Source organism: Bidens hawaiensis, unplaced genomic scaffold (genome assembly GCF_021521415.1).
Source record: "Bidens hawaiensis isolate Kalapana, Puna unplaced genomic scaffold, B.hawaiensis_p1.1 tig00062103_1, whole genome shotgun sequence".
Classification (NCBI taxonomy): domain Eukaryota; kingdom Viridiplantae; phylum Streptophyta; class Magnoliopsida; order Asterales; family Asteraceae; genus Bidens; species Bidens hawaiensis.
Window position 1 is genome coordinate 1 of NW_027501137.1, and position 55,607 is coordinate 55,607.

General features: G+C 34.9%; 3 protein-coding genes and 1 pseudogene across 3 annotated transcripts; all 4 read left to right on the forward strand.

Annotated features, from left to right (window-relative positions):
* The first annotated feature begins 8,145 nt into the window (after window positions 1-8,145).
* LOC143603538 (uncharacterized) lies at window positions 8,146-12,282 on the forward strand. Its single transcript, XM_077080318.1, has 12 exons — window positions 8,146-8,256; window positions 8,321-8,419; window positions 8,480-8,564; window positions 9,056-9,125; window positions 9,256-9,316; window positions 9,430-9,483; window positions 10,334-10,496; window positions 10,594-10,690; window positions 10,796-10,905; window positions 11,729-11,835; window positions 11,920-12,030; window positions 12,114-12,282. Exons 1-12 carry the CDS (start codon window positions 8,167-8,169, stop codon window positions 12,234-12,236), a joined length of 1,170 nt encoding a protein of 389 aa, XP_076936433.1. The 5' UTR covers window positions 8,146-8,166; the 3' UTR covers window positions 12,237-12,282.
* A 3,460-nt stretch (window positions 12,283-15,742) lies between these two features.
* Window positions 15,743-19,083, forward strand: LOC143603539 (LEAF RUST 10 DISEASE-RESISTANCE LOCUS RECEPTOR-LIKE PROTEIN KINASE-like 1.1). The gene is made up of 4 exons (XM_077080320.1): window positions 15,743-16,475; window positions 17,637-17,684; window positions 17,776-18,015; window positions 18,089-19,083. Exons 1-4 carry the CDS (start codon window positions 15,743-15,745, stop codon window positions 19,081-19,083), a joined length of 2,016 nt encoding a protein of 671 aa, XP_076936435.1.
* Window positions 19,084-21,993: 2,910 nt separating this feature from the next.
* Window positions 21,994-22,699, forward strand: LOC143603536 (uncharacterized). Its single transcript, XM_077080317.1, has 2 exons — window positions 21,994-22,028; window positions 22,270-22,699. Exons 1-2 carry the CDS (start codon window positions 21,994-21,996, stop codon window positions 22,697-22,699), a joined length of 465 nt encoding a protein of 154 aa, XP_076936432.1.
* A 3,548-nt stretch (window positions 22,700-26,247) lies between these two features.
* LOC143603537 (PR5-like receptor kinase pseudogene) lies at window positions 26,248-35,782 on the forward strand (annotated as a pseudogene).
* The last annotated feature ends 19,825 nt before the right edge of the window (window positions 35,783-55,607 follow it).

Genomic DNA, 55,607 nt, shown 5'->3' on the forward strand with positions numbered 1-55,607 from the left:
CCGCCTCTTAAATCACCAACGCATTTTGGGCTTAATGGTAGTGGACGAGAGGAGAGTTCTACAGTTAAGCATGCTCAGGTGGGAGTAGTAGCAAGATGGGTGACCTCTTGGGAAGTCTCCACCTGGGCAACCAAAAACAAATCCGTGAGCTCTTCGTGGGCAAAGCGGACAATATTGGTGGTACGAGGGGCTGGATGTTACAGATCATTGTGCGATGCTAAATTTATGACAACCACATCGTCTGCATGTCAAGCCTTATGGCTTCGGTGTTTGTTGTCACATGTGAATGGAGAAAATGAGGAAATCATAACGCTGAAGGTGGATAAATCATCGACTATCGCCTTGATGAAAAACCCAGTTCTTCATAGGAGACGTCATCCTCAACACCGTACTTACATTTCTCAACCTACCGAAAGCGTTCAACTTAAACCAACTTAGATTACCTTCATTTTCCTTTGTATCACTCAAGATCTATTTTGAAACAATTTTCATGAGCAATCTCTTAACATTATCATACCTTTTATACTCTATGTTATCAAAACATCAATTATGACTATTATAGCCACTTCAAGATCCCATTATTCAGAATCAAGGATCCAACCCAACAAACAGCACCAAAGATGTAGCCCCACTTCCCAATTTTAGGGACAACTTCTCATAAGCATAATCCTCCCATTTACGCAGTTCAACCCTCATACACACTTATTTATCATTTCGTGACCTTATTTTGAACAAGAAACATTATACCTCATAAGGATCTTAGGATTTTGTCATTTTTTTGTCAAATCCATGAACTTGATTTTCAATATTATCCATGAGCTTCCTTTGAACTTGTCTATCAATTTGGTCCTATCAAATTTGTGATTAAACTCTAAAACTAACCAGCAAAGCATCACCAATTCGCATCATGCTTATTAACTTCCTAAAACTTGTCCTTTTGTGTGATTTCCATATTGTAATCATCGCGCAGGACAACCTTGGAAACTTGTTGTAGATATTGTGTGAATGATCTCGTATCACTTTCATCAGGTGAGTTACGTAGCTCCTTTTCTAACTTTTTTTTTTTGTTTTACAACTAGGGGTGGAACATGATTTTTTTTTTCTTTTACAACGTTACTTTACAGTTCATACTTGATATCATTACATGTGTATTACGCTTGTTTGTGCATGTTAGTTTAAACTACACATGAAAACATTGTACAATCATTAACTCCGTACAAGTCCACGGTAAACATATATAGATTTATCTGAATTGACAACTCCACTTTGTTTGATTGACCATTCATGGGTGCCCTTGGTGTATGTTTACTGACGTTTTACATGTCAGTGTTTAGGTTTGATTGTGAACCCTTGTTTAGCTTTGATTGCTACATTTATAGCTTTGCAATACATATCATATGCATGTTGAATTGTACAAATCTTTTATATATTTTTGTGATGTCAAAACTATGTACTTACCAACTATTTTTAATTGACACGTTTCTAACATGTTCAGATACAAATGCTTGATGATTGCAACGTGAAGACATACGAACATTAGAACTAGTGAAATTAAGAAAAACAACATTATTATTTTTGTTTGTTATGTTTATGTTTGGTTGTGTGAACAATTTGTTTGTTGAATTTTTATATTATAAAATATATAATGAAACTTTAGTGAACCATTATACTTATGATAGACTACCTCTAAATTGATATAGTACCATTTAATCTATACTACTTAATAAATAAAGATTTTATTTGCCACGTTTCCTCAACTTAGCCCCTCATCACTTTCACAATCCTGCCTAAACCTACCGCCTTTTTACAATAGGCCTATTATTTCTTAATTAATAAAATTAATATTTACCAAAAGTATTACCATAAATATAAGAAATAATCATAGAATATTAGCCGAATGGTGTAACTTTTCCATGATATATGCAGTTAATATATTACCATAAATATGCAGCTGACTAATTACCATTTTTAAATGTATCTCATTTATTTTATTTTTTTTAGAATTTTAAACAACTATTTTTCAGGGTGTTGATTTGCCCTCTTCATCATTTATAACCATTTAGAAAACCCCATAACAATTGCAATTTTATATATCTTATAATGTAGCATCTTAGGCAAATCCCACATTGGCTGTGGACAAGAGAGATCATTGGTTCATAAGTAAATGTCCCGCCTCTTAAATCACCAATGCGTTTTGGGCTTAACGGTAGTGGACGAGAGGAGAGCTCCACAGTTGAGCGTGCTCAAGTGGGAGTAGTAGCAGATGGGTGACCTCCTGGGAAGTCTCCACCTGGGCAACCAAAAACAAATCCGTGAGCTCTTCGTGGGCAAAACGGACAATATTGGTGGTGTGAGGGGCCGAATGTTACATATAATCTCTGTTTTCGTAATTATCTTCAATGCTAGGTGGATCAGATCTTAACACAATTGGTTTACATATTCACTCTTAATACTTAACCTATAAGCAGTCTATGTATCCTAAAATTAAAATATATTAACATGACAAATAATTATTTGATTTACATCATGCTATCCTATCAGATCCTTTAATCAGGCCATGCTTGGCGCACCTTTTGTTATCCCATTTGTATTACTTTTATTATAAGCCCAACCTCTGATTGTATATGTATTACTGTAGTTCTTTGTTTATCAGTTTATTTTGGATAACTTAGAGCATGTTTGGGATTGAGTTTAAAACACCTTATTAGCTAGGCTTTATTAAAAAGCCAGTAAGTTAAAAGATGTTTGGGAATCACAAATATCCTTTTTATTTTAGATTTTTGAAAGGGTTAAAAAACATCTTTCTAAAAGCCACAAATCCTAGCTTTTCAAAATAGCTTTTTGAAAAAACCAATAAGACAATAAGAATTTTTCAAACTCAATCCCAAACGTACTCTTAATTAAGGGGGTGTTGATTGCTTACTTTATCTCCTTATTACTTAGAACTTATAACTTATAAGATGTTTGAGAAAGTTAAAGTTTGTAAGTGGACAAGTCATAAGGAGGTTAGATAAGGAATCCCAAACAACCCCTAAGATGGAGTAAAAAACTTGGTTTTATAGCAGAATGAATGTACACTATGTCACACCCCCACTTAGGGCCTAGGCGTGACACCCGTAGTTGGTACCTGTTTTGAAAATATATCAGAGTTGCGGGTTATTAACGGAAGTCTTTGTTTATAAAATGTTAATTTATTTAGAAATCTTCTTGGATAGTAATACTCGAGTGATTGGTTTACAAACCTTGTTTGATCTTATTTGCAATATTTTATTAATTAAAAAAATTGAGCCATGTCCTTAAGCAAGCATCTAACTCCATGAATGACTCTAATTCCTTGCAATATGTACTATACTTGCTTTCTGTAATGTGGGAAAAATACGTTAGCGATATGCTGGTGAATCATTGACTCTAAAAACATTTGTAAAATCTTTTACTGACAAGATAGTTTTCTTGAACAATCTCAGCAGAAACGTCTCTTATTTCTGGGAACTTGTGCCATTGCCATACACACACAAGTATGGTTCTTCGGGAACTGATGCCCATTGGAGAACTTTCGTTATGTCTGCTAGCCTGCGACCACGTAGCCTGATTGGTAGGCTAAACAGATATGTTTGGATCCAGACACATGGGTACACGGTCTGAGTTGCTTTTATTCTCTACCTTGTGACTCAGGGATCACGTAATCCCTTAAATTTAGAGATCACGTAATCTCATATAAACATTTGACTGCCTTGTTAAGATAAACAACCTGTTTATCTTAATGACTGTGTAACGTCCTCATTTATATAATAAGTGAATAAAGTATTGCGAGTTTATTTTAGTTATTGTGTCGTGAGGTGTTAATTAGATTAACTAAATATTTTAGAAGAATGGATAAAGTTCATAGAGGTAAATTGGACTTGAACACAATTATGGGCCTAAAAGCCTTTGGGTTTTGCCTATTTAAACCTTAAAAACCCTAAATTATCCTTATCCTCATCATTCTCAATCATTGGAACACATACACACACACAAAAATCTCCTGTACCAAACATTCCAAAATCCAATTCCATTGTTCAAGATCTAGTTATCAATATTTAAGGTATGTTTAGAATTAATATTCATTTTCTTTCTCATCTCGTTTCCGTCTTAGATCTAATAACAAATGATCAAACGAGTCTAAAAGACGAACACAAACGAACCGAGTCCAAACCGTCATAGACGAAATCCAGATAAATCAAACAATACTAAAACGAGATTTAGCAGAATACAAATAATAATTAAATGGTGCTAACGGGTCTTCAACGAGACCCGAGTCCTAACAAATCCGGCCAAACTAGAACTCGAACCAGAAAACGCGAAACAGAACCCAAACAGGTCTGGGATGCACGAGTTCGAACCTAGATCTGAGTTACGATGAGAGTAAAACTCGTCTCCGGCGAACGGAAGACCTACACGAAACCCGAGGTGGGGTAATAACCAAGAAACAAGCCCGTTGCGACCCAAATCGAAAACCTGGGTATGCGACTCGTCGGAAACCCCTTAGGCGGCATGCCTTAAACCATTCGCACGAGCTCTGTGCGACTCGATTTACACCATTCACACATCATGCGAATCATTCTCACAAATTGATTCGCATGACATGCGAATAGAACATGTGCGAATAGATGGTGTGCGAATCATTCCGTGCGAATAGACGGCGTGCGAATCGTTGCCGTGCGAATCTTTTGTACGCGAATGGAACTGTGTGGAACCAAACCCAGCCCTTACCTCTCGTCGCGATGGTCGCCGGAAACAGTACCAGTGGCGGCGGTAGTGGCTATGGCCGTGAAGTAAGAAAAGAGTAAGAAAAAGAGTTGGGGGGGGGGGGGGGGGGTCTAGGGTGGGTTTAAATAGTTAGGGATAGTGGGGGGGGGGGGGTGTTTGGTAAATGGAATTAGGGTAGGGGTTGTTTGGTAAATGGTTAATATAATAATAATAATAAATCTATAATAATAATAATAAGTTATAAATAATAATAATAATAATAAAAATAAAACTATAATATTAATGAAGGGTATAATAAGGATACGAAGACTTGATCAAACTCGAACTTGATTCGAATATAAACGAAACCCGAGACCCGACTTGCTTAGAACCCGTAACCCGCCTCCAACAAAAGAATATGATTAAAAGGAGAACCGGGCAACTAACTCGCTAAGAAAGAAATTCATTGACAAGTATTAATTTATAAATATATATATATATATATACATACATATGACGATAGTAGAAATGAATATGAGAACTTAAAACGAGCAAGAGCCAAATATGAAACCGACACGAACCCGAACTTGCTTAAAGAAACGTTAACTCTTAGACGTGTTGAGAACATAAACTAATAATAATGAAATGAGTATAATAATATATAAGTATATGATAATAATAAAGATCCTTAAGAATGCAAATTAATGAAGTCGGCTCGCTAATAAAATAAAGTTAAGCATATTAAGCCAATACGATCGGTTTAAGGAAGTTATATGTTCGGTTCGGTTAACTTAAAGGTTAACACCGTTAACTTAAGAAAATAAATAATAAACAAATATAGAGGATTAATATGCGCATGTTGTTAACAGTTAGTCGAGCACAGTTGAAGAAAGGAATTACTATTAATTCAAAGAGGAATCGACTCCAGGTGAGTTATAGCCCCTTTTCTGTGTTACGTTTTTCGGCCCTGTGTGCATACTATGACGTGTTAGATTAATACACTTATCTTAAATGGTAAGTGTATGGTAGATATGATTGTGTATGTATGTGAACGTTATTGAATGATTAATTTAGTATGCTGTAGTTATAATTAATTATATTATAATCGAAGAATAAAGGGTTGCGGACCCTACAAATATCTGCGAAGAATAAAGGGTTGCGGACCCTACTAATATCTGCGAATAATAAAGGCTTGCGAACCCTACTAATATATGCGAAGAATAAAGGGTTGCGGACCCTACTAATATCTGCGAAGAATAAAGGGTTGCGGACCCTTCTAATATCTGCGAAGAATAAAGGGTTGCAGACCCTAATAATATCTGCGAAGAATAAAGGGTTGCGGACCCTAATAATATTTGCGAAGAATAAAGGGTTGCAGACCCTAGTAATATATGCGAAGAATAAATGGTTGTGGACCCTAATAATATATGCGAAGGTTATAGGGCGAAAGCCTCTTTAAAATATAGAAGGGACGCATAGGTATTAATTAAAGAAAGTCAGATAAAGTATGGAAGATTGTATGTATGTATGTATGAATGAATGAATGTTAGCAGAGCAGGTAACTAATTAATACGTATCTTCAGGTGCGTATTAATAAGTAAGTGGATGCAATGTATGTTAATTAACTAGAACTCACTCAGCGTAGCTGACTTTTAGTATGCACGCAGGTGAGTCGAATGAGGCAGGTTGCTTAGAGTGGGAGCCGTGGCAAAATAAATGAAGACTGGCATCGAAGAAAAGAAGAGTCACGTGTTATTTATATTTAATGTTTAAGACTTACGTTATTTCCGTTTAAAACAAAGTATTTAAGTTATTAAAGAATGGTTGAATTTTATTCCGCGAAATGTTTTAATTAACTCTGATTTTCCGAATTATGTGAATGAATAAATCCAACCCGAGCAAAAGTAGGGCACCCGAGGTTGGGGTCCTTACAGACTGATTGTAAAAGGTTTAACGTATTCACCTATGATTGTCTTTTCTGAATGATGTGGTGATCTCGTTTGAAAACCTTTGTGAATGATAATTGACCTATAATAAAATAAGTTTATATAAATACCCGGATCGTCTCTTGATCCAGCTATAGACCTTTAGTCTGGTTTTGATAGCTTTCAACCTTGATTGATCATTTGTTTGAATAAAATATTTAGACCTGTAGTCTTTTCATTTATTTACAAATCATGTGCTAAGTTTCTTATTCATGAAGAAACATCTATTGATAGGTTTATTCTTTAAGAAGAAACATTGAATGACTATAACCTTTGTATGTAAAATCTTACGTTTCTTAATCACGAAGAAAACTATATCTCTTGCATGTAATGTTTCTTAATTGTGAAGAAACTATTTCTGACTATATCTTCTTGTATGTAAAAGCTTATGTTTCTTAATTATGAAGAAACATTATTTTAACTATAACTTCTGTATGTGTAATTCTTTTGTAAACATAATTATGATCAAGGTTTGGGCTACCCCTGACTATGGTCTAAGCCATATAATATTATAAAATAATAAATTAGGCAGAACCCTTACCTTACACGGGTATTTAGAGTCTATATGCCTACGCTTGTACGGGCGACACTTCTATTCTCTATCGCCTATTGGGGCTTTAAACCGTCGAAACTTTGAGGCTTGGCACATACTATGAGAACCGGCACGCAAAACGATGCTAAACGTGTAAACGTGAGATGTGATTGATGTGAGATGAAGCGTGCCATGAACCTTCCTATTTATAGAAATTTTTGGGTTTCTTCGCTTCGCGCGAAGAACCGTTCGCATAGCGCGAACCGCCTATACGTTGCTGAGTCATCAGGCGTGTTGCCATGTGGCACCACGTGCTGCCACGTGTCCCCACGTGACAAAGTACGCCATCAAAATGCCACATTACACCCATCGCCACATTGTATATGTGTTTTGCTATTATATTAATCCATGTTTAATCACTTTGTGTATCCTTCCATTCTACAACACATCAAAATTCAAGAATTCTTCGGTGAAATAGCCATACTTGCCCCAATAAATGACGCCGTTCATGAAATCAACAATTGATTACTACAACAAAATTAACAAAATTTATTTTCGCCTAGTGTCCTCAAATTGAAGTGTAGAGACAATGTAAAATTAGTAATCTTGGATACCACAAGCCAGGTCATATAGGCACTGTCATCAACCTAAGATTATAAATTTGTACTGTATTCATAAATTACGTATTTACGTTTATATTTAATTTATTTGTTATCAATCATTTTCGCTATTGGTATTTTGAATATTATTGATTTATAAAATTAATTTTTTTCAACTTGTGATAAATTAAAATATTAACACACCAATGCAACAAGTTAATAACCAAATTTAATAATTTTGTAATCTCAAGCAAACAAACACTATTGTCGTTACCCTAAGTCAAGAGTGAATGATCCCCACCGATAGATCGATCCAAATTAGACGATGACGGAGTCTTTGATCCGATCAGTCGTCGAAGCCATTCACTCCACCCCCACGCAGGCCGTCCTCTACTTCTCGGGCGGCGCTTCTCAGGTATTAACTCTATTCCAATCCCACACTATTCATTTATATATCAAATCAATCCCTTCCATTTCAGGCCTTAGGCTGGCTCGCATCAGTTCCCGGAGCTTCAAACACACTTCTCGAAGTCATCGTTCCCTATTCTCGCATGTCAATGATCCAATTGTTTGGCAAGGTCTCTCAATTTTTAATCATTTTGTATTGTCTTATGCTTAGGGTTTTGATTTCTTAGCAGGTGCCTGTTCAGTTTACTAGCAAGGAAACTGCTGAAGATATGGCGTTGGCGGCTTATAATCGCGCCCTAAAGCTATCTAAACCAGGTATTTGCTGTATTTTTTTGTGTGATTATGAACATACTATGTGCTAAGCAGTTAATGCGGAAAAATATCGGACACTAGTCTGATATTTGAGATACGGTTACTGCGGTAGGATATCGGTAGTTTAATTATCATGCAGAATTTATATATACAATATTTTAACACTAACAATTCAGTATACTTTCATACCATTAACCTTTTGCAACTTACAAAACACTTAATTATAGCAAGTAGGAACTGATTAAGACTGAAAAACACTAACATTAAACACTAAAAATTGACAACTAAGACTTTAAAAAATGATATCAGGAACACCGGTGATATATCGGTTAATATCAGCGATATTCTACCGATGTTTTATTCTGCTAGAGGTCCGATAACCGTTATAGCACCGATATCAACTGCATAGTTTATATGCTTGTTTGTGTGCTCTGTTGTTTGTGATTAATGTTAGTATTTTGAATTAATGCAGTCTCAGCTTGTTGTTTCTGTAGGTTCTCCGGTAGTAGGTGTTGGATTTACAGGTTCTTTAGTTACCACACATCCAAAACTTGGGGATCACAGGTATGTTTTTGAAATCTGTATAGTTATAGCTTTTGATTGTGTGTGCGTCTGTATATACATGCATGCATATGTACACATATGCATACGTATATAACCGGTGTTTTAATTCAGTACCGTGTTTCATTTATAGGTTTTACTTGTCAACACGGACTTCTAACCGTCTATGGTCTTCATCAGTAACTTTGTCAAAGGTAAGGTTTAATATCTATTACCGAATTTTATGCAATTATGATATTGGATTTAATTTTTTAAGATTTATAAGAAGTTTCAAAGATATGTGTGATTTTAAATAGGGTTGTTGCAGGGTTTGAGAAGTCGAGAGCAAGAAGAACGATTATCAAGCCAAGTTTTACTTAAGGTATTTAGTAAATATTCATATAATTGTGTTGCTTCTAGAATACTAATTTGTTTAATGGTTTATTTCAACTGTCAGTTTGAAAATGTTTCTACGAAGTACCAACTGACATTTATGTTTTCAGATATTAATATATTTTATCTTTAACATGAGTTAGAAGGGACCTGTTTAAGGAAATGCTAAACTAACATATCTTGATTCTTGACAACCACATTAGTTTTCAATTTTAAGAATTGCCATTGGTGTGCAAAATTTACCAAGATACTTATAGAAGTTTGCTTATTGATTGACAAATTACAATAATTTTTGTTGGTGAATATCATCCCAATTTTACATTCTATATAAAATACAACTCTTGGTTGGTTTTAAGTTAAAATAACTACAAAAATGCAATATACCATTCACTTTTTACCAGTACATGCAAAGTACTTTTTTATAACCATTTAATGAAGCATGCTGTTTCCTGCCAAAATATGCAACTGTTTTAGGCATTCAACTGCAAAAAATGTGCGCTATTATTTTTAGCATTTTGCTAATTGGTTAGAAGTTACATATATTGGTAAGTAATGATAGGTATTTTGCTTGATATGGTTATTAAAAATATGATGCCTGCTATATGAATAAAAAGTAAAAAGTGCATTTCGTTTACTTACAGGTTTCCTTAGGACACAGAAAACTATTTAAACAATACTTACGGATTTTTTTATAGCTATAATAATATATAGTAATTTATTTGTGGTTTATATGTTTCACTTAACTTTGATATTCTTAGACAGTAGCATTTCCAGTGGCTATCATTTATTTATCTTTATTTACAAACGATTTAAACCGTGTCTTTTTGCTGATGAAACAGGCAATTGCAGATGCTTGCAATGTTTCAAGTTCAACAACGTTCGTTTCAGATTTGACCGAACACGAAGTTCCTGCTGAACGAGAGCAGTGCTTTGATGAAGACCAGGAACTAGAACAACTAATAAATGGCAAAATATGCTTCAAAATATTCCCATATTTCAATGGTAAGATTCAATTAAGTATTTTCCTGAACATGATATCAAAAAAATTATTTTGTTTTTGTCTTCCGTTAATCTTTATTATGAAGTCAGTGTTTTATAGGTACACAGTCTTCAAGTGGAGAAAGAAAAGTAATTCTTTCTGGCTCATTTAACCCTCTACATGATGGCCACCTTAAGCTGTTGGAAGTTGCAACAAGGTATGTTAGCAGCTGACCTGTGGTTGACTTTTTAAGTGTCCTGATTTTTGTTTATTGAATATTGTTTTCATAACAGTATTTTTAACAGATGATTTATATATGCAGCCTCTGTAGTGACGGGTATCCGTGCTTCGAGTTGTCAGCCATAAATGCAGATAAACCACCACTGACTGTTGCACAGATTAAAGACCGTGTTAAACAATTTGAAGAGGCCGGTGAGTCTGTTTCATCTGTTTTATATATATATATATATACACACACACAGTTTTCGTTCTAATTTTAGAATAAATTACAGTTTTCGTTCTTTAGGTATATAGTAGTTTTAAATTTAGAGTTATTACAGTTATAAATATAGGGTAAATTACTGTTTTATTTAGAATAAATTACAGTTTTAATCCAAAATACTCTCATCTGCAGTGCACATAACCGGAGTTAACTGAAAAAACTAACGCCCATTAGTGGATAGGACGTAAACTGTGACAACGTACGAATATAAAGGATGATTTATTGTATCTTCTTTGTTTAAGGATGAAAAGTGAAATTTGCTATATACTTAAATGACCAAAATACTCTCATGTGCAGTGCACATGACCGTAGTTTACAAAATAAACTAAACACCTGCTGCTAGTGGAAAGGGATAAGCATACATTCATAAATAATGATTTCTGTTGTGGTCTTAGCTTAAGGACGAAAAGTGAAATTTGCTATATATTTAAAAGACCAAAATACCCATGTGCAGTGCACATGACTGTAGTTAACAGAACCCGCTAGTAGAGAGGACGTAAACATCCGAACATAAAGGATGACTTCTGTTATTTCCTTCGTTTAAAGATGAAAATTGAAATTTACTATATAATTAAAAAACCAAAATGCCATCACGTGCAGTGCACATGTCCGATTAACTGAAAAAAATAGCGCCCGTTTGTGGAAAGGACGTAAATATACGAACATCAAGATGAAGGACAAAAGCTATAATTCTTTCTCTGATTTATTTACCAGATTGATAAAAGTTGGTATAAAATGCGTTTTCAAATGCAGGAAAGACGGTTATTATTTCAAACCAGCCTTATTTCTACAAAAAAGCTGAGCTTTTTCCTGGCAGTGCTTTTGTAATCGGTGCTGATACTGCTGCACGGCTTATAAATGTAAGAAAGTCTTCAAAATCTTTTTACAAATTTTTAATTTTTCTTGTTTTTGTAAATATATTACATTCTGTTACTTGTTTCCAGCCAAAGTACTATGGTGGCAGCTATGAGAACATGATAGAAACGCTCTTAGGATGTAAAAGAACAGGGTCTACTTTCCTTGTTGGTGGTAGGAATATGGATGGTGTTTTTAAGGTTTGACTGCATTACAAGAATCTTAATATTGACCAAATTTTGTCCGAGTTACATATGGGTACATAAGTATGATATTGTTGCAGGTCTTGGATGATTTTGACATCCCTGATGAGTTAAAAGGCATGTTTATTTCAATACCAGTGGATAAGTTCCGAATGGATATTTCATCAACTGAAATAAGGAATAGCCGAGGACACCTTTTGTGAAGAATCTTTCTATGTTGTTTAATACTAAGTTGTTCCTAGTGTAAACAAATTTATGTCACAATATGCAAATAAAGGTTTTTATTAATTACTAAATATTCTATGGTGGTTAATAATAATTAGTAAAGGGCATGCGTGTTGCGGCACGAGTGTTGATGCACGTTAACCTGTACACTATGATGGGATGTTGATGAAACATAAAGTTACTAAAATTTGTACGCACGTTTATGATTAGTCTGGTTTTAATAAAATTTATATCGAAATGTTATAAATAAATAAGGATTAATATATGCAAACTTAAGTTGTCATGAAGAAAAAAAATATTATATTTATATTTGACCCATTTGTCTTATTGGGCGAGCTATGTATTAATTAAAATTTATATTGAAGCGTACGTAGAAATATTGACGTGTGTTTGTATTTGAAATTTAAAGACACGTTACTTGTGGAAAAAAGTTAAAATATATTATATTGACCATGATCGGTGTCGATGTAAATATGCATAAGCACATTGCAATGGTTATTCGAAGTTTAAGAAACGTAATAATTTAAAAATAAAGTATGTCAAATACCAATTATAGAAAGAAATAAGGCAAAATTAAACATAAAAATGAGTTAACATCAATATATCTATGAAGAGACATAAAATAACACTAAATCAAAGTTAAAAATAAATTAGGTAGTAACTAACAACTTTGAAAATTGAGATACACACATGTAAAGAACTAATTGGCTTCTTCCATGAATAGTGAATTATCTGAGACAACAAACATTTGCTTTTTAATATATATATAATATGGATAGTTGTGGGCTGTGGCTAGATTTTATGGATGGCATTCAAATGCATTGTTAGTTTTAAGGGGTTGACTCTTGTGCTGGGGTGGCGGTTGAATGATGGACCCGAACACAACCTATAGTTAAGGACATCGACCCTAACTCGAATAGGATTCATGTAAGAATTTATGTAAACAAGTCGAAAGAGGATGATCAGTTGCAATAAAGAGATTAAACGGGTAGAAAACAGGTTGGTGGGTTTTCCTCATAAAATATTTATATTTTATTCTAATTTTAAATTGTTAACGTGTATAATTAACTGGGTTAAACATGACAACTAAAAATCTGATTATAATTAAATGAGTTAAACATGAAAACTAAAAATATAATTATGCTTATGTTTTATCGGAATTCACAATCAGCACAAAGTTGGGATATGTACATTCATTGGGTCCAACCTAATCATTAGGATCATGTACCTTCATTGGATCTAACCTCATCAGTTGAAATTTTGAAAAAGGCTAAGGAGTAGAGGGATGCTCCACTAAACTACTTCAATACTCACCAATCCTACAATGCTACATCATTTAAAAGTCTAAACCTACCTAAAGTCTAAACCTACCTAAACTAAAGGAAACACTTCATTAATTCGGCGTTTCATTAGCTCACGAAACACCTACAGACTGATATGTGTTTTATTCGAGATACGGTTTTGCCACAGACTCACTTTCATATATGTTTCTACTTCCTCTCAGTTGGTAGATATTTTTATTAAAGGGTTGTCATATACTTGTTTTGATACTCTTTAGTCATAGATCGCTTGTTGTGGGCGTGAAGGGGGCTTCAAAAGCTGACGTGGCACGACTTTAAAGCCCGGCACACCGTGTGTGGGTGATAAGGGAACGGCTTTAAGGCATTACCGGGTGGAAAAAGAAAAGCTTCAACACATGATGGGGCCCAAATATTAATAGCGTGGGCTTTAAACCACAACACGGTGTTAAAAAATGGAACTTTAACGTAAAGTAACGCTTTAACTTGGGCTTTAAAGTCCCTCTACAAAAACCAGCCTTAGAGCATTCTCATCCAACCCCTTATTTTGTGTGAATGGTATTTTTATAATTTAGAGAGTGATTCAGAGTGTTGTGAGTGAAGAGTTTTTATATTTTAGAAAAAAAAATGATTTTTCTGTATATTTGAAAAGTTGTTGTTCATTCCCTATAATTTTTTTAATATATTTTGAGAGTGGTAGTGAGTGAACGAAAGAGATGTAATGATAAAATGTATAAAAAATATTATTTAATTGAAATAAACAGAAAAAATATAGTGAGTTTTAATGTAATTTTTGATTTATGAATAATAGGTAGGATGAGAATGCTATTTGAGTTTTTTTATAAACAGGGATATTATTGTGCATTTGTATATAAGGTTTGTCGGACATCACAGTGTATATTTTTTCCCGTTCCCTTAAGCCTATGACTCTTGAGTCATTCATGTTTTTCACCATGTGCACCGGCGGACACATGGCATAGCCTCAAGGTGAAGCAATTAACCTAACAACATTTTTAAAGCATCTATATAACTAAAACTAGAGTGACGCGTGCATTTTTCTAACGGTGGCACGACAAAAATAATTTATGTGAGTGGAAATTTAATTTAATTTTTTTTTAAATAGACATTGCAAAGAGCCTAATAGGATGGTTCAAAACCACCCGTAACCTTTAATTGATTTTACAATTTAATTATACTAACCCTCTTTAAACTACTAACTGATTCTTAACATTGATATTTATAAAATTAAAATTTTATTTGTATGAATACCAAAAGCAATGTAAGTTACCACTTACTTACCATCTATTTTATAACGTTTAATAAATGTTTAAATATCAAAATTACTTCATAATAATTTACAGCAATTATGATATTGACTGTTCGGCATTTTCACCTTTTCGGGTTTTATACGAAACTACCCATCTTAAAATGACTAGTTTCCGCAACTATAAACAAAACATCAGTTGGCACTAAATAACAACACTAAAATTAATAGAAAGCACCGAAAAATCTTTAAATGTTATGAAGTTGACATATTTAAACACCAAAAGTAAGTAATTTATTTTTTGGGTTTGCCATTGTGCGTTTTAGAAAATGTTTTTGAGTATGTTTTGCTTCTGGATATTTGTTTGTTATTTTGGTACTTCTTTGATAATTGATAAATGGAGCAACGGCCAATTAGGAGTAAGTGAGCCACGTCTTGCTAAATTGCCTTCATTATAAAAGATATTTTGATCAAAATTGTTGTGTTTGGAACATACTACTTTCAATCAACTTGTTCAAAAGACTTTTTTTTTATACAAAAACTTCAAGTCAACCACTGGCTTTTCGATCTTTTATGGCAAAAAGACATTTTACTTATACCATAGTAATTTTTAAATTTAATAATATGAAGTTTGAAGTCTAGTTTTTTTCTTTTTTCTCTAAACGTTGGATGGTAACCACATGAAGCTTTCCAAGTGGGTCCTATTGGCGTTTGAAAGGGCGAATGAGGACAAATGCATTAATCAAAGTCTTGAATGTCTTGATCAATGCAGGAAAAAAATGGCCAAAGCGAAGAAATTTCTATTGTTTTGGCATAGAAGATGGCGTAAGTTGAGCTGTCAATGCGAAAACTCATCAAATGTGGTCTCCAAGGTAGAAATTATGAACACTGATGTATATAATGCAATTATGGAGTCCGAAGAATGCAGGTGATAAGTTGGAGTCTGTTGGAATTTGAAATGATTCCCGTCTTCCTTTTCGTGTCTGTTATTTTCTCCTATCTACCACCCCTTCACTCTGTTACAAACAATTCTATGCCTACCTGCCCAGCAAGTTTCAGTTGTCCAGCTTTGACCCCTTTTAGTTATCCGTTTTACGATGTCGGGTTGATCAAGGTCAGCTATACTTTGGAAGGTGCGGAAATTCAAATAGGAGGAAACTCGTATAGGATTTTAAGCAAGTTTGATTTTCATCGTAATTCTAGTCGTCTATTTCTCTGGAACCAAAAATTCGGAAAGCTTGTGAAAGATAGTGCATGTGAAGCACTTATGAATAATTTCACTTCACCAAGTCCAAGCCCTATTCTGTATTCAGTTTCAGTAGTTAATTTCATCAATCTCTTCAAATGCACAAATAATCTCACTAATTTTGAGCAACATAATTACAATAGTTATAACGGATGCAAAGATCACAACTTCTATTATAACTACTTCAACACAACAGTTCCAAGTGACCTCCCAAAAACATGTAAAGTAGTGCAGCTACCCGTGAATACCCCAAGCACTCCAGGATTTGATGAGACCAACATATTTTCTCTTCTCTACCCTGGTACCTCCATTTTTTTTAATTTATCACATTCCTGTAGTGAGTGTTGGAGAAAAGACCAGACGTGTGATACTGAAAATGGACTTGTTTTATGTTTCCGCGTCAAATGGGGTATTTACTGAAGAAACGTGGATCGACTCACTGGTAGACGATCAACTTTCCTCGGGTATGATTATGCTATTTCACCGATGGTTCTCTGGAATCTGGATTCTTCCACCTACAAAATGAACAGCACCGTAAACTTACCCCTCAGAAAGGGACAGATGGGTCCTCTTTGGGGTAACCCTCCGGTGTGAGAATAAGAGATTGTAGGAGAAGATAATAATCTGAGAGTGAGGAATTGGAATGTATTTTCTAGCTTGTATTGCTTAATATTGCGTAATATGGCGTAATATATCGTACCTCTCCTTGTGGAGTTGATGTGGTATTTATAGTGCTAGGGTTTCCAATGATTGGGCTCAGACCCAATTAGGGCCTTTTTGGCCTCCTCCTATTGCTTTGCGCCACGTGTCCTTGGGACACCTGGTGCTCTTTCATTGATTATTCTCTGACCCAGGTATTTTACCTGACCCATGTGCAATCACGTGGTAGCACATGGGTTTTGCTGAGTTGTCCACCTTTCATTGGCAGCTGTCAACATCAGCATATTCTTATTCCTTAAAAAGATACATTCTGGAAGGTTGTCTGACGTGCACAATCAAGGTTGTCCTTATCCTGATTTGGATAAGGACGAGGTTGATTATGTGCATGTGTGATATGCGCCTATCCTGAGGATGCGCGAGGTCTTCTCTTTATTCTCACGCGCAGATGTTTCATGCGCAGATGTGATATGCACAAGCATGTGATATGCGCCACGCGCGGATGCGCCACACGCAGATGTGATATGCGTCACGCGCGGATGCGTCACGCGCAGATGTGATATGCGTGAGCATATATGGTGCGTGAGCATGTGATACGCGTGAGCATATGTGATGCGTGAGCATATGTGATGCCTGAGCATATGTGATGCATGAGCATGTGTGATGCCTGAGCATGTGATGCATGAGCATATGTGATATGCGCCATGCGCATAGGTTTTGGCTTTGTGTCTTCATAATATCTTGATTTCAAGCCTCTTGTCTATATCTTGTGGGTTGACCCGCCTCGCTCGGTGTTGAGGCGGGTACATACCTCTTCATTTACAGCTTCTCTTTCCTTCTTCCCTTATTTAACTTTACCTTATTATGGGTACACCGCACCCTAATATATACTTTTATTGTTTATTTGTTACAAAAAACTCACGCATAAAACAAACCGGAGATAGGACGACAAAGATTTTGGGTAATATGCGTTACTTTTAATATGCTTGAATGCATACATACATATACATGTAGAAATCTGTACCTAAACGACTTGCATTTTGTTGTTTTAGTTATAGCTGGATCAACCTTAATCTTCATGTTTATGACTTTTGTCATCTTTATAATCTGCCGTCGCCGTAAGAACAACCCTTTTTCCTATGTCTCATCGAAGAACAAATCTCTAAACCTTGAAGACATAAATCTTTCCAATGGCGTCTCTGTATTCTCCTACAAGGAGCTTGAGGATGCCACCCAAAATTTCGAGCCTTCACATGAACTTGGGGATGGAGGTTTTGGAGCTGTTCATTATGGTAAGAAGTTGATTATTAAAATAAAAACTCACCTGAAATATCCCTACCTCATGTTTCCATCTTTGGGAATAAGGTAAACTCAAAGACGGGCGAGAAGTTGCGGTTAAGAAACTTCATGAGCACAACTACAATCGAGCTCGACATTTTAGAAGTGAGGTTGAGATCCTCACCAAGTTAAGGCACCCAAATCTTGTTGTTCTCTATGGTTACACCTCTAGACAAAGCCGTGAACTACTCCTTGTTTATGAGTATGTTCCCAATGGAACTGTTGCTGACCACCTCCATGGGGAACAAACAAATTCAAGCATTATAACATGGCCGATAAGAATGAACATTGCCATTGACACCGCCAGTGCGTTGTCGTACCTTCATGCTTCAGAAGTTGTACACCGAGATGTAAAGACCAGCAACATTCTTCTTGATCAAAATTTCTGTGTCAAAGTTGCAGATTTCGATCTCTCTAGGCTCATATCAAATAGTGTCACTCATGTATCAACAGCTCCTCAGGGAACCCCGGGATATTTGGATCCACAATATCACCAACGCTATCAATTAACAGATAAGAGTGATGTTTATAGCTTTGGAGTAGTCTTGATTGAACTAATATCATCAATGGTGGCTGTCGACTTAGACAGGTCGCAAGACGAGATTAGTTTGGCTAACCTGGCTATAAGCAAGATCAAAAGATGTGCAATTGATGAACTAATTGATCCAGTTTTTGGATCCGATACGAATCCTGAAATTATGAGCATGATCACATTAGTTGCAGAATTGGCTTTTAGGTGTTTGCAATATGATTCAGATATGAGGCCTACAATGAATGAGGTGTTAGATGTGTTGATGGATATTCAAGCGGTGGGTAGAACAGACGTTTATGACAGTATAAGAGACTTGCAAACCGTTAGTGTGCAGCCTTTATCTGAAACCAATGATGAAATAATTTTGTTAAAAGATTTCGTGTGTTCACGGGTCTCTGTCGCTAGTGAACGGAAAAGCAATAATAGTGCATCAACAACATTAAGCAGCAATGGAGATAGATCGGTAGTGAAGAATGATATTGATACATGAAAAACCCATTGGGAACAAGGATGACATGAGAGCATCCGACTTTAAATATGAGATACATGGGATGGTGTGTATACTTTTGCTGGTTTATGCTATTTTTCTTTTTCATTAGTACATGGATATGATATGATCAATGTCACACTTTGTTGCTCAGCCGTTCCAACTTCATGCTTAGTTACTTGTGGTTCTGATACGATCATTGTCACACTTGGCCCAACCTAACAGACCCAACCCGCTATTGATCTAGGACCCGAACTAGCTAATGACACAGTCAACAAAATATCCGTTTAAAACCATTGGATATTTCAAAGTTGTTATTTGCTTTCCCAAGTTTTATTTTGCATTGATGTGCTAAAAGTAGTTATAAATTATTAACTAAAATTATGTTAATCTAGACACTAAGTAATAATTCTAGACTTTTAACTTAACTAAACTATTAATCAGCAAGTAAACTGGTCGACTCTAGTACAGCTAAGTAAGTCCGGATATCGAGCCCACGAGACTATTTAATTACGTTAACTAGCTAAATTAATTAAACTCTACTAACTGACAAGACTATTTAATTATTTATTATTTTAAGGGGGGGTTTTACTAAAAACTAATATTAAAATTAATTAATAAAACTAAAAACGACTCGACTTAGAACTTAGACTTAATTCAGATGATGACAAACAACCACCTAGTCTAGAATCCCCAATGCATCAATTATCAAATCGTAGGAAAATGCTAAGTTATGGAACAGGACCCTCGACCCTTCTCAAGGAGACACCTATGGAACCCTAATAAACTATTAAAATTACCGGTTTAAATTAAACCTCTCACGGTGGCTAATTTATTTTATGACAGGTACTTCTACAAGAAATCCTACCTTACAGCGTGAATATCAAAAGTAATTTAAAGTATTCACTCGACTAGATAAACAAGGCTGATAAAGCTTTATTGCAAATCAACCACAAACTAGTCAAAAACACACAATAAATGACCTAACAGAATCCTATCATAGAATCCTATCATATGAAACAATCACCAAGGAAACTATGAAACAATGAAATTCATCAAACAATCCTAAGCACGCACATGCATTGAATGAATAACAATAAATGTCTTACTTAATCATAAACCATAAACACAACGCATAATCCAAACTAAACTACAATGTCAACAAAAGTTCATCATAAATCTAGATGGTTTAGGGATTTAACCAACAAACATACTCAATAACAAACAAAAATAAATAATTTCAAATAATGATTTATGACGAAAACAATAAATCCAAACAAAATTAAAATAAATAATTTCAAATAATAATGCTTGGATGAGTATGTGTTAAACCCAAACGCTCTCGGCTCAAACCAACGGATCTTCTCTCCCATCTTGTGTGATAAACAACTCGCTCCAAAATATTCTTTCTCTAATATCTTTGCTGCCGAGGGCAACCTCCTCTCTCCTGTCCCTCCTGCCTTCAACTCCTTTTCTCCATAAATAAAAAACCCCACCGACCTTTCTTGCCACCTAATAATTTTTTCTGTGGCCTCCTTAACCGACCTTCAAAACCCTGTCCTTTAATTCATTCATGGCCCATTTATGACTTATTAGTGGACCGATGAATTATTTGATGAGCCCAACACTTAATTAAGATAGTCGGTCACGTATGATATAATCACTCTGCACCAAATATGTAAAAGACTTTCTTATTGTTTATGCACTTTCCTTCTTCTTCATGACGTGAATTAGAGTACGCATCCATTTGTTCTTCTTTGTTTTAATCAAATACCTAGCAAAACAAACACTGTTAATTAGCATTCATAATTTAGAATCAAGATAAATTAATTCCTTTACAATTTAATCATCATTAAATTAATTAAATACTATTAATAAATCATTCATTTCAAGTTTATAAAGAAAACAGATAATAATAATAATGATAACTAAAATCTAGTCGGATATTTACACTTCCGTCTCAAGCTTAGTAAAAACACTTTGCTTTAGCTCGTTGTCTCAAGTTTTGTAAAAGTACCCAATTTTAGCTCATTATCTCTTAGAACCTTAAAAACCCACTTATAAGCCAATCAAGAAGAATATTTAGTAAAAATCTGATTCAAAAGTCTTAAAAATATAAAAAATATTTATATAATAATAAGTATATTTTAGACTACTTAATGCATGCATGTAGCTAGAGAGTTGTCCCACCACTACCTGCACTTTCCATATTTCTTGCACAAAGTTTAGGATCCCATGTTTACATTGTCGTACTACATTATTTCCTATTTAAGTTGTAAATTTGCGTTGAAAAATTAGCGAAGAAAATTGCCTCAAAAGTCTTGTTATCTTTCTCTCTCTCTCTCTCTCTCTCTCTCTCTCTCTCTTAGTGTTTGCCTACTAAAAAAAGGCTACATTAGGCTCTCAATTTTTTTCAAGCTCCACATGATTATCACCAATCCCACACGAGATTATTTGTTTCTCCGAGACACGTCCTCTCCGAGATTATTTGTTGCACATATACATACATACATGTAGAAATATGTACCTTAACTTGTTTTATTTGCATGCTCTAGTTATCGTTGGATCAGTCTTCATCCTCATTCTGTCACTTATTTTATCCTGTGCACCTCATTTTGTAAATGCTTTAGGTGTTACATCGAGTTAAAAAATTTGCAATAACATGTTGTATTACAAAATACATAAACGTCACTCTCTACCTGCTACCCATTTCTATTACTGAAATTTGATAAGTAATAATTAAATATGATTTCTTTATTTTATGTAAAAATTGTTATAACAAGTATTTTGTGTGACTTTGAAAAAAACTCAATCAATTGACAATGAATTTCTAGAGTCACTCTAAGGGTGGTGGTGCAAAAATTGTAACAATACCACCTTAACAGGCCAAAACGGTTAGTATGGTAATCTCTAATGGGATGGTTGGAGGAGATTAATAAAGTCGAAGGGTTAGTTTGAATTACTTGGAGACTAAGTTCGTTTATTATTATCTTTTAAGTTTAGATAATTATTATTTGTTTTTGAATTAGGAGTTTGAGTCTAAGTAGAATAGGATTTGTTCGGGTATATAACCCCTTTTGTTCTCTGTTTATTTAGTATGTACTTTGTTTTTGCAATTGAATAAAAACAAAAAGAGTCGATCGTGTTCCGATCAAACCTCCTGTGTACTCATGTGATTTGGCTCCCCAGTTTAACAACTGGTATCAAGTCTTATCTTCAAGGACAAGATTTGTGGAACGTTGTCAATGGAACCGAAACTCGTTCACCAGCAAACAATATCAATGGAGCAATCGGTAAGTGGCAGATTAAGGATGGGCGGGCCATGTTCATCCTCAAAACAACAATAGAGGAAGAGATTCTGGATCACTTTCAAGAACAAGAACTACCGAAGAAAGCTTGGGATACCATCAATCAATTGTTTTCCAAAAAGAATGATGCTCGTTTACAGATGTTGGAGAGTGAATTAATGACAACCCAACAAGGTGATTTAACGATACCACAGTTCTTTAGAAAAGTGAAGGCATTGTGCCGAGAAGTCGGAGAATTGGACCCACAGTCGAAGATCGGAGAACCACGAATGAGACGGATTGTCATTCATGGGTTGAAACCGGAGTACTGAAGCTTTGTTACTGCAATACAAGGCTGGCCAACCAGCCCACATTAACTGAATTTGAAAACCTCTTAGCGGGTCAAGAGGCACTGGTAAAACAGGTGGCCGGGGTGTCGGTTAAGAACGAGACCGAGGCGCTTTATGTCAAGAAGGGAAAACATAAACAAAAGTATAATCAGTATAAAAAACGTGACAAAGGTAAGAAAAGTGGCTGGGATAAAAACAAGGGTTACAGTAAAGAATACAAAGGTCGGCGATAAGAAATTGAACAAGACCAACAAATGTTTTCCATGGAAGTGTCATAAGTGCGGTGTTAGAGGTCATATGCAAAGGATTGTCGGGAAGAACAACAAGAAGGAAATCATGCCGAGGTTGAAAACGAGCAAGCATGGGATGCCGAGGCCCATGTAGCTCAAGTTGAAGATGTCAAAGCCCTTACGGTAACCGTCCAGCAACAGCCGAACAGCCTTGACGAGTGGATCGTTGACTCGGGGTGCTCTAACCAATTTACCAGAGACAAGAGTAAGTTATCTAACCCGAAGAAGTACGAAAGAAGCCGGGTCATTGTAATTGCGGATAACTCGAGACATTCGATCTCAAACATCGGTAATGTGAATTTTCCTAATAAATATGGCCAAAACGAGTTAACTCTTGATAATGTATATCACGTGCCCGGAATGAAAAAGAATTTGATCTCAGCACCAAAAATAACCGAGTCCGGGAAATATGTTTTGTTTGGGCCCAATAACGTGAGAAGAAGTCAAAACTAATGTTGGCGGGGCGAAAGAAAGGTATTGCGTATGTGTTATCTGCTGAATCAGCCTATGTCGAGAAAACAAGAAACCAAAGCAGCACGGATCTATGGCATCAACGACTCGGGCATGTCGGTTATGACAGACTCGAGTTAATGACAAGAAAAAAAGTAGTAAATGGGTTGCCCAAACTGAAAGTTTCAAATGAAACGGTATGCGCAGGTTGCCAATTTGGTAAGGCTTGCCAACAGCCGTTTGAAAGATCAAAGATGAAAACCATGACGCCTCTTGATCTTGTTCACACAGATGTGTTTGGCCTGGTAAAACAAAAATCCCTTGGTGGAGTGGAGTTCATGATCACTTTTATAGACGATTATTCTACATTTCATCAACTAATTAAATTGGGAAGAAACTGGGTGCAAAACTACACTCGATTGAATTCAAGGATAATGAATTCATGCATTAAAGACTCGATTGTTTAATCGTCAACCAAATTAGCTCTGAATCACGAAAAAGTCATAAAATAAAATACAATAGGTCCCCATAGGGGTTCATGACCTAAATTGGTTGTCAACTTCATCAGACAACATGCGAATTGCAAAATCCATAAACTAAACCAAACCAAAACCTAAAGAAACGTTCTAATAAGATCAAACCAACCCGAAGCTCTTTATTATTCAAATTCATTTATACCTATTAAATTCATCCTTAAACCAATTACAATCATTGAGAAACAGATTACACAACTTCACCCGGTTCAATTCAAGGAAGTCGAATTCGCGCGTTTAAGAACTTGATGGTGTGATTGACAACCAATTCAGCCCCAAATCATGAAAAACTCATAAAATATAATACAATAAGTCATTATAAGAGTTTAAGAACTGAATTGATAGTAAATTTGGTCACACAACACACGAATCATAAAATCCCCAAATCTAGACGAACAAAAACCCTAATTTTAAATTATACGCACTTGACCGACAAAATCAAAAACAATAGCCATGAAATTCGTATATGAAGCTAATGACATAACTTAGAAGTTGATAGAAGTAAAAGCCCTAATTAAAACCTTCACAAGGTTTCCAATTTGCACAACCGACACATCCGTTCGCGTATAAATAACCTATAAATAATGTTACCGAAAACCATCCTCAAATATCATTCCTGACAAATTTTCTCGCATCCCATGATCATATCAAACAATACCTAAAAGATTTACGGAGTCATAACTTCAAGTATAAGTCGCTCTGAACCCATATGTACAGCATCCTAAAATACCGACGCAACAAAAATTGAAATGGTCACAATTTGACCATACATACTCTAATTCGCGCGAATCACATATCCATGAATCGTCAGCCGGAATGTGAACCCTTTCTTGTTTTGCTAATAACTTGGTCATACAAACTCGAAATCGAGCAAATAATATTTCCACGCGACCGCGCTTTCGAGCACCACCACCCTATACTGTTTCCGCCATCTTCCGCAGCCGGAATTTCTGTAAGAAAACCAAAAACAACTTGCAGGATTTTACTTGGGTTAAATCGTTTCACCATCTTGACCCCAAATCACTCTCCGACGGCTTAAAATCACCATAATATAGAATTAAGAATTAGAGTCAGTTCTAACCACTAGCAATCAAGCAATAAGCGATTTATTTACAATGAACTAACATCAAATTGAAGTATATGTGCTTCGAACGCTTGAATTGAACGAAAACTGAATGGGAAGTGGGAGGAGAAAGTATCCATCGGCTGATGGGAAAACTAGGGTTAATGTTGTGACTTAAAATTTGGATTATACTTAATTGGTCACTTAAGTTTGCTGAAATTAGTACCTTGATCCCAAAGTTAACTAGATGAATTTTCGAAAAGAACAACAAGCCCCCCTAACTTCGAAAGATAAAAATTCCATCAATAATACAAAGCCGGACAAATGATTTTATTTCTTGAGAATTTACGGGCATTACAACAATTTGCATAAGGCCATACATAGCACAAAGAGTAATCGTCGCATACAATGCAAATGTTGTATGTTGATATAAAATTGTTTCTATATTAAAAGGGGCATTTCCTTAAATTTAGATGGACAAAACATTCCAAAAATAAATAATATATTATTTCTGTAGTAAAAAATATATAGAAAATCAAAGTCATGTTATTCTACAAATGGGGATAAAAATAAGAAGTATGAGAAGGATTTATAGACAAAAAGAAAAACCCTAAAAAATAATGAAAAATTAATAAAAAAATCATAATTCAAAATTTAATAAGAAAACGAATAATTTAAAAACACACAAATGTTTTCACCGTTTTCCTCGTTCAAAAAAAAAAATAATAATAAAAAATATCTCTTGAAAAAGACACAATGTTAAGGAAAAAAAATCATTATGTCTTTCTAGTTATCATTGTTCTTTTTTGTTTATTTTCGTCATTGATTGTGCCTTTCTTTTATATTGTGTTATACTACTCAACATTATGTTATATTTTGTTCGGTATTGTGTTATATTTTGCGACATACCGTGTCTTTTTTTATTTATCATTGTATTATTTGTTCATTTTAGGCATTGTCTTTTCGGCTTTTTTTTTTGTTGCAATAGGAATGACAGTGAAAACATTTTGGTTTTTTAAATTTTTTTGTTTTATATTTATATTTGAGTTTTTATTTGATTTCAATTTTTATGGGTTTTTTGTGTGACCACAAATCCTTCTCACACTTCTCACTTTTGTCTCCGTTCGCATTTTAACTTTTCCCTATAAAATTATTTGGGAAATGATATTCTGATGTTATCGTTTGTATATGCAGGAGGAAAATTGCACGGGAAGATTCATGTATTGGGTAATTTATCACAAACCTACATATTAATTTGTCATGCCAACCTACTATTTCACTTTTGAGAACAAACTTATTTATCAACTTGAGTCTTTTGACAGTTGCCGCACTTGGCGTAGGCTTTATAACAACATGTGCCATTATAATCTTATGCTTAAAAAGGAAAGTTGGAAGGAGAAAAAAAATGCAAAGTACAATGCCAAAGTTGAAATGTTTCTAAAGAATCATGAATTCCTAGCTCCAAAAAGGTACTCTTACGCACAAGTTGAGAAGAAAACAAATTCCTTTAAGGTCAAACTAGGCCAAGGTGGGTTTGGTACCGTGTATAAAGGAGTGCTAAGAAACCAATACCTAGTAGCAGTGAAGGTTTTAAAGGAAATAAAAGGTGGCGGGGAAGATTTCATTAATGAGGTTGCAAGTGTTGGTAGGACTTCCCATGTTAATATTGTAAGTCTTATCGGATTTTGTTTGGAGGGTAATCATAGAGCTTTGATCTATGAGTTCATGCCCAATATTTCCCTAGAGAGGTTCATATTCAGCCATGGTTCTTCGAGTAGTAGCCAACTTGGGTGGGAAAAACTACACCATATTGCGATTGGGTTTGCTCGAGGTCTTGAATACTTGTATAGGGGTTGTAGCAAGAGGATATTACATTTTGACATAAAGCCACACAATATCCTATTGGATAATGACTTTTGTCCTAAGATATCCGACTTTGGCATGGCTAAGTTGTTCCTTGATAAAGAAAGCAGGATATCCATGTCTCATACGAGAGGAACACCTGGTTATATTGCTCCTTAACTATTTTCTAGAAATTTTGGAGAGGTTTCTCACAAATCAGATGTTTATAGTTATGGAATGATGATTCTAGAAATGGTTGGAGGCAGGAAAAACATACAGGTTGGAGTTTATGTATACTTTCCTCATTGGATATATAAAAAGATTGAATTGCATGAAGAACAACTTGGACTGAGTGAGATTGTAAGTGATGATGAAAATAGGATTGTAAGGAAAATGATTATTGTGGGATTGTGGTGCATACAAACTAATCCTTTGATCCGACCGGCAATCACTAGGGTGTTGGAAATGTTAGAAGGGGACTTAGAGTCACTTGAAATCCCTCCAAAACCTTATATTTCTTCTCCATCAAGATGTATCTGTTCCCCATCAACATATTCATTGCATCCTTTTAGTTCTTCTACTTGACACTTTGGTAATATCTGTTCATTTAAATATTTCTCTGCTATATGTTATTCCATGGAGTATGGGATGTGCTGTTTACGTCCCAATTAACCTTTAGTTAATCCAATTACCAACCGGAATATCACTTTCAGGTTTTGGATTCCATATTAATTGGGTTCGGTTTGTTTAGGTTCGATCTTCTAGTTCAAGTTAATTCAGGTTGGGTTTAGTATTTGTGTTTGGGTAAAAATGTCACCTCTAGATATCAGTCACCTCTTTCCCATTTGGTCCACTTGAGCTTAAAAATAAATATTGAATGCATTCCTATAACTGTTAGAGTTTGTAACTCTTTCTCTGATCTCATCTCATTATTTACAATCAATATATAATGGTTACAAGTCAATGGTCATCCTAGGAATCCTCCTATAATTATGCTATAGTAAATGGTTTACAATATTATGATGCCAATCAATGATATGATTGAGCGGTTTACAATATTATGATGCCAATCAATGATATGATTGAGCTCTTATTCTAATATTCCCCCGCAGTCGAAACGGGAGGATCACGGATGTTGAGGCTGGTTCGAAAATCGTCGAATAGAACCTTTGGCAACCCTTTTGTAAAAATATCGGCTATTTGGTACCGTGATGGGACATGTAGAACTCGAACTTCACCCTTGGCGACCTTTTCACGAACGAAATGAATATCCATTTCAACGTGTTTTGTGCGTTGATGTTGAACTGGGTTACCGGATAGGTAGATAGCACTCACGTTGTCACAGTAGACTAAGGTGGCGCGTTGTAGAGGGTGATGGAGTTCTAGTAGTAAATTGCGAAGCCAGCAAATTTCGGAAACCACATTAGCGACGCCACGGTACTCAGCCTCGGCACTTGAGCGGGACAAAGTGGGTTGACGTTTGGAGGACCATGAGAGAAGATTGTCACCCATATATACACAATAACCGGATGTTGAACGCCGTGTGTCGGGACACCCTCCCCAATCGGCATCGGTATAAGCAGTGAGAGAGGATGTCGAGGATGGTTGAATGTGAAGACCATATGAGATTGTGCCTTTAATGTATCTTAGAATTCTTCGAAGAGCATTTAAATGAGTGGTCTTAGGGGCGTGCATATGAAGACATACTTGTTGAACTGCGTATGAGATGTCCGGTCGGGTAAAGGTGAGGTATTGTAACGCGCCGGCGAGGCTTCGGTATTGTGTAATATTGTCAACCGGTGTCCCATTATTACTGCTCAATTTGTTCTGTGTGTCAACCGGGGTGGCTGCTGGGTTGCAATCCGAGAGGCCGGCTCGTTCAAGGATTTCTCGAGCATACTTTTCTTGCGAAAGAAATAGAAAGTTTGAGTTCCGTGTAACCGAGATTCCAAGGAAGTAGCTAAGGGGTCCGAGATCCTTCATTGCAAATTCTTTAGAAAGCCGAGTCATGAATTTGTTTCTTAAGTCATCGGAAGATGTTATCAGCAGAATGTCATCAACATATAATAATATGAATGCCATTTGAGGACCTTGGTTAAAGATGAATAATGAATGATCACATTGGCTATGTTGAAAACCCATTTGTGAAACAAAATCCGCAAACCGTTGGTACCATGCTCTCGGTGCTTGTTTGAGGCCATAAAGAGACTTTTTGAGTAGACAAACATGATTAGGATAAGTTGGATCACGAAAGCCCATTGGTTGATGCATAAAAACCGTTTCATTTAAGTTCCCATGTAGAAAAGCATTTTTGACATCGAGTTGATGTATAGGCCACGACTTTGATAAAGCTAAAGATAACACTGTTCTAATTGTTGCCGGTTTAACGACGGGGCTAAATGTTTCTCCACAATCAACACCAACTTGTTGGGAACGACCATCACACACTAACCGGGCCTTATATCGTTCTAGTGTGCCATCTGCTTTCTTTTTATGTTTAAAAATCCACATGCTACGAACAATATTCATACCAGGTTGTTTGGGTACTAATTCCCAAGTCTTGTTATCAATAAGTGCACGAAACTCGTCGGTCATGGCATTTTTCCAGTTCGTATTGGAAAGGGCTTCGGTGGTTGATTTTGGTAGAGGAGAGAGGAGAGGTGTGGTTGACATGTTTAGATTAAAGTGAGTTTTAGGTTTGAAGATACCCGACATGGAGCGGGTGTTCATGGTGCGAGTCGGTGGGGGTGGAGGTGGTGAAGGTGAAGGCGATGGTGTGGGTTGGTGTTGAGCCGTAGGGGTGGTTAATGGGCTGGTTGTTGGGCTGTTTGGTGTGGGTGTTGGGCTGGTTTGGTGTTGGATGTGAGGAGGGTTGGCTGGGACAGACGAGGTATTTGGAGGAAATGGAGTTGGGGTTGTAGAAGTAGACCAGTGAAAGGGATATGGAGTGGAGGTTAGAAAGTCATAAGAGGAGGTGGGTGGTGTTTGAGTTGCAAAAGGAAACACTGTTTCATCAAAAATGACATCTCGTGAGATTTGAATTTGTTTGGTTTTGATGTTGTAGCACTTGTAGCCTCGGTGATGTGAAGGGTAGCCTAAAAAAACGCAAGGAGTGGAGCGGTCGGCTAGTTTATGGATTGTGTTGGAAGGTAGAAGGGGATAACAAAGGCAACCAAAAATGCGTAGATGGTCATAAGAAGGGTGGCGGTGATAGAGACAGAAAGTGGGAGTGGAGTTGTTTAGAACTTTGGAGGGTAGGATGTTTAATAGATATGTTGCGTGTTCGAGTGCATGGGGCCAAAAAGAATGAGGTACGGATGAATGTGATAGGATGGTACGCATGATGTTGTTAATTGATCTAATTTTACGCTCCGATTTTCCGTTTTGAGCGGAGGTGTATGGACATGAAAATCGAAATTGCATGCCATTAGAAGTGCAAAATTGATGAAAAGAAGAGTTGTTATACTCGCGTCCATTATCACATTGAAAACATTTTATTGTGGTTTGAAATTGGGTGTTTATTAATTTGTGAAATGCTAGAAATTTAGAATAAACTTGTGATTTGGAAGTGAGAGCATATGTCCATAAATAATTTGTTTTGTCATCTAAAAATAGGACATAGTATCGACATCCGGTTGAGGAAAGAATAGGTGAGGTCCATAAGTCGCTATGAACAATGTCAAATGGTAAATGTGTATGTGAATGTGAGTCATGGAAAGTAAATTTTATTTGTTTGCCAAACACACAAGGTTCACATATAGAAGAAAGTTGAATATTACGAGACAAATTTAAAGTAGACTTTAAACAACGTAGAATATTATTTCCGGGATGGCCAAGACGTCGATGCCAAATGTCTTGGGTCACGGCTAGAAAGGAAGAAACTTGAGCATTAGAAGGTTGAACTTTGGAACTTGATGGTGGAGTTAACGGATATAGATCACCGGTGCTATCACATCGAAGGAGGTGTTTCCGAGTGTGGAGGTCCTTCACATCAAAACCAAACGGGTCAAATTCGATTGAAACATTGTTGTCGGTGGTGAAACGGCGAACCGAAATTAAATTTTTAATGAGTTTTGGTGCAAAAAGGACGTTATTTAGTTTGAAGTTTGGAAAGGGTGGTGGTAATGTATGGTTACCAATTGCATGAACGGGTATAGTTTTGCCATCACCGACTGTAATGTTTCGTTGATACGCATTATTTAAACAAGAAGTGAGATTAGTAGAGTTGTGAGTCATTATACCTGTTGCACCGGAGTCCATGTACCAAGTTTGATCCGGTGGATTTAAAGTGAAAGTATTGAAGGCCTGGTCAAGAGCTGTAGGCATGTATGGAGTCTCTGAAGCCGTGAAAGCCTGTTGTGGGCGAGGGCCAAGGATTCCTTGCTGTGATGTTGGTGGTCGAGACTGTGTAATGGTGGGATAGGGGCAAGGTGGAGAGGTCCAAAAATAACCAGTGGGTTGCGACCAAGTTGGAGGGCGGTTATGGGTAGTTGTCGGCTGGGAAAACCATGGGTAATGAGTCCATTGTGGTGAAGATTGGTGTCTGCCACGACCGCGACCGCGTCCGCGGCCTCGTCCTCTAGTGTTTCGGGTGTAAGAAGGAGTGGTATTAGTTTGTGGAGGAGGGTTCTCGGGTGGAGTGTCTGCTGTGTGTAGGGCTGTTTCGGTGACGACTCGGTTTGCTTTAGTTGTTTCTTCAAGGATAAGTTTGGACCGGGCCTCATAAAAAGATGGGAATGGTTTGGTATTTTGAATGATTGCACCGATGGTACTATAGGCTTCGGATAATCCGGTGATGAGTTGAATGACCAAGTCACATTCGGTTACAGGGGACCCGATATTCGCCAATTGGTCAGAAGTTATTTTTACCTGTTTGCAATATGCGGACATGTTGGGAAAGGAAGCAAGCTTCAGAATGGCGAATTGTTGTTTTAGAAGGACGGCACGAGTGGCTTGGTTATCATGAAAAATGCGTTGTAAGGCGACCCACGCATAGCAAGCGGTGGAGTCGGGTCGTATGATGGTGCTTAAAAGATCGTTAGAGATGGTGCCATAGATCCATTGAAGAACTATGGCGTCAAGCCGATCCCAGACATCATCATCAGTAGTGTTGGTAGAGGTGGCTTCAGTGGAAGAGGTGGCTGTGATGCGTGGGGAGAGGTGGTGGAGAACTTGAAACGCCCGGCAATGGATTTTGAAAAGTTCAGCCCAAGAGGAGTATTGGCTGTTGTCCATTTCGAGGGTGATAGGTATGAATGTTTTGATATTGGACACGGTAATGGCGGGATGTGTTTTCGGGTCCATGTTTAGGGTAAAGAAAAGAAAACAGAAGATGGTGGCCGGCGATTTCAAGAAGAAAGGTTATCAGGATCGAAGAAAGGAGTTTTAGAGGTGTGATACCATGTTAGAGTTTGTAACTCTTTCTCTGATCTCATCTCATTATTTACAATCAATATATAATGGTTACAAGTCAATGGTCATCCTAGGAATCCTCCTATAATTATGCTATAGTAAATGGTTTACAATATTATGATGCCAATCAATGATATGATTGAGCGGTTTACAATATTATGATGCCAATCAATGATATGATTGAGCTCTTATTCTAATAATAACAATACAATATCCTTTTACTATTTGAGTGAGTTTATAAAGTTCATCCCACTGCTTAATCGTCATGTTTAATTTTAATTTGTTACGATCTAAAAAAACATTATTTGACTTGGTATCTATATAGGTTAGAGCCCGTTTTTTCACATGGGTGAAAAATATAATAAAAATAAAAATTATTATATGTATTGCATAAATTCAATTGTTTCATATAATAATTTTTATTTATGACTTTTTATTAAATTTTTTTATACATTATGTACTATAATTTTAAGTTGAAAAACAAATCTTAATGTTTGATTTATTTCAAATAAAACATTGATACCGATATTGTTGTATTAAATAATGTGTGTATAAAAATGATATTTATAACAAAATATTGTCACAGATTTAAAAATTAAATTTACAAAGACTAAGGTTTTGTTGTAAAAAAAAATAAATAAAAATATATTATATTTTAAAATAAAGAGAGACACGATGAACAATCTTAAATGGTTGTGTTAAAGAGATATGAGAAGACAATGTTATACTGTGAATTATGAAAATGCTAACAATTAAATATATTATTGGTTTATACTTGAAAAGAAATCACATTTATATATGTTAAGTCAGGAAATCAAACACAATTACCATTTTAGTGAGTTGGTAAGCGCATTTGGTTTGAAACATGAGGTCTTGGGTTCGAAACCCGTATCACACAATAATATATTTTTCAAAATTTTATAAAGTCTTACGGGTTATGGGTTATAATAGGAAGACGGGTCTTGGGTCATAATATAATAGGAAATAGTGATATGACATCTACTTAGCATACTATGTGGAGTGTCTAGTTTAATGCTATGTAAACAACTTATGTTGCTTTAATAGTATAGCTAGATTATGATCTGGCGACTCAACCAGATGGTTTTGCATTTTGAATTATAAGCAACTAAACACAATTCTTTTATTATATATGTTTCATTCAGCTCGCAAGTAATAAGAAAATAATAATCACAATATCGGAAGAAGAATATAATCAAACACTTGATCTTATTATGGATAATAGTGAGGTATAGATACAAGAAATGAAATTGATTACAAGCTACAAATATGGAATAATAAAGACAGAATAAAACTAATTAAACCTATTCAAACTATCTAAATATAAACGAGAGTTACATATTATAAATATTAGATTTGTATGAACTCTTTGGAGTGAAACCGTTAATGGTTATGTTCTCTAATATGCCCCCCCCCTCCCACACAAGATGGATGATGAGGAGACCAATCTTGAAAAGAAGATTTTGGTAGAGTGGTGTGTGTTGGTCTTTGGATGGAAACCAATTAATGGTTATTGGTTTGGTTTGGTGGAGTTGAAATGGAGAATGGGAGGATGATTGGGGTGTAGAAAAAATATGTGTTGTCATGAGAAAGAGGATAGCAGTTTATTAACATGTTGAAGAGTGGGTCGGCCAAAAATGGACCATTGAACATTTTAGTGATGGAAAGGAACCGTGGGCTGACGGAACAGTGCGCCGTCGGAGAATATTTTATTGGTGGAGGGGAACAGTGGGCCGACGGAACAGTGCGTCGCTGGAATATATTTTAGTGGTGGAAGGGAACAGTGGGCCGACGGAACAATGCATCGCCGGAAAATATGTTAGTGGTGGAAGGGAACAGTGGGTCGACGGAACAGTGTTGTCACACCCCGAAAATCTTATCTTAGCAGCGGAAGACTTAACTAAGTTAATTTTGGGTAATGACAGATGCCGATAGACAAATCATGAAACAGAACGCTTAAATATATTAAAAGGCTTGTTTATTCATCAGAGTGCACATGTCATATTTTACGTAGTTTATTATTATTACGAGCCTACAAGTTCCACATCATCAAAACACATGCGTTCTCGGTTCCATCCCATCCATCCCTCGAGATGCCTCCATATTTCTCATTTACCTGAAAAGTATGCTAAAAAAATTTTGTCAACACGAATGTTGGTGAGTTTCTCAATTAACACCGGAATGTAACAGTTCTCGACTTTACATCTATTTATTTCTCAATGATAATTTTCCATCATTAACCATTCTTTTCAATGGGAATTTAATTTTCAACGTTTTCCAACATAGCAATATATTTATTAAACAAAACGTGTTAGTTGTAAACGAGCAAAGAGTACAACACATGCATGACTATCATTACGATAAACCTCATACATACCAAAATCAAAATATTCCTACCTTTTCAACCGGAGCGACTGGAAGAGTGGGGGGCGTCGCCCCGATTGATCTACCAATATTTTTAGGCCCTTTAAAAATCGTATTCCGGTTTTGTCGGTTTTGTCGGTTTTTCGTTAATCAGTGAACCGGTTAATTTTTCTTGTAAAAATTAAGTTTTTAATTATCTTTAATACTTTAGGTGTGAAAATAACAGGTTTTATAAGTTATTTTGTTAAAATAGTTCATTTCTTAGTTTAGTTATTAATTTCACAAAACTAGTAATTTTGATGTTTCCGGGTCGGTTTTCGCGACACGAACCGTCAAAGACCAAGTTATTCCATATTGACCTTAACATATACATTTACTTATGTAAGGTATATATATTATTTGGGTTTAGGGGCTGTTTCTAAAACAGTTCCCGAAACCGTTGTCGGTTCGCGTTAAAAGTCGAATTTTTCGACTGTTGTAGCTACCGACAAGCAATTTAAGAAAAATTAAACCCATCAAACACTTTGTACACTTAATACACATATTTCTAACATAAAATGTGATTCAAATTTCCAGGTTTAAACACTTAGCACGAAACACAACCTTTTAGTAATTTCAAGTTTTGACATGTTCAAGTCCTAACCTTCAAATTATAGCAATATATGAACATGTTCTTTTTATCATATCACATGTGTAGGTAATACTTATATTTTCCAGATTCTAAACCATAATATAACATGTCCCTTTCAACTCATGTGACGCCAAAAATTCAATTTTTAGCATGTTCTTTGCATTCTACACTAAAATCCAACATAGAACATATACCCTTCCAATCATTTTGTGCCATATTATCTTCATTCTCCTAATTATTTTATCAATCACTTTTCATGCATGTTATGATATCACATCACTTTTCAGTTTTCACCGTGCATGCAAATTCAAGCATTCAAGTGTATAAAGCTAGCATGCAACCTAAGTGTCAATTGTTAAGTATATAACAACATAGTTGTATTTAGTCTATTTATCACATTCAATCATTTTAACTAGCTAATATAATGTCCTACTTAATAGTAGCATGATCAATACTTTTTAAAACAAACATATCCACTATGTCATTCAATAAAGTTTCCTTATTTAGTAAGTTGTCTAATATTTTTTAATATTGTTATTTTTAGTCTTTCAACTTGCATAATATCTAACATGAACCTATTTTAGTCATCAAGTTTCAACAAAATCATCACATACATAACCTAATCATAATAATTTCACCTACAATAATCACCAAAGAGCAAAATACCTAACATTTTCTTATTTATATTCTCTCTATGCATGCATGTGTGTGTGCGTATATATATATCCAAAAATCTTTCAAGAACCAATCTAAGCATAATAATCATAGACACATGTGTGTGTATATGCATGCATGTGGGTTTTGGGTTTCCACACACACACCCCCACGACACACACACACACACATACTCAAAGCCAACTTTTCATTTCACCATATTTACAATCTAGCTTGGATTTTACAAAGTGTGAAACATTTAAGTAACAGAACATATAAAAATCAAAGCTTAACAATTGTTTTACCTTAGTTTTTGGGTGAGATAATAAAGAAGAAGAAAAGATGGATCTTGAGTTTCCTTGGTCTTTAGCTACCTTCCTATAACTTTCTTTTTCCTTAACCCTTGAATATAACTTAAACCTTAGTGAGATGACATGGTAATGGAAATGAAAATGTAAGGTGAAGTGAGGGTGGGGGTGGGGTGGCAACGGTTGGGTGGTGGTGGTTGTATGGGTTTTTGATTTTTGGCAGTTGGGGATTTAAGGTGGAGTGAGATGGTGGTGTTTTGATTAATCAACCTCCACAGGTGAGTTCTTGGTTAATGTTCTTGAGAGAAAGATGGAAGGTTATGGTGGTGATGATTCGGCTATATGAAGATAAAAGAAGATTGTAGGTAGGGTGAGTTGTTAATCATAGAATAGATATGTGGAGGTATAGAAAAGTTTGGTAGATTTTAGAAGATTATTAAATGATTACAAGAAATCTAATTGGTTGTATGGAGAGGTGGGGAGATTTTTGTAGAATATGGAGCCGGCAATGGAGGGAGTTTTGAAAGTGATATGGTGGGTTTTTAGTTAATTAAAACAAAGTCTTTAGTTAAAAAGTTTAACGTTGTCGAACTTTAACTATCTAAACGAACTCCGTTGCTACTAATTTTTGTCAGACTTTATCCAATTTCAAATTCCTGATGCAACGATCCTAAGAACATAATTTTTGGTGATATTGTGTTTCGGGTTCATACAGTGTCGGGTGCCGGCTCTTACCTATAAACTTACTATTTTTCGTGCAACGAAAAATTCTAAAAATAAGTTTATCACTCATGTCTACTATTTTTACAAACAATATAATTTTTCGGGTCATTCCCGACTATTTTGGATTTTTCAATTTTCCCGGAGTATCGCCGGTATTCGTTATGTGCAGTGTCCGCTATACGACAAATTTAAACTTTTCGAATGTAGCTAAATATAACACACATATTTTTGAATACTTTGGAATAAAAAATATTATTTCATTTATTACAATATTTTATTCAGATAATCACTATTACCTTAACCACGGTTTAAGGCTAATTTTTTCGGGGTTTCAGAAGTGCGTCGTCGGAAATTATTTTAGAGATGGAGGGGAACATTAGGTTGACGGAAAAGTGCATTGCCATTGAGATGGAGGTTCGATTGAGTTGTCGACATATTTGTCGAGATCGAACCCGAAGAGATTAGCAAGAACTTGACATCGTAACACGGGGAAATTGGTGGACGTAAGTTTGATTGAGAAATTTGAGGCGGCAGCAAGTTAATAATTTCAGCGGGTGGTGAAAGTCGATGCCGGAAGTTGGGATCAGAAGGATCTCATGGGAGCGCTTTAGGTTCCGACACCATAATAAGAAAATAATCAATCACAATATCGAAAGAAGAATATAATCAAACACTCGATTTTGTTATTGATAATAGTGAGGTATATATAAATACAAGAAAATGAAATCAGTTACAAGCTACGAATATTGAATAATTGATTGTTGGGTAAAAGTTAATTATTATTATATATTAGTTAGTTATATTTAGGTAAATAAATGAATGAACATTGGTACTTCAAACATTGCTATGTGTTTTCAGGACATTGGAAGTTATGGAGCTTAAACGAGCTAATTCAAAGCCATCCAGATGAAGATTAAGAAAGCCTCAAGATGATGGAAGCATGGGGAAACATGTAATGAGGGTTAAGAAGGATTCGGGAAAGGATTGGATGAGAAACTTGAAGCCGAAGTGAAAACTGAACAAGATAGGTTACCAGAAAAGTGTCTTTTAGTAAATCAGGCATATCTCGGCCTAGAAAATGAGTTACAAGACTCATAATATATGAATTTCATGTTTCTCAACGAGACGAATCTGAAAATGAAGTCAGTTGCATCTTTGCAATAAGCAAAGATGCTGGACATGCATCTTCGCGATACGCGAAGATGCTTAAAGTCGGCAAAAATAAGGGTTTGCCTTATATAAACCAATTAACCTCACCGTTCGGGATATCACGACTTCCAGAGGCAAAAGAGGCTTATATGTGCTCCAAGTAAATCTTTCAGTCCATCGATTATACACAGTCAACTTGTATAGGGAACTTTCGATTGCTGACACAAATAGGTGTTTGTATCACTTGAAAGCTAATACAAGAATACAAGCAGCTTCTTGAGATGTTATTGCTTTCGTGTGTTACAAATTAGTCCTCACAATACAATTAAAAATACTTAGGGTGAGAAAACAACCGAATACTAACTGAATTAACTGACATAATGGAAACAAAACAACAAACAATAGTTCGATTTAGCCATGACGGATCAGCAAAAAGCTGTGCTTCAATTTCGGTTTTGATGCGTGTCATAACCTATAACCAAACCGGTTATAACCCATCAAGAAGTTTGGGAACTGGCAATATTACAAGACCACACATTGAATGATCAAAGCTCTCTACCTATTTATGCATCTTTAAGATACAACTTTCATATGAATTTGTTGATAATAGTTATTAATTTTTATTTATTTTTTAATTCACACATGTGTGATTTGGGTAGGACCATTTATTGGAGTGGTAGCCGCAATTTTCCCATCTTAGTAAAAAAATGTTTATATATTAGGTAGTGATTTTCCTTCCTTTTTTACTTTATATTAAATTCATCCCATTTGAATTGAATGACTATCTTGCGAGCCATTGTATAAGTATTTATGGGCTTATTTTGGAGAATGCATATTTGCAAGAATTTGATTGTAGTATGTAATACATATTACATACAAAGTTCGTTGCTGGTAATGACAAACTAGGTGACCGACACCCTTCCTCCATGCCATCCCTTTAAGCTGCTTGCCATTTTTTTGCATGAAATCTAACGGTTACTACCAAGTTTGAGTTGCTATTTATTGAAAGTTTTACCAACGGATGGTGGATCGATAGTCCGTTGAAATTGTCTAACACCGATAAACGACTGAAACAAATAAGCAATAATCCGTCATCACCTGTCAGTTTGAATACGACCAAAATTTCCGTTGGTAATCCCTCAACAATTACCGATGAACCCGTGAGCACATCGTTGTCACACCCCAACCTAACGGTGAAACATGCCGGAGCTTGACAATATTTGTATCATACATAGCTCAAAGACACTAAAATATTTATAAGTGTCAGTATCTAAATTTATTTATTTACAACAATTATACACAAATAATTCAAATGAAAAAGAAATAAATACAACAATTAAACTTTATAATTTTTAGCCTAAAGTCTAAATCTATGTCTTTACTTCAAATAACTTCTATATCAACCTGCATTATGCGCAAAAATAATTTATCAATAAAACATGTTGAGCGAGTAATTCACAGTTTGGTGTAAATATAATAATAATATTGAGAATTAAACACTTCACTACGTTAGTAAGTAGCATCAATTAACATAAGTAAATATATGTTTCCTTTCAACATACCACTAGATTCAGACATTTTTACTCGGATAAGTTCGTAACCAATAAGTGTGTCTTTTTGAACATGCCACTAGATTCGGACATGCCGACTCGAACGTTGTATGATCATACTGTGTGGATGAGGATGAGGATGAGGACGAGGTTCCAACCAACCATAAAAGCAGTAAACACATAAATCGCGTAGCAATCAACAATTAATCGAGCAACATCACAACCACGCAATTAATGGAATTGTGTTTGAGTGAAGTAATATAATAATAGTATACTACACAAAGTATTTGTTACGGAATTTTTGCTACGAACAAAATCGGTAGCAAATTTTGCTACGAATTAGATACGGATTAGCTACAGACATATTTTGCTACGCTTTAGCTACAAATATTTCGTTGCAAAAAAAAAACCGTAGTAAAATTCATAGCAAAATTGAGTAAAAAGATATAATACAAAACACCTTCATAAATTTGATAGCAAAATTCGTAACACAATTTTGAAAATAAGTATTTAAATAGTAATTTCATAAATTTCTAGCAACATCGTGAAAGACATAATTTGAAGAACTATATTAATAAGTCCGTAGCGAAATTTGTAGCAAGATCGTGAAAGGATGTATATAAACTAACTTAATAAAATCCCTATCAAGCAACGTAGCAAATCGAGTGAAAAAAAAATCAAAAAATAATTTAATAAAGTGGGTAATGATATTCATAAAAGATTGACAAAATAATTACTAAAAAAATTAATTCATCGTAATCACTAATGTAGAAAACGTTAAAGTAAGTATTAAAAACAACTAATCTTAGTTAAGAAAATACATGGCAAAATCAAGAAAATAAAATTTTAAAAATAGTTTAATATAGTTTGAAACAATGTTAAATTTGGTCTTACAAAAACATTATTAATGAATCAAAGTCAAACTTAGTCACTTATGTTCAATCATGTACGCAGTTCGTAAATTTGGTTGAAGCAAAGTTGATCGATCAAAACTACTAATCGGTCAATCAAAGACACTATTTGGTCAACGAAAAGAAATATAGCCTGTTAGTTAACACGCTACAAATAATTAATATGTATCTTATACAAGTGAAGTGAATATTATTATTAGTTTATAGGAGTTAAATGCCACTAATGCCATTCAGCAAACCAAATTATCCCTTTAAGCTTAATAAAGCATATAGTGGCCCATTAAAAATAATCGTCACTATTAAGTTCTAATATGATCTGTTAAGACATGTATAGTCTATTATTGCTTGTTATAATATAGATGACTCACTACAAATTGATATCACTATTTTAGGTACAATATGACATATAACACATTAATACCTATCATGATACATTACAAGTTCATTAAGACCTAACGTAGCTCATCAAAACTTGTATATATCATTATAACTCATTAAAGCATAACATGACATATTAACTATGGCTTACCACTAAAGGCTTTGGTTGTGTGGTAAGAGGTTATGCCTCTTGGTGAAAATCAAGTTTGATATCTAGTGAGTGTATCATTTAGGAGTATGATAATATTGTAAAAACTTTGGTTGTTCTAGAAAAAAAATTCCATTATGCCTCAAGTGAGAGTACTCTAGCCAGTATTAGGACACACCCATTTATACCGACCGATATAGCTTGTTATTGGCTAATTAGATATACAATCTTAAGACAATATACTTATTGTAAGTAAAAAAATAGTTATAATTATAACTAGGGTTTGGATACAAATGACTTTTATCGTGAGAAGTGTTCAAATAACTAGAGTAATAATGTTAACATTAAAGTAATTATTATTACATAATTACTTTTGAACAAGGAGTAATTATTATTACACTTCTTTATTTTTTATAACATAATTACTCTAGTTGAAAACAATATTTACTCCTAATTATTTGTATGTTTAGCAGGCTAATTTTATTTGTACCGAATCCCAACTTTTATAACTAACTTTTTATTATTTATAAATTTTGTTAGAATTAACAAATAAATTATATTTTTGTATAACTTTTGTTATTTTAAACTTGAAGAATTCAACGACTTGAAAATAGAAATTCCCTTCGCTATTTCCCGCCTGGTAATTCCTCTTTTCCCCAAATTTACACTTTCCCTCTGATTTCCTCACGGCTCTCAAACATCCATCCCTCGTTCTTGTTGTATCGGTTTCTGGGGATCGCTACCGCCGACGAACAACTGTCGTATCACTGGACTGTTAGCTCAATTGTTGTTTGGCCCAAGTTTAAGGCCCAATCCAAGAATTGTTAGGGTTTTTTATATTTGGTAATGTCTTTGCTAGCAAGTTTGGTTAGTCTATATAAGCTGAGTTATGGTTAGACATTACAGATTATGTAGTTGGTGCAACCGAGTTATGGTTTATCAAGAGTCAAACCAAGTTAGGGTTTATCAAGAGTCAAACCAAGTTAGGGTTTGAGATATTGTAATAAGTTTTTTGAGTTATATTTTCTGATTATTATAAACGAGAGTTAGTCGTTTTATTCGTGTTGATTATCGATCTGGGACTTGAATTGGTATCAGAGCCAAGTTCAAGAAATTGATAATTGGTCGGCGGTGATCGGTGACTTGAGGAGAAGCTATATCGGAATCAAGTCGGATTTCCGAATCGGAGTATCTTTTCACAAGCATATAAGTCGGTCCTGATACAACAGTTTAAAGGAAGAACCGGCGGTAGAAGTTCATCGGAAAAGTAAGTCCGGCATCGGTGAGTTTACAAGTTCGCAGTAAGAAATTCGGTTAATCGCGAGGCATTTGAGAGCCAGGTCGTTACAAGTGATGCGTGTTTGGTTATGAGAGAGATTCAGAGCTAGGCAAGAACTTGTTTCGTAGGCAAAATTGAAGCAGGCTGTCGCAAATTTATTCCCGGTGCCGACGTCGTTTTACGATTCCATAAATTGGTGGATTTATTGGTATTGTCTTTTGTGATTAAAGAATAATAAGTTGTGTCACAAAAGACAAATTCAAAGAGAGGGATTAAAGATTGGGAAGCCAGCAGGTACACGAAAAGAAAAAAAAAAAGATATTTTTGAGCAATTAATATTGTTTGGAGTACAAGTTATTTACAAGCAAACCGGTTACTGAAAAACTGTTTAGACTGTTTGGTTTGTATTTGTTCCAACGTAGTGGAGCAAGAAGGTTCGACTTCAATGTCAGGTGACGAAGAAAGACCGGTAATCTAACCCAAAGCGAGTGGGGGGATATCATTACATGTTCCAAAGTTGAATGGAACTAATTACATCACATGGGCGATTGTGGTGGAAGCGATATTGGATGATCAAGACCTATGGGAATTTGTTCAACCAGAAGAGGGTGCGGTTATTGATGCGAAGAAGAATAAAACGACAAGATTATTTTTGTTTCAAGTGCTGGATGGTGATATTCTTCTTCAGATTTCTCAATACAAGAATGCCCGAGATATTTGGACGGTTTTGAAGGCACGGTATGTTGGAGCCGAGCGAGTACAAAAGGTTCGACTGCTAACATTGAAAAGTGAATTTGAGAAACTCAAGATGGCGGAAAACGAGACTGTTGACGAGTTTGTAGGAAAAATAACAAGTATGGTTTCAAAGGAAATGAGTCTAGATCACGTGTTCGAGCAAGATGTCTTGGTGAAGAAGTTACTAGATGCGGTTCTAGATAAGTACTTTCAACTCGTAGCCTTAATCGAGCAAAGTGTTGATCTTGATAGTTTGATGTTTGAAGATTCTGTTGGAAGACTTAAGGCGTTTGAGGAACGTCTATGAGGGAGAGAACGCGTTTCAAATTCACAAGGTCAGTTACTTTTCAATATGTCGGAAAGTAGTTACAAAGGCAAGACGTATGATTAGTCCGGTAGCCGAGTTAAGGGTTGGCCAAGTTCACAACGACGTGGAAGAGGTTGTGAAACAGGAGGTCAAGATGGTTGTGACAACCGAGATGGTCAACATCGTGGGCCAAGGTATACGGGTTAAAGAAGAGCGAATGATCGTCAAAAGGGTAGAAGGGATAGATCACAGGTTCAGTGCTACCGTTATGATGAGTTCGGTCATTTTGCGTCTATGTGCCCGGAACGTATGAAGAAAAAGGAAGAATCTAATTTGAACAAAATTGATGATTTTGATCCATCTTTGTTTATGATAAAAGGTGATAAGAAGACGGTTTTATTAAATGACGACGGTGTGATTCCAAAACGTTTCAAAACCGAGCCAATGGAGAAAGATGTTTGGTATCTTGACAACGGAGCATCGAATCACATGACGGGTAATAAAGCGTACTTTTATGAAGTGAATGAACAAGAAACGAGAACGGTGAAGTTCGGAGATGAATCTTGTATTAATATTCGGGGAAAATGGTCGGTCTTAATTGAAGGGAAAACGGGGGGTAGCGCCTGTTGACCGATGTCTACTACATCCCGAGCCTACAATGCAATATCATAAGTCTTGGTCAAGCAACGGAAGGTGGATGCGAGATTTACATGAAACATGATTTGCTAACCATTAAAGATGACATAGGTAAGTTTCTGATGAAGGTGACAAGGACCAAGAACCGATTGTACAAGATTAGCCTCAAGATGACAAGTCCCAATAAACGAGCTATCATTGGAATGAAGAATTTTGCAGGTCGGGATCTTCAAAATATTGGACTGAAAAAAGACAAGACGGTTATGAGTCAAACTCCAATCAAAGATCCAACTTCCAAAATTCAAAATCCAAAGAAGAGTGTTCAAGAAACTAAACGCGTGGTCAAGAAAGTGATTTAAGCCCAAGAGAAGGCGTTGAATGATCAAACGAAGCAAGTGTTACTCCAAGCTAAGTGGAGCATAAAGAACATTGCGAGAGATCAAGACAAGCCTCGGGAGAATCATGAAGAAAATGATGACAAGCGTGAAGCTGAAGATCCGCCAATTTCGAGTAGGAAATTAGGGGTGAGTCGGATACAACAATTGAGGGGGTGATTGTTGGCTCAATTGTAGTTTGGCCCGAGTTTAAGGCCCAGTACAAGAATTGTTAGGGTTTTATATATTTGGTAATGTCTTGGCTATCAAGTTTGGTTAGTCTATATAAGCCGAGTTATGGTTAGACATTATAGATTATGAAGTTAATGCAACCGAGTTAGGGTTCATCAAGAGTTAAACCAAGTTAGCGTTTGACATAGTGTAATCAGTTTTTTGAGTTATATTTTCTGATTATTATAAACGAGAGTTAGTCGTTTTATTCGTGTTGATTATCGATCGGGGACTTGATGGACGACTCAACCTTGTTGCTCGACGCTGCTTTAGCCCTTGGTATGGTGCGATTGCCATTAAGGTACCATCGAACCTTCTCCCACAAATTGTATTAGGTTTTGGCTTTTTTTCATGTTTGTTCGTGCTTTTTTGTTTATATTAAGTTGATGTGTATGGTTGAATATGTGTATTAGGATCAATTATATGTATATATTGGTTGGGTGTATTTATGGATATGTTTTAGGCAGCTATATCATGTTTACATGTGTGCATGTATTAGGTTTGAAGATGCATATCAAGTGCTCGATGAAATGCTTCAACAAACTGAAAATGGTGAGGATTTACTATTATTATGTTCTAGTAACTTTCTATTGCCATTATGGAAATGGCTTATGTTTTCCTTTTATAACGTGTACTTGATTGGCTCAATAATGAAAGGGAGATTTGCAGCGATATGTCTAACATTTTATGAAAATTTATTGATGTATAACTGGAGACTTTGAGCATACATATGTACCATAATGATTAACTAATTCTCCAAAGTGAATCAACATGTGAATGTTTTGATTAATTTTTTTTATACAAATGCTCGCAATCTCATTAAACTCTGAACGCTTACCACAATGTGGCAGGCAAACGGGCAACAAGCTACGTCGCAACCCAAAGAGAAGTGGGTCCATGAGCTGTAATATTTCAACTCGATTTACTTGGGTTATGGTTTATTGATGGCTTGTCAATCAGGTAAGATAGGAAAAATAAAATGCAAAAAACAAAGTGTATTTATAATAAACCTAAACGGGTTAGATTGGATTTTCTTCTAGTTTACACTCTTTAGTTTTAGTATTTTTGAACCTGTTCTCGAATTATAAAATTAGTGTTTTACATGTTTAAGTTGATAGGTGTCTAAAAAGTTCTAATTGTCCTATACTTACGGCAAGCAGTTGGTTTAAAGGGTTATTTACGTGATATTTTGTATTTATATAGTGTTATATGTGATCTGCAGCGTTGATTTGGCAATGGTGTAGTAAGTAGATAAGTATAGCGATAAACTTTTGTATGTGGTGATGAGATCAAAATTTTAAAGTTTCTATTGTTTGTTAATTGATGTTGGAACATGCTGCAAATCTGCAATCCAACTTGACTCTTCTACTTGCAGGGAAATATAGGCAAATGATAAATTCAATAGATGTTTGGAATTTCTTTTTGGCAATCAGTTACACCTGGTAGTTCACTTACAACTTCTTTGAATCTCAAGGTTTGATTTATGTCATTTAATCATGTAAGTTCTTTCATTCATATTTGTAGATTATAGATATAACATAAATACTTATGTGTATGAAACTAGTGTTCTCTTGGATGATATAGGTGTTGCTCTAGAGATTGGGTGTTAAATGACATTAACAAATGTGAACCATTGAACATCAACTGATAAAACTGTTGTAAAGTCTCCTTTCTGAATCAACGATTTGAAGGATGCCACTAAGCTGTCTCTCTTTGAGGATGCTGGAGATAACGGTTTATCTTTTTCCTTCAACCGAAGTCCAATATACAATGTTTGCAAAAAATATTGTTAAATAAGCTATTTTACTAATATTCGGACTTATGAATGTAGGGAATGTTAATTGTGGCCATTGTATCAACCGAGGTGAAAGTTTTTGCAAGGATGAGTGGTATAGCCACACTCACAAGTCACGAAGGTAAAGCTCTGAATATTAACATTTTTATTTTGATGTGCAAGACATAAAAATTATTTTATGATTTGTTGATAGTTTTTAATAATGAATATGTGATTTCCTAGAAGGGTTTCTTAAATGGGTAGTTGAGTTATATTTGCTTGTTTGATAAGACTTGTATAACAGGTTCTATGTATTTAGTGTTGATGTGTTATTAAGGATGATGTGAATAAAGGTTAATATTGAATTATTAATAAAGTTGAGGGTTTGTTTTGTAAGTTTATTTTAACATGGATTATTCTAGAATAAGGTTATCTTGTTTAACAAAAGTTAAGTTTGGCTTGGAGAGCAAGTTTAGTAGGTCTATAAATATGGTCTAGATTATTAGTTTTATTTGTGTGACTCAAGAAGTCTCTTCTCCATGTAAGTTTGATAAGTTCGTGATGTTCATTTGATAAGTTCGTTTAGTTATATGAAAAGAGTCGCGGGTTGTCACCCCAATATACCGTGTTCGTTTGTTTGTTTGTGTGTTTGATCTGATTGTTTGATCCGTCTGGGCCAACAATTGGTATCAGAGCTTAGGCTCGTTCAAAGAAAAAAGAGTTTGATTATCTGTTTTAGTTTGTTCGATCGACAGGTCCTTCCGTTTGCCGTTTGTTGTTTACGAGAGAAAAAAGGAATTTATTATTTTGAAGTTTGTGCACCATATATATAAAAAAACGTGAAGTATTTGTGTGTGGAGAAGTTTCTCACAAAGATTGAGATTAATAGAGAACGGTTTCGTTTTCTTTATTATGATGGTTTTTTAAAGTTTGTGATCAAAGAATTATAAAGGGGTCACAAAATTCAACAGAGGGGTGAACGGTTTTGAACAAGTCACGAAAAAAAAGGTGCTTAACTATTTTTTTTTCAAAGAATTCAAAGAAAAAACACAAGTCGGTTTGTTTATTTCTTCTTGGTTCAACAAGCTTGAATTCTTTCTTTTTGTATTGGTTATACCGCGTTAGTATTGTGACATGGCCAGTGATAAAGAAGCAGGGAACTCAGGAACAGTGAAAGAACCGATGGGTGGTTTTGTTTTGCAAGCACCGAAGTTAACTTCAACCAACCACGCGTCATGGTCGGTTATGGTGAAAATTATTTTGCGTGTGAATGGTTTGCATGATGCGATTGATAAGGAAAAGGGGACTGGAATTGAAGAAAGAAAGAAATTTATGGCATTAGGTGTTATCTTCCAAACCATACCTAAAGACGTGATGCTTCAGATGGCCAAGTATTCGGAACCAAAAGATGTTTGGGAAACGTTAAGAGTTCGTTATCTTGGTGCAGAAAGAATTCAGAAAGCTCGTGTTCAAATGCTAAGAGCCGAGTTAGATGGATTGAAGATGGGGGAGATAGAAAGTATTGATGATTATGCAGCAAAATTGGGTGGAGTACAGTCAAAGTACAAGAGCTTGGGAGCGGTACTTGAAGAAGAGGTTTTGGTAAGAAAATTCTTGAACTCTATGCCAGATAAATATTTACTTGTTGTTTCTTCGATGGAACTACTCGCAGACATCGAAACAATGGCGTTTGAAGATGTGGTTGGGCGTTTAAAGGCATATGAAGAAAGAAACATGTTCAAGAATGTGAATGGAAGTTCATCCCAAAGTTGAAAACTATCGCGAACATGGTAGAGGCAGTGGAAGATATAATGGACGAGAAGAGGGAATCCAAGATGGAATGATGAACGTGAGAATGATGAATGGGTTGAATACCATAAAAAGAACCCGGGAGAATAGCAAGATAGAAGAAAGTACATAACGTGCTACAACTATGGTAAGATTGGGCACTACTCGAATGAATGTAAAGAGCCAAGCAAGAGGAAAGAAGAAGTGAATTTGACAAAGAAAGAAGATGATGTTGATCCTTCTTTGTTCATGGCGGTTTGTTCAATAAAGAAAGTAAGTTTGAATGAAGAGAGGGTTATCCCTGGTGTGTTTGAAAAGGATGAAAATAATGAAGGAACGTGATACTTAGACAATGGTGCAAGTCATCATATGTCAGGAAAAAAAGAGTTTTTTACTACCTTGGATGAACAATTTTCGGGTCAGGTGAAGTTTGGTGATGGATCCGAGATCGAAATCAAAGGTAAGGGTAATGTGACTGTGGTAAGTAAGACAGGTGAAAAGAAAACGTTTTGTGATGTTTTCTATATGCCTAAGTTGAAGACCAATCTTCTTAGCTTGGGTTAGTTGGATGAAGAAGGATGTAAGATTGAAATAGCCAATAGGATATTGAGGCTATATGATCAGAAAAAGAGATTGTTGATGAAGGTTTAGAGAAATCTGAATAGGACATACAGCATCAAGCTTTAGGTATGTTGTAATCCTAATAACTTTGAAGTTGAAAAGAAAGTAAGTTATGATGTGAAACCGATTATGAAAGTGAAGGATATTCGGTTTGGAACGATTCCAAATGATTTGTTTGGAGTTCGTGAAAGTATTGGTCAAGAATGAGTTGCTGAGAAGAATCGAGTTGAGAAAGAAAATAGCAATGTGACTTCAAAGTTAAGTACGAAAGGAACGAATGCTAAGTTTGAAGAATCGGTGAAGCAAGTATGTTATGGTCAGTTGAAAAGACGGAATAAAAACGAGAAGATGAGCAATTCAAGATTAAGGGGGTGAATAAAGGTTAATCTTGAATTATTAATAAAGTTGAGGGTTTGTTTTGTAAGCTTATTTTAATATGGATTATTCTAGAATAAGGTTGTCTTGTTTAACAAGTTAAGTTTGGCTTGGAGAGCAAGTTTAGTAGGTCTATAAATAGGGTCTAGATTATTAGTTTTATTTGTGTGAGTCAAGAAGTCTCTTCTCCATGTAAGTTTGATAAGTTCGTGATGTTCATTTGATAAGTTCGTTTAGTTATATGAAAAGAGTCGCGGGTTGTCACCCCAATATACCGTATTCGTTTGTTTGTGTGTTTGATCTGATTGTTTGATCCGTCAGGGCCAGCAGTAAATTTATTAATTATAGGTGTAACGGTTAAATGAAAAAATTGTAGAGTTGGAACGAGATAAAATAGAGATGAATGCTGTGATGGTGAAGATTGAAGAAATGCAAGATTATATCATAAAATGGATGATAGGGTTCAGCTCATCAAACTATTTATCAAGTTAAGATATGAGTTTTTATTGATTAAACATAAAAATTTGTATTATTGTATTGCTTTTAGATGATTCAAATCCTTTTTATTGCATTTTGATAAGTTGGATATTTTATTCTATTTGTTTTATATATTTATCCTTGATGTGATATTTATAAAATTTGAATTCAATGTTTACAGCAAAAAATTTAAAAGACTTTATAAAACCTTTTTGTTAAATTATGGACGAAACTCAGCTGAAATTGTAGCAAAAACTTTTTATATTTGTAGCAAAATCAAGTCAAAATCTGTTGCAATATTCATAGCAAAAATTATTACAAAATCTGTAGCTAAAATTCGTAGCAAAAAAACCATAGCAAATTTTTGTAGCTAAAAAATGTAGTAAATTTCTGTAGCCAAGTATCCGTAACTAAAATTTCATAGCAGATAATTCGGTAGCAAAATCTGTAGCTAATATAGCTAACGTAGCGACATCACTTTTTTGTAGCTAAAACCGTTGTAAAATATAATTTCGTAGCTAAAATCCGTAGCAAATAAATTAGCTACGGGACTTCTAACTACAAACCAAATTCGTAGCAAATTCGACGCAAAATGGGTGTTTGCTACGGATTTGCTACGAAATCAACCGTAAGAAATGCCTGTTTTTGTAGTAGAGGTAGTTTCTAGTACGCATAATGCCTTCAAAACAAAATAGAGAAAAGGGGATGTGATTACTCATTTTTGAGATAAGGTAGACGATGACGTGTAGACGGGTAAAGTGGACTAGTTAGTTCCAAGATGAGCTTCGATGATAAGTCCTAATTTTAAGGGTACAACTAAATAAATAACTAATCACAAAAACGAACAAGACTCAATAAGAAGGCTTCTAACGGATTTGAGATCATTACACGTTAAACCTATAATAATTTTTATATTATAACATTGAATTAGAGTCGAAAACAATTAATTATATATTAATATAAATTATTTTTCTATTTTTAGACAATAATTGCTAGTTTAAATATTAAGTACATATTAAGTATTTGTACGACAAACTTGGTTCGGTATTCGGTTCACTTAGACAAATAAGAGATGCAATTTTTAGTTTAAATATTTGTTCATAAAAACATTATAATGGGTTTAAGTTGTAAAAGTATATAGATTTAAAAATATAAAGTTTAAATATATTTATAAATGTATGTGTATACACACACAAAAAAAAAGTTTAGGTGAAGATTTATTTTGAGATATATTCGTTTAATGGTTAACATTATATATATATATATATATATATGGGAGGGTTATAGTAAAAAGAAATTGTTTTCTAGAAAGACTAAAAATAAATCATAGCCATTGAATCATGTTAATTAATGGTTGAGATTTAAAATTACCAAAAACCGACATAGTTTCCTAGAATTATTCTTTCACCATAGATTTTAATGTCAAATGTTAAAAATCTATTGGTTTTTACCATTTTTAGGAAACTCTTTATTCTTATTTAAACCCTTTTCTCTATATATATATTAGAAGTAATAAAAACAAAATAAAAAATACAAAACCGGGTTTTACTAACAAAAAAAGGGGTTAAGCAAGTAGTTCGTTTTTGTCGGACATGAACTCGCGGGGTTGAGTTGGGTTTGTGCCCAACATTTTTAAGATGTGAAAATAATGTCAAAAAGGTTTAAAAATTATATTTTAATTAATTTGCTTAAGAAAAGTAAGACTTTAAACATAAACGAACTTTAACGAACCAAATGCGAGAATGATTTATTACCACCTTTGTTAATTGGTTTGGCAGCATGACAATGATTAGTGGTGGATCTAGAAGAGAATTTCAGAGGTAACCTAATTTTTTTTACCGTACATTCATTTAATGCACGAACATAAATAAAGTTAAACAAATACCTAATAGATTTTTCCTTTTCGGCTTTATAAAGTTTGAAGTCAAGTCATTACATCGTCATCTATTATTTTATCAAATGTTTTTCTTTCAACCACAATAACTAGACCATTGTCCATATAATCATCACTCATTTAATTGCGTAAATCTGTCTTGAAAATTTTCAATTTAGAAAAACGTTTTCCAACATCGTATCAAACTTTTTTTTTTGTCCTGGTCATTCGTAGTTCATTTTGTTATGTTTAATAACTTAGCCGTTCTTAATAATTATTGACTTATTTAAGATGTTTTGAGAGAGCATTTGTGTGACCTTAAAATATCTTCTGTCAAATGTATATAAAAAACAAATTCAAGTTATTAAAAACTAAAAAGAATTGCTCACATAAACACTAATTTCGTAACATTAAAGAATTAATTAGAGCTTTGTATTATATTTTTAAATATCTAAAAATTAATTTATTTAATTATATATGCTAGCATATGAATAAACATTCATACATAATTAAAACGCATATTTCAATAATAAAAAGTGCTTAACGATAAAAAACCAAAACCAAAACAAATAAAAGAAACTGTAATCTTGAAAGAATGTCAAAAGGAACTTTTGGGAATTGTATAGGTGGGTCAAGCCTTTATGTTTTAAAAGCCCACTTTAACCCTTTTTTTCATATTATAGAGTGTACTTCTTCTATGTTTCAATAACAGTTCGTTGGGCACTGCTTTATGGCTGGAAAATTTTTAAACATTTTTTCCCCTTTTTAACTTCAAGGTTAATAAGGCTTTTGAGGGGTATCCTAATGTTTGTTCAAGGGTAACCTATCTTTAAACCAGTTTTATACCCGTCCGGTGGACGGGTTGCTTTAATTTCATAATGTCATTAGTATATTGAATTGATTTCTAATATATAAACATAAACCGTTTTGTTTAAGACCAAAGTACAACTTATTAACACAAAGTTTTACTTTAAATGATTGCAAAACCGTATACTATGAATCTGGCATTCCAATGCGTCAAATATTTGTTTCACTAATGACTGATCTTGGTATCACACATGCTTCTAATGGCAGCTCTCCATTTGATCCACTCTGAGAATGAAAGCAACACATTAGTTATGTTGTATTAAATATTAAAATAAGTGATTAATAAATAAGTAAAGGATAATGTACTACTTTAAATATATAATACCCGGTGCCTATTTTGTCCATAGGACATAATTTTTGAAAAGTCAGAACCATGAGCAGATGGCTCATGCACCGAACTGTTGAGCTACTCTAAGGTTATTGTTTTGGACTTCTAATACTCCGCTCATCCAAAACAGATGGAACAAATAACAATGTTAATGATTAATACCTTTTGCTACAAAACAAAAATATAAAATAATTATGGGAAAAAGAACAAACATATTAAAAAAAATAAAATATTTGTATTAATTTGTAACAACATGATTATGTGACATAAGATGAAACAACAGTAGCTTTAACAAATAATAATACTATTAATAATCTGTGGTTCAAAGACTTAAAGTAAAAGGTGATTACAAAATGATTAAAACATCATAACTTGATATCCCTAGTTCTTTTCACAATTAATTTTAAACAACATTATCAAAAGTAATATTATACCATCACATATGACATTAAAGAACATTCACAACAAAATAGCACATATAGAATCTGAAAGTTCAGAGAGGGGCAATTTTCTCATACTCAGAGTGATTGTGCAACCAACTACACAAACATCGTCTCCTTGAACCTCTATTACACCCTCAAAATCCCAAATGGTCTTATAAGACTTGCATTCTACATCAAAAATTTTCATCCAAATTAGTAGTATAATCAATACTGTTTTACATCTCAAAATAACGAACTAAATGCGCAATATCACAAATCTAAGAATCAGGGCAGAGTTGTTGTAATCCAAATACTACTAACACACAATCATAGATTCATACCTGAAGGACTGAGTCGTTGAGGATCCCCGGTTTCTAAAGCCTAGCTCATCTACACTGTTGAATCAATATTGTAAAAAAAAAAAAAAAAAGAAGTCAATTCAGCTAAAAATATTCCAACAATGAAAACTCATGAAAATAAAGAGTATGATCAGCATCTAAAAGCATACAACAATTTAAGGTTAAATGCGAAGTGAAAAATTGGTTGAAATTAAAGTCTTACCAAAAAGAAGAAATTCATATTTCGATTCTTGGATCCTTTTATGATATGTTTTTCATATTCCATTTTGTACAGACCTGCAAGACAAACTATTTCAAGTTTACACTAATGACTATAACAATTATCAGTTCCAATCATAAACCAAATTCAAATTAGGTCAACGAAATAATTAAAATTGGAAGAAATTTCAAACCAAGAACATGTAATTGTAGAAGCCAAATTTGATGCAGTTGGCTCGGATTGTAAACGCTAACTGGAAACTTGAATTGTGTTTTTCACTTTGCGAGTAGACAATAACAAAGGCGAGCGATCGATCAATGTCTTGCCGGTATATGGTTGAAGAAAAGAAGAGGAAAAAATGAGTATGGTGTCTTGCATGAGGAGGTATAAGACGGTAAATAGGGAGGCGACGTGGAGAGAAAAAGAAGGGGAGGAAGCGAAAACCCAGGAGAGTATGGAACTGCCTTTAACTTCTCCTTCTAGAAGAAATTTCTGGACTTTAAAGGGTCCAGATTTAGTTTGAGTTTGATCTAACGGTGACAATTATCCAAATGTTGGTTACATCCACCGGGAACAATATATTATATAATTGGAGGGAAAAAACAAAAATTTAGCACATCGTCAAGAAAGTTGAGGGGTAACCCGGGCAACCCCTGGCTTCCATATAGATCCACCCCTGACAATGATCATGAGTATGTATAGAAAAACATATGTAAAAGTTATCTTTTTCTTAAACTAGGGATATTTAAATAAGCTGAGACGTGTTAGATGCGGGAAAATGGGAACCACATGAAACTTTCCTAAGTGTGTCCTATTCACGTTTGATAGGGGTAAATGACTTGATGATGAAGACAAAAATGACTCAAAAGAAACTGGTGCAGGTTGAGTTGTCGATGTGAAAAGTTTTTAAAATGTCTTAAGATTAATTTTTTGTAAAAGAAACTGGTGCGAATTGAGTTGAACACTCATGTATATAAAGCAATAATGCAGTCTGAAGACTGCATGTTATAACTTGAGTAGTTCTCTAATCTCTTCTGTTGTAATTTCAAATGATCCGCGCTTTCTTTTCTATCTCTGTTATATTCTCCTGTATACCACTCCTTCCCTCTGCTACAAACAAAACCAATTTTATGCCTGTGTGCCAAAAAAGTTTCAGTTGTCCAGCTTTAGCCCCATTCAAGTACCCGTATTACAATGTCATAGACACGGGATGTGGGTTGATCAAGGTCAACTGTAATTTTAAAGCTGGAGAGATTCAAATTGAGGACGACTGTATGAGATTGTTAGCAACATTTATGGTGATAGTAATTCTAGTATTTTATTAATCTAGAACAGTACATTTTATCAGCTTTTGAATAATAATAATAAGATGTGAGGCACTTGTGCAGAATTTCACTTTTCCTAGTCGAAGCCTCTTTCCATATTCCATTTCAATAAGCGCCTTCATCACTTTCTTCAAATGCACAGAAAATAAAATAGATTTTGAGCCACATAATTACAGTACCTTGACGGATGCAAATATTGGAAATCATGCATTTTCTATCATATATTCTCTCATTTATCACGTATCTTGTTTCATATATAGTTTAATTCCTATTCTACTTTTGCTATATATGTAGTCATTGGAACCATTAATAAATGTATATAAACCTTTTATAACCATTTTCTTCATGGTACCAGAGCGATACCGATCCCAGATCTTAACGAAACCTGCTACTTAATTCAATGACCGGAGATGAAACCTCGAAGAACAAAGGAGGGGAGGCTATCGATCATACCTCTCCTCTCTATCTACACGCTTCCGACTATCCTAAACAACTT

Bases quoted from the DNA above. Each gene is read 5' to 3' on its own strand.
- LOC143603539 (XM_077080320.1), top strand. From the start codon at position 15,743: ATGCAGGTGATAAGTTGGAGTCTGTTGGAATTTGAAATGATTCCCGTC. The intron at 16,476-17,636 runs GTATTTACTGAA...TATTTGTTACAA, and splicing joins ATGTTTCCGCGTCAAATGGG to AAAACTCACGCATAAAACAA. The intron at 18,016-18,088 runs GTAAGAAGTTGA...TTTGGGAATAAG, and splicing joins TTTTGGAGCTGTTCATTATG to GTAAACTCAAAGACGGGCGA.
- LOC143603538 (XM_077080318.1), top strand. From the start codon at position 8,167: ATGACGGAGTCTTTGATCCGATCAGTCGTCGAAGCCATTCACTCCACC. The intron at 10,691-10,795 runs GTATGTTAGCAG...TTATATATGCAG, and splicing joins CTGTTGGAAGTTGCAACAAG to CCTCTGTAGTGACGGGTATC. The intron at 10,906-11,728 runs GTGAGTCTGTTT...TTTCAAATGCAG, and splicing joins TAAACAATTTGAAGAGGCCG to GAAAGACGGTTATTATTTCA.
- LOC143603536 (XM_077080317.1), top strand. From the start codon at position 21,994: ATGGGATGGTTGGAGGAGATTAATAAAGTCGAAGG. The intron at 22,029-22,269 runs GTTAGTTTGAAT...TTGGCTCCCCAG, and splicing joins GAGATTAATAAAGTCGAAGG to TTTAACAACTGGTATCAAGT.